General features: G+C 41.4%; 1 long non-coding RNA gene across 1 annotated transcript; it reads left to right on the top strand.

Moving 5' to 3' along the window:
- The first annotated feature begins 35,508 nt into the window (after nucleotides 1-35,508).
- Nucleotides 35,509-60,745, top strand: LOC138405298 (uncharacterized). Its single transcript, XR_011239017.1, has 3 exons — nucleotides 35,509-35,547; nucleotides 35,787-35,890; nucleotides 59,288-60,745. It is a non-coding gene; the product is annotated as an uncharacterized lncRNA (long non-coding RNA).
- Nucleotides 60,746-60,948: the final 203 nt, after the last annotated feature.

Below are 60,948 nucleotides of genomic sequence, written 5' to 3' on the forward strand. Positions count from 1 at the left end.
ATGTGGAACAAAGAATGAGATTGTTGCGCGGCGGTGTACAGTTTGAGTCGTCTGTGATGTCAACTTGCTGTTTTTTCTTGTGTTTATGAAGGTTTGTAATCCCAAGAAAGCGGGACTCAGTGCTGCAGACAAAGGTCACACAGAAGATCAAGAATCTTTCTTCTCCATCAGAATGAGTCTCATCATCCTATCTCATCCTCTTGGTTTTGTTTCAGTGTCTTTATCACCAGACGCCAGCATTCCAAATGGAAAAGGAGGCCTCAGTCTCAGAATTGAAGCCAAATACCAAGGGAAGGTAAAATAGAGTGAGAGCACATTACTCTGAAGTGTTCCATGGATACATAAAAAGAGGGGAGGCGAGGGGGGAGGAATCATCTCATTTCCCTGTTGAGGGCCTCTATGAATTTTCTGAATGATGCTGGAAGCAGATTCACTCCCTTCAATCCTCCCACTGTGAATGTGCTGTGAAGATGACCATAATAAGAGGGGCGGGATCTGAAAGCCATCAAATCCTCTGGAGTGCATTGATAAGGAGCTGTGTGTGTGTGTGTGTGTGTGTGCGTGTGTACTGAGGGTTTGGGGTTTAGGTTTTGTGTTGGGGTAGTGTCGGCTGATTGGGGTTGGGGATCCGAGCAGGAAATGATAAAAAAATAACCAAATTCACTTTCCCACCTCCCTACTCTCAACTTCTTTCTATTCTTTTACTTTATTGGTCCATCACTTAGGTCCAGACTCAAGTATCTCATTAATGTTTTTTATATATGAAACGCAGCTCAACTGTCTCCACACTTGAGCATACATCAGATGGTAAACTGACTATTTATAAAGAGCTTTCCAGTCTTATCATCCGCTCAAACCACTTTAAAGTCGCATTCATGCACACATTCACACACCACTTCTATATGCAGCACTTTTTCTATTAGACACTATTCAAATACAGAACATCTTGCAAAGTCAATTAGGAATGCAAACTGGAAAGATGGTGATCGAACCACCAACCTTCTGGTTAGTGGATGACCCTAATTTGGTCCATGTCCCATCTACTAACATGGAAGGTGTTGGATTTACAAAATACAAAATAAGATGCCTCTGTCTTGTTTTTCTTTTTCTCACTTCTGTTCTTTCCTGCCTTCACACAGCCCTCACTGTGTCGAAGTTGTGGTGCTGTGCAATTTAAAGTGTGAATAAAAAAAATACATTCTTGCCACTGGCCATTCTAAAATTAGCAGAAACCCAAACAAAAACTTAATTGTCTTTGCCATCTGCATTGGTTTACAGTGTTATCCCACAGGAGAAATATGCCTCTGTTCACATTCATACACTTCATAAATAAATTTGGCTCTCCGCCTGTCTTCTTCTTCTCAGACACAGAATCATCACACAGCTTCGCATGAAAAACAATTCTCAACTCGTTACAGCCAGAAAAGTTGGGGGTGCACTTTGTGATACGCGGCTCTCGCTCATATTTCAAAACGATGACAATCAGTTTGAGTCTACGGTAATCAGACAAGAACTTATTGTGAATCTAATAAAAAACAAAACACAATTAATCATGTCAGACTGCTTGTATCTGAACAAAGTTTTACCTTTGTGTTGACACAACTTGGGCTTATTGCATATCTCCAAATCCTTCGGGAATCATGATTCCACTGTCATCACATTTGATTTATTTGGTGATGTATGTAGTGAAGATTGGAACTGGTTTGCCATGAAAGGGAAGTTACCTATTGTTTGAGAGCCGGACCATGTGATTTAGTACGTGACTCACCTTTTTGATGATCGCTTCACTCAAATCACCCCTGAGGTCTGCTGTGCACTAGAGGATAATCAAGCTGATTTTAGATCCGACTGAAACGTTGGATATTAACGCTAATCAGCTGTGCCTCGAACAGAAACTCGAAATAGTCGATGCGTTATGGTCGCTGACTTATGGTTCGACAAACAATCGCGCTTGAGAAGTGACATTGTCGCCCATTCCAATTCCACCACTTTGCAGGCTTTGAATGCACCTTGAGGCATCTCGGATTTACTTTCCACCAGCATTCACAACAGATTCTTGAATATAACAGAGCAATAACCTCTAAAACATACATTATCAGCTTTGTAATCCCAGTGGATACACCTCAGGGAGAAAAGGCTGAACTTGTGTTTGCTGGTGTGAAATACGCTTCTCAGTCGAAGTATAAGAAACGTAAAATTAGTTTTTTACCATAATAGATTAGCAGATTCCTTATTCCTTTTTTTCAATAATTATTAATGAGGCTGCTATTGTAATATTTCCCTCACAAATCATTCATACCCATTAGATGTGTCAAGTATAATTAATGGTTTTTAATAAAGAAAAAGAGATTCCTCATAAGACAGCCGGCGCAGGGAAGGATGCAGCGTAACACTGTATTAAAACATATTGCAATGCTGAGAAAGGGGAAAAAAGTCATTCATCATGCCATGGTAATGTCCATGCTTCAGTATCCACCAGTTCACCAGCTATTGCCTGTGTGTGTGTGTGGTTGTGTCTCCATGTGCGCGCTCACAGACATATTTATGTGATCTGTGCTATCTAAGTCTACTGTGGTTATCTGTGATGTAGCTCCTCATTACCACATAATTGGTTTGGTGATAAAATGATCATGGTTCGGGTAAATCACTCTGTCCACGCACACCCAGATAGACTCGGCTCTGTGAAGCTATTACCGTCACACACAAACTGGAGTCCTGCATGTGTTGCTCGGTGAAGCAATGTGTGAAGAGCGACAGTATCCAGGATGGAGAGCTGTCACTTTGATTTTTTTATAGCTTTGGGGATTTTTTTTTTTATACCTCGTCCAGATTTGAACATTTGTAAAAAAAAATGTGTTAATTAAAAGATCCTATATTAAAAATCTGTCCTTTCATGTTCGTTTAGAAAGTTCTGCTACCATCTGGCAGCTAAGGAACACCAGGGTGGATCTGCATGGAGAGGGTAAATCATGTATTTTCATCGAAGTTGCAATGTGAAGCATTTTGCTCCGACAAAGAAAGTTTATTTTCCAGTCTTAGCATCCTCTATCTCAGTCACTAAGTTTTCCAACTCCAAAGCTCGACACACCAAAAAGCCTGTTTCATGTTTCATCTGCCAAACGCTCAATAATCAGACAGACGCTGGGGAGGAACTGCGACAGGAAAAAGTGAACTGATGTTTGTGGTTTGTTTTGGATGGAGCACTTTTCTTTTGCTTGACACATTATGGTATTTGATTCCTCTGATTTTACTGATTACATTTTACAGCTCATCAAAGAGGGCGTCCAAACAGAACACTTACAAACGTGTTAATGCAACCAACCCTTTGCAGCTAACACTAAACATGGGTCACTGTAAATACAAAACCATTGACTGAAAATGAAGATGGACGACATGGCTGCTGCCACTGGTGGCTCGCTGTGGGATAGGTCACAAACATCACCACCTCTACGTTACAAAGATAGGAGTCAATTTTTCTCAAAGATGGTTTTTGTCATTTTAAATTCTTGTCACTGATGTTTGTTCAAGTGTTAATTTATCTGGTAAGTTTCATTTTAATTAGTAATTTGATGCTTTGAAAACGTCTAGAAACCAAATCATTGATGCAAGATGGCATCTGGGATATTTTGACTTAATCTCTGGATAGGGGGAGGAAGTGGAGACGCATCATCCATCTTTATATACGGACTATGAGCAAAACCCCTCAGTGTTGGAGTACTGAATAGAGTAAGGGTCTGTAACAGGTAACAATACCATCACACTAGTGTGTGTGTGTGTGTGTGTGTGTGTGTGTGTGATTTGGCTGCTGATTGCAGGCAGGTGTGCCTCCACTCTGGAGTTTATTCATACCACCTGCAGCAAACACCGTGGTCCCTCATTTCCTCATGTGTTCCTCTCTGTGCAGGTACGTCATTCATGTGGGACTTGAGTAATTTAATAAACACTTCTCACCTTATCTGTGCTGCGTACATGTACAGGCTGCTGCACACAAGAGGATTTTAAACTCTTGACCAGTTTTAAAAACATGGGAGATGTAAAGAGTGAATAAACCAATTTTTTATTTTATAATCTTCAGAAAACAAACTGGATGATTTGGCCAGAATGTCAGACCACACACTTTTCATTTGCAGGAAACTATTTCATGGCAATTCCAGAGACTCTGAATTTCACAGAAGATTATTCCTCCTCAGTATTTTATGGCAGTTATTTGGATTATTTGGCAAATATGCATCTATATAGATTTCTTATTTGAATATTGGTATGCTGTTTAATTACTTCTTTTAAATGTAAAAAGTCTCCTAAACAGAAAAAGCAAAGTGTGTGTGTTTATCTGGTAAGGAGAGGTTGTGGTTGGGGAATACAGTAATAGAGAAATGAGAACCAAGACAAGGAAGATTATTAACAATAGCTTTATTTTTAGAAAAGAGTTCACAAAACCTCTATTGATTTATTATTCTTATGAGTGCTTCCTCAAATAGGGATCAGCGTTTGCTCCATCGCTCTTCCAGGTCTTTTAAAATGGCCTCATATTTCTTGGCTGTGTTGCGACCTTGCAGACGCATCATCAAACCTAATGACTACCCCTAGGTGAAGACCATTATGGATCCCCCTCCATGTTTAACTGTGGGCAACAGACAATGTAGACTGAAGCTCTGACTTTACAGCCTACAATTTAGATTGTGATTGGTTGACAGAGGCAACAATTAATTTCTGCGACAAAATTTTTATCCAGGCTTGTATGTGTGCAGCTTTCATCTGCCACTCAGTCTAATGTTTATCTTTGTCTCTAATGTTCAGTTGCTGCAGTTTGTCATAGTGTCATGATGACTGCAAACAAATCAAACTCTCTTATAATTTCTAACATAATTACATTTGTTTAAATGCTAACTGGTTTTTCTGAAAGTGTGAAAATGCTGTAATCATGTTACATTACCTTTTGAATTTGCCCTGCAGGACATGAGACAGAAGAGATAACGAATTAACTTCCCGTCAAACCCATGGTTCGGATCACTTGCAGTGTGAAAGTGAAAGGGAGACATTTTTTTGAGGCAGTTCAGATTTTCAGACTAATTGCAGGCAGTTGAGACCAGAGCTAACTCAAAAAATATACAATGTAAAAGACATAACCCTTAGTTCTGACAATGGTCCAGACACTAAAATAATGACTTTTATAAATCTACAGAAGTTTATTACCCTTACCTTGAAGCCCCTATGAGGGCAAATCATGACAAGTGCCTCAGTCTTCCTTTAACTGGCTAATGCAGCCATAACATTCCTGAAAATGATCAAATAAAGTAACTGTGGCTGTCTTCATTTGGTGAAGTAGCCTTCTTGGCTATTTAAATCTATTGAAATGGATTGTAATTCAGACAATGGCTGTGTGTTACCGGTCATCTTATCCTTCCCTGTCACTCAATAGGCCTCCCCTTGGTGCTGAGCCCCTTGTGAAAGAGCAGACTCCATCTGCACCAGGTGCAAGTCTAATGATGCTTTGATGCCATATGTCAAATCTCATCACTTGCTGAGTCGACTGACATTTCCGTTGATGGCTCCTAGCAACTGCATTACAAGTGGTCTACGCTCACCTCTCCTGCGAAGAGGGAACTTTCTATTGCTAAAAAAAGTACGTCCCTATCCACCAGAACCTGCTGTGAGCAGTAAAAAAAGGCTCTGCACCACTTTGTTTGCACCATGTGACAACAGAGGTGCATTGTCAGAAATACAAGTGTCACAGGGTCAGGTTAGAACATGTATCTTTAGTCTTTTGGCATTTTTTACTATATTTGTCTTGGAGATTATTTATTATATACAATTATGAGTGTGTGCTTTGTCTTCACACCTATCTGACATCTCATGTTGTCGGCAGACAACTTCTGATTATTGCATCAACAGCAGTCATGTCTTTAACGCCGCCCTAATCTGTGCTTTTTTTGGTCAAATCATAGCCGCGCAGCCTACACTTGGTCGGCTGAGTAGCCCGTAATCATTCCACTTCTGTTTGATGTGTGGGGGCCTGTCTAGTCACAGGCAGCCCATCAGAGTCAAGTGGTATGGAGTGATTGCATGCATTGTGTCAGTGATGGAGATAGAACACACAGTTTGTCCTTGTGCAGTGTGTATAAAAACAACAGCGATGAACACAATAAAAAAAACACAGCAGAGCCGTGTGTGTGTGTGTGTGTGTGTGTTAAAGGCTGCCTCTGTCCTGACTGCTGAGATGGTTATCGACTCTGCTAGCTTCAGGAGCCAATCAAAGCTGTGCTGCTGAAATCTTTATATCATAACACTGGCCACTTGATCTGTATGCAAATCATAGTAATACTGTATTATATCTCATGTAATTATATTTCATGTTTTAGATTTAGGTTTATATTCTTGCACACAACTAGCATCACTGATATATTATTATTATAAATACAATTTATAGCATCTTATAATTAATTACACCAAACTTATTGGAAACATTGATCCTTGAACAAACATCAGTGTGATACGAACCTTCAATAACAAAAATGGCCCTTTGTTTCTGTGATCTTTTAGGAGGTGGGGTTTGTGACCTATATTGCAGTCAGCCACCAGGGGACGATCAATTTGTTTTGGCATCACTTCAGGGGAGCCATCATCTTTATGTGCAGTCTATGGTGTTAACATGTTATAATAAACTGTACCAAACAGTTTCACAGGTGTCGATTAAGTGAATCTTTTGTTCTAAATAGAACTCTCAAAGTGGGAAAAGTGTTTTCAGTCATGTCCATGAATATAAAAACTAAATGTGGTTGTCACGTTTTAAGGTAACTAAAGAATTGAGGGAAACTCTTTGTGGCCTTCTGGGTTTTCTGTAACTCTGGGAAAATAACCCAGAGTATGTCATAAGGTTCTGATTGGGTTTAAAGACTGAATTTTACAGGGAGGATGGACATAATTGCTGTTAAGTAGAAATGGATGGGACAGCCAGGTCTCTCAAATTTTTGTGTTGAAACAAGTTTTTGGTTTGTTTTGTTTCAGTCTTGCATGAGTGCTACAATGTCATCTTTGTTTATCTGCCTCTAAACTCATAATTGGGACAGTCAAGGTGAGGCGGCATTTATCAAAGGCAAGAGTACTTTGTGATATCTAAGGAGTAACAATATTTCCCTAACTGTTGCTGTGTAATTGACTGCTAAACCATCTTCCTCTTTCAAATACAATGATCTACATGGCCTATAACTCACATGTATGCTAATAAAGCTCCTCTCCGAGCTCGTGCGTCAGTGTTGTTAAAGGTTTATTCTCTCCTCTGATGGCCTCTAATCAGCTCCGCTCAGCCGAGCTTCCTCCACCTGGAGGACCGGCTACTGATTTTCTGTCAGAAGGAAAAACACACCATAATTATGCTGCCATTTGAAATTCCATCACTCTCCTTTTTTGCAACAGAAATAAGATGCATCTCATTGAAATGTATGTCCAACGCTGGTAGGATATATTCACGGGTAAACCTTGTCTTTTTAATTAAACACACAGTGGCCTTGGTGGATTGCCTGTGACACAGGGAATGATCAGGGCACTTAGAGGGCTGCAGTTCAGGTAAATATGCCTCAAACGTCCCAGAGGAAGGCAAGAGGGGCATGACTTGGCATGTTTATGGAGCTTCGGAGTTTGGAGAGCATATCTAAAACATACAGGGTATAATAAAGACGGTCACCTTTTCACCCCACAGTTAAAGGACCAAATGCTAGCGGATGAAAAATGAACGCCCTTAAAAGCCTGTGCTGATGTTTTTCTCAGTACTCTATTCACATCCTCGCTGAGAGTATCTCGTCGAAAAAATGGACTGTGAGACAGTTGCTCGCACATATCCATCACAAATTAAACCTGTGGGTAGATGATGAGGCCCATTCTTTATGATATATGCAGATTATGAAGAATGATACAGGATCACGTTCTCCCAGGTCCCATTACTGGCATCCCACTAGCATTTACAAATCCCAAACAAAGCCTGCTTCCAACAGACTCTGCTCCCAGATATGACTCTACTCTTTCTTTGTCTCTAAGATGCTCTGAATAGAACAACCCTCGCACAGTCATCTGGATTATCTAATTCATCTTTGATTTTTCTAATTAAAAAAAAGACAAATAAAAAAGACTTGGTTTCTCACATGCAGAGGGATAAAGACGACACCCAGATCAGTTATTCCAGAAAGACAAAGTGGAATGACCTTGACATTTCACTTCGCCGAAATGCCAGTAGATTATTCAGTCAACTGAGGAACGGGAGAGACAGACAGGAGCGGAGAGGAAAAACAAAAATAGAATTATTCTGAGGGGAAGCAGACATTTGAATTCCCCGTGATATGCCGAGCAGATTTTTTTTTTCTGAATTTACTGACAGGAATTTGTTGCCATATAGCGGGAGAAGTTACTGTATGCAAAGTGATTTACTTCACTGTTACTTGTTATTATGGTATGTGTACGATTCTGGGTCATCTTTTAAAAGAACATACTGTTTTCAAACTGTATGTGTGCATGTGTATATTTGCTGGTGGGGGGGGGGTGCCGGCGGCTCTCTGAGTCAGTCCTTACCCCCTAACTCTCCTCTCGCTTCACTTCCCCTCACCTCTCACCTGCCCTGTGGCCTGCCGCCTGCAGACAGGCACTGGCTAATCTCATCCTCCTGCCTCCCTCCCTCTTTCTTTTTTCTCCCTCTTTCTCCTCGGTAACAGCACAACAAGGTTTGACTACTAAACACAGTCTCTAACTACATTACTTACCTTGTAAAACCTCAGAAAAACATTCTTAAACCCCTTTCCACATTTCAAAAATCCCACTATGCCCTCTCAAATGTGGCTTTTGTCTCCAATGGGAGTGGATACAATCGGCGTTCACTCAGATCAAATGTGCAGCAGACGCAGGGTTTTAATCGGACTTCGGCTCTGATTGGCAGTGATGGAAACGTGACACACTCATGAAAGCGCTAATTTGGTGAGACAGCGAGGTGAGAGAGTTACTCAGTTGTCTGTGCACTCCTGACGTCGAACATGAAGCACCAGCGAAATAAATCAGAAATGGGGTTAACCCTTGTATAGAATAACAATTAAAAAGGTTTATACCCACAAATTTTGTATGTAAAAGAGGTATTTTAGTGTCAACTGATGGTACTTACTATCCTTAAACAACTACTAGATTAACAATCTTTTAAAATAGATTTGTGATCATTTTCATGACTGAAGAGACAGGAGATGAGATTGTAAGCATCTCCGTTGACGCCACACAGGCAGGGGTAACACTGACACTACCCTCTGTATGTTTTGCCTCCGTGTTGTGGATGCTACTGTATGTTGCCATGTTGAGCCGATCTCTGTTCATTGCGGTGCATGTCCCTGTCTTGTTTAATAAATTCAGCGTGCTCCGCTCCCCTCCTGTCCTCGTAGTTTTGCCAGCAGTGCTGTGTCGCTCCGACTCGCCTCTATGAAATGTGCATCTGCATCACCTGCCACTCACAGGGAGACATGCCTGGTGCTGTTTGATTGACGTGCAGAGCTGCTTGAGGAGAAGGGACCGTCTCTCACATGGCCCCGTGTGCCAAAATATGTGTGAAGAGAAATAAGGACATTAAGGAAGAATAAGAGACTGTGAGAGGAGAGGAAGACAAAAATAATAAAATTATATCAGCTGGTTTTAGACGAATCCTGGTCCCCTGTGTGTGTTGTGTGTACATTTGAAAGAGCGTGAGCGGTGTGTATTCCTGAGTGGATTGCTGTATGCATCGAGGCGAGACTCAGAGATCTCTGTCTTCTGTGCCTCATCTAATGTTTCCCAGCCAAGCCGAGCGACAGGCAGGAAATGACAGGTATACAGGTGTAGTTTGACAGGGCTCATCTGCAGGCGGTGTGCTGCACGGGACCAGAGGGTGTATTTACACTCTGAGGTCTGACTGAGGAGCACCGGGACAAACACACACATTCTCTGGGCAGACCAGACCGTGTGTGAGGCTTTGATGCTCTTCAATCCTTCAGCGTACTCTTTGGTCACATTTAGCTTCTTGCAGGGCAATGGATGGAAAGCCGAATCAAAGCAGTGCGAGCTCCACTGATGTCAGGGAAGGTCAGCACAGAAATCTGCTTTTAAGATCATGTTTTGGGCCGGTGGAGCATGTGGGAGATCCTCTGTTACATCGAGAACGAAAATACATTTATTGCCAGCTAATCTAGTCCTGTCAGTAGTAACAATACTTTTTGAAATACACAATAAGAACCAGGAACAATTTTTTGAATATATTTAATGATGTGTGGCTTTATCTAAACCTATAGATTTAACAACAAACATAGAATAACTCAGAAATCTCCATGTTACTGAATCAGGATTTATAAATAGTCATTGCACATCTAATAAGCCCCTCTGTGTAGATTGGGGCCCCTCTATGGCCCCTGATTCAGAAAAACCCCTACATACGCCACTGGAGTAATTCCATTCATTTTCAATAATTCAGTTCTTGTTGTTGTTGTTTTTGTTGAAGTTTCACTTCACTACTACACAGAATTAATGGGCAGCATTGACATGTTAATTTTACAGCTGCACTTCTTCATCCCTAAGATCATTTAACAGACATAACGCAGCGTAAGTCACACAAAGCTTTGCAGAAAGCCAGCCGACAAGTCAACAGCGGCAGCTCAGCAGCTCCTGTGTTTTATTTATTCAACAATCGGCGTGTTAGCATTCTTCGACACAGCGCGGCTGCGTGTTTCGATAAAAGGGATTCACAAACTGGCTGAATTCACCGAAAATGAAAGATTCACCTTTGAAAGAGGGATGATGTGCCGTTTGAAAGTGTCTCTCTGACAGTTGCAGAACACCCCCCACAAGATTTTTTGAAAGAGTGGAATCTTGACAGTTTTGTGACTGTCGCCATGGAAACGGTGCGAGGGTCTCATTAGGGTAGTACCAGGAAGAGAAAAAAAATAGAAGAGAGAATCTGTTTTTGGAGGAACAAAAAAAAGCTGAGACCGGCATAATTTCAAAAGAAGTTAAACGACGAAAAAAAACAACAAAGGAGTGAAACATTTCGCTGGGAAATGTGAAAAAGAGTCAAACTTCAAAAACAGAGGACAGCGGAGGACTGCGATTATTAAACGTATTTGCAGAGCTGTGGATTCAAAATGGCTCTTGACATAGACTATGAGTTTGCGGTTGCATCAGACAAAGCTAGTTTTCAAGGACAATCTCTCTCACACGTGTGATGGGGTTTGCCAACTATTCCACTGGCATCACCATCATCTACAGTATTTGCCTGCTTCTCTCCTTCAGCTTCGCAATGTATTTTCTCACACTCTACACCTTGTAATATTTTCACGCCCACACACAGATGTACTACGCACTGCATTTTCCTGAGTGGAAATTATTTGGATATGGATATTCTTCTCAGCTGACACATTAAAGTCTTTCACGTTGTGCTTAAACATTTACAAAGCATTCAGCAACAGCGTGTTGTTCACGAGATTGAAATATTTCATGCAGGGAAGAGAAAAAAAAATCATCACTACTTATTTACTCTGTGATTCAGCCTTGTCATTTACTTTCTGATAATGAAAAGACAAAATCAGTAGAAATTAATGGATGTGTTTCAGTGACTTCTGGTAATTAAGTCCCAGTGATGCTCGTATTTGAAACGCAATCGTATGCAAATGCACATCGTGATTTTTTTAATATGTATATCATTATCAGAGTGAAATAATGTGTGCTTTAACTCAAGAGTCAGTGTTACTAAATAATGAACATTCAACTTGCATTGCATATTTCTTTTTTATCCCCTGTGAAATGCCCCCAGGATGTGGCAGAATGTAAAGTGATGACAACGCTGTACCAGAGGATGTGCGGGGCCACACAGAACAACTGAGTCCCACTTATTTCATTTATAGGAGTCAGGAGCAACTTTTCAACCTGTCTGAGTTGACACAGAACTACATGTGGAGTTATTTGCCATTATCTACTGTAGAGCTGAGGAATACATCAAACTAAAAGAAATTATATTATATTTTATATAATATATGATGATACCATGTGTGGGTGTTAGATAAGTCGAGCACTGGGACTGTCGTGTTGGTTTTCCTGGGAGCTAATATAAAATCCTGATGTTAAAACACATCCTGTGTCTCTTTGGAGGTCTTCAGCCTTGTATGCAAATTAATATTGTATTTGCATTTTGAGCTGGCGCCACTTTTATTAATGGAGATATAAACAGGGGTCACATTTATAACCATTACTATGTTTATCACTTACAATAAAATTGTGATTATCAACAATATAAAAGCGACTGCACCAGAGTCGCCTATATTTCGCAATATTTTTAATGAACACACAGCGGCCATTTATGAGCACTCATTAAAGACTACTTTTCCACACATATTTCATCTTCATGCTTCCATGTCGAACAACATCATTAATGTTAAACTGGAAGTAAGTGAAAGGGTGAAACGTTAGCATTTCTTCGCATCCGGCTCAGGAAGCATGCAGCAGCTAAGCGCGGAGCTGGCAAAAGGGCCACGGCATGCCTTGTGGAAAGCTGGGAATTAAGATGTATTATGCCAGGAAGAGAGGACTTTATTTATAGGAGCATCCGGAATAAGCAGAAGGAAATATGGTAGCAATACCTGGGGAGAGTGCTAAATAGTGTGCGACCATTCCCAGGATAGGGATAGTGCAGAAAATGCAGAAAAGCCAGGGGTGGGGCTGGATGTGGCTAATGAGAGCGGCACTGGAGCCACACAGGGACTTTGCAAAGGCAGCAAAACACCAACATGAAAAAAAAGAATAAAATGAAAAATTGTTGTCCTCTGTCATGTAATGATTTACCTTTAAGCTTTGGGTTCTCCTGTCAGCTGTGGCAGCATGTGTGCACGGCTACATGTCTTACCTCACATGTAATATTAATTACAGTTAACACCAAAGCAGTGGAGCGTGCATCTCATTATCAACACACTACGTGCGCAGCGGCTCGCCGCAGGAGAGCCACCGTGAGAGAGGGAGGTGTGCATTTGTGATTGAGAGCATGCGCGTGCATTTTTGTTTTTACGTACTTGTTAACACATGTCGGTCATTTCAAAATGTGTGTACTTATCACATAGGACTATTTCTGGGAAAGTGGGGATGATGAAGTGCGAGTGTTTGGCACATATCCACTCGTTTAACAGAGGATGCTGAGAGACAAGAAAGGGGTTGGGTAGGGGGGGTAGGAGCAGGGAGGGGTGATCAACAGTGAAGAAAGAAGCAGAGGAAGGCAACTTCAGGAAAGAAAGGACCCTTCCCCAAAAGAGTGTAATAAAGATGACCCACTTTTAAAATGGCTCTGGTTCTGGAAGTAATTTTCCCATTCATATTTTTCATTGATATTTTAGAAAATGCTTATGAAAAGAGTTTTAAACCTGGAACCAGGCCGACCAGCTACAAGATGAATGGAGACCATAAAACTGGGGATTCAGAACAAAAACTACTTTGAGAAAACTAAAGAAACGTAAAAGTGTATTACAGTGTTCATATTTCTTTTAAGAATGAAGAAAGGCTGTGCCCAGTGGTGCAGCGGTTAGCCTCACAGCAACAGAGTCAGTTGTTCAAATCCTTGCAATGGACTGGCGACATGTCTAGAGTGTACCCATTCTCTCACCCATTGACTCACCCCTCACCACCCTCAGAAAAGGATAAGAGGAAACATAAATGGTTAGAACTACACATCCCATAAACCATTGTGAATTATCCCTTTCTGAACCACCTGAATGATGGTTTTCGCAGCGGTGGTCAACATTTCCACAGTAACAAGCCAGTTCCACCAATCAGAGACATTGTTTTTACACCAGAGGATTGTGGGTCATGTAGTACTTCTTCTATACATTGCGAAAGTACCAAGTATAAACAAGTTTGTAATTGTGGCTTCTACAGGAGAACACTAAATCGTTTCACAGTCTCGTAGCTTGTGGTAAGTCTCTAATGGTTGAACATTACAGCTGATAATCAAACCCTTTATTCAGAATATCAATGGGATATTTACTTCTGCTAACAAACTGTTGAGCTCTATGTGGTTACCTCTCCCCCTCCCCCTCTTCTTTTCTTGCCTTTTTGACACTGCCTTCACCCCTGTGTTTTGGCCCTGATGGCCTGCAGTGTGCCGGGGAGGAGTAGAGCTCCATCCACCCCCAGCACCACCACCCGGCCTCATCCTCAGCCTCTCCTGAGAACACATGACACAGAGCATCGAGAAAAGCAGCTCCAGCTTTCCCTGGCTCTCTCCCCTCAGCCTGCCAAACCAGCTCCCTATACACTCCCCCCTTTTTTCCACTGTCTCCTCCAGACTATTTACAATCGGCACAGAGACAGACAAAATATTTACTAATCTCCAAAGCTGAACTGTAGTTGGGAGGGTGGGTGAGGGCGTGGGTGGGGGCGGGGAGGTGGTTTGACAGCAAATTAGTGTCCTGCCATGACACATGCAGCCGTGTGGCTCGACAGGTCCCCACGTATTTTCCCTCCCCCCCATTTTTATTATCATCCATGCTTGAATTATTCAGTGGCAGCCATTAGCATAGCAGTAGCCATTTTATATTTAGCTCCCCCTATGTTGACTGCATCAACATTTCATTCCAAATATTCCGCTTACATCCCTGACAAGAGGGGAAGAGGCAGCGACTCAGAACCAAGTGCAATTAGTGACCAAGAAGAAAAACCACAGTGTATTTTTTCCCTGTCCTCCCCTTGGTGTTTTGAATCTGAAATCATAAGACTAATGTCTTTTCAGCTCTCAGTAGATAAAAAAAAAGAAACAGTCCATAATTCTGATTAGCATGGCAAACCGGCAGATTCTATTGGCATTTGCCAAAAAGAAACCGGTACACATTTATAGATGAGCTGCAGCTATCACCCGCTCCCATTTGTCACTATTAGCTGTAATGTGAAAGATCCCTCATCTCATCTTCGAGGTCTAATTTGTTAAGCTTGCAATGGGAGCTGGACTGAGCAGACTGGAGCTACGATGATGAAAGCACTCGATGCTCTTCTCCCTCACTGAGGGTAAAATTAAAACCTGTGCACGGCAGCGAAGGTTGATGTGCACGAGCCACTCTGCACCGACAATTATAATGTTTCTAATTTCATAGCATTTCACTCCTGGCTATGATATGTGCACAGAGAGGGGTTTTGTGGACCAAGAAGAGACACACTCTGTAACGTGTGTCCACAATATGCCAGTGACTGGCATGTGATTCCATCTCTCCTCATCCCCACCAGCTGTACACTTTGACCTCCCGCTCATCTTTGATCCACTGTCAAAGAGCTCGCTCTCTGCCGTCGCTCAGCTTCACTCCGCAGACCTTCACTTCTCGCTCCAGATTTGGGCCTGGAGTCACTCAGTGTGAGCCTCTGACAGTCTGTTTGAGGCAGCTCCCTGGTTTAAGCCTTTAGAAGAGAGAAGATCCATTTGTAATTCACTCGAGCCAGAAGACCGGCTTGTGTGGCCGAGGCACATGTGGTTTGTCAACTTAATTAAATGGCAAAATGTTAAGAGGAAATGAAGCTGTCATCTCCATCACTGGTTGTTTTGACAGAACTGAAGCTGTTGGTGACAAACCTTTGTCTTAAATTATCTTTGCTATGTCTCAAAGTCATCGTTGTTGATGAAATAGAGTGAAACAAGTGCACGATTTATTTTTATTTAGAAATTATTCTTGATGTTTTGGTCCATATAGCTATAAATAAAAGAAAACATATCTATGTAAAATATTAATTGTAAAATATGCTATTTATGTTCAAATGCAGTTCATATTTAATGGCTCAGGTTGAGCCTGTTGATTCTGACATGATGCAAAGTACAGTTGGCTCAATGGTCCGGCCTCGACAGGAAAATAAAAACAACATTTTATAAACTCATTCAAAAGGAATGTTAAATTATAATATTGTTTCACTATGTAAGTCTTTCATTAATAAGGTCTGTTGTTGTTACTGTCTGATGTGTCAAAATCTAGAAAATCGTTTATTATTTATTTATTTATTTTATCATGAAGCACATTAGCCGTGTTCTCTGGTATTACAATTTAATAAAACTTGGATAAAACAAGAGTATGTTGCTATTTAATCTCCACATGATGGATTATTGAAGATAAACATTTCAGAGATTACAAGGAAAAAGTCACAAGAGAGCGAAAATTAAACATGAAGGAAATAAGCAGGGTAACGTGCTCTCTCGAGTTTTGCGTCCTGTGGATCCAAAATCTTGGACCAATCTCACATTTTATTGAGAAACAACTAAACCCTGAATATCACGTTGATGTAACCAGTGATGTCCACTCGCTCCACTACCCAACGCTTTCTCCTCCACAAAAGAGGCAACTTCCTCCAAGTCTGTGTGGTTCCTTATTCACAGTAGACACAGTTTCTTGCATAATCTTTTCAAAGCCCTGAAACCAATACTGAAGTATAACTTAACATGAGCCTCCACCTTCATCATTGTTATTACGACTTTATTCTCCAAATATTGACTTTATTCTTGTAGCATTAAGACTTAATTTTCGATATTGCCTGTGTATAACATTAACTAATTTGGACACTGCCAAACACCCACTGATTTCCCAGTAATGTATATGTGAGTACATTTTCTCATGGGACAGGCCCATGTCTTTCTGTCTTTCTCTGAACTTTCTGATTTTGATTTACAGTGTACTCAACACTGTGCAGGACCTTCTTTACACTCCCTTTCTTTCTCTGTGAATCAGCATATAAAGGTACTGCATGCGGTTTCTCACTGCCCACTCTCCACCTACAATATTCTAGTAAAAAAGTTTCACAGAAAAAAGAAAACACTTTAAACTTTTTAACACCGGTGTGTGACATGTGAGAATGTTCTCAGCTGCAGGTTGTGTGTACATTTGTGTATTGTAAAATAAACAGAACATGCAGCTTAATATTGACAGTCACATCCTGAATATGGTCTGATGAAACCTCGCCTGTGCAGGAGATGGAGGAGACGCGTGTCACTGTTCCTCGGGCTGTGACACATGTCTTGTTGGGCGGGCAAAAGCACCACCCCGGTCTCCCCTCTCTCACTTTATCTCACGGTGCGGGGAGAGGAACATGCTCTCTTTCTATGCGCTCCACAGCCTCCTTGTTCTCTGCTCTCACTGTAACACTGCAGTATTTCAGCATACCAATGACTGGGACTGCTGGGGATCCTGCTCCTCCTCACTGTGCTGCCAGCCATCCAGGTGTGACTGCATGTCAGGGAACAGTTTCACTACAGCCACAATTATTCTCTCCTCCCGACTTTGCTCTGCCAGTGCCTCTCATTAATCTATGGAAACACTGTAGTACACATGTATAAATTTGCTGTCACGTATTTAGCACGAATTGTATCTGCATTTCCAAGTACGTTAGCTTATATATGCATGTGCACACAAAGCAGAGCCATTATCATCTGTATTGCATATATTATTTTATTCCACATGTTTTGGGAATTACATATATACCTGCATACCTTTTTATATTCTTATTTCTGTGTACTATTGAATTATACACATCCTGTATACTGCAGTATGTATTCATCTATTATACTATATAATGCACAAATACAGTTCACATCCTTGTGCACATCCTTGAACCTGTGCCACTGTAGTTTACTCCAGTGAATTTCTATAAAAACAATATTTTCGTAGTGAAAAGTGTATATCATGTACGTATTCTGTATTTTAATTTTACATTTTTATTCTATTTAATTAATTTTTCATTCTCTAAGTGTTATCTCATCTTATCCTTGCTGTTCAGATAAGAGAGGCGTGATTTATTTGAAGGGCTGTAGTTGGGGAATAAACAAACACACAGGTGAGGTGTGAGCGTGAGGGTGAGGACAGGTTTAATGGACGGAAAAGAAAAGGAATATAGTTGTATCTCATAGTTATGGCCCATTTAAAGTCTCAAACTTGTTTACGCATGAACACATGCAATATGAAATTACATCTCACTTCCTTTGTTTCTTCTTTTATATTCAATCAAAGAACTTCACATTGTCAAATCCCCCCTCAAATTACCTGCTGAAAAAACACATCCACCATTAGAAGATGTGATAAAAAAACAACTTTTTGTGGGCTGAAAATGTTTTTTAAGACATTATTTCCTGTTTGAGTCTGCCGTGGCTCCCTGTGGGCATCAGGCTATTGAGGTAAGCAGAGTGTAATGTAATGTGTGCACAGCAACGAGATGAAATGATGACTTCATATAGACTGTGATGGATGATCTCGCATGGGAAATTCTAAAGTCTGCGGCTGTTTTTTTATGTCTTCACAATGCTACACTATAGATGGTAAATGAGAGAGACTAAAGCATGTGGGTGGTACAAACACACAGGAAAACATATCTATATATATACAGCTATATATCCTTAATAGGGCAAATTAGACATCATATGCTGTGAGACAATATGTGCAAACAACTTCAGTCCATCCAGCATGAGTTAAAATTGTAAAATATGTATTTTCTGATAATCCAATTCAATTTATATGGATTATATAAATTAGGAAGTACAATATTTTTTTTAATCCAGCATAAGGAACTCTTAATATTTCGATTAATCTAAACAGGAAATCACTCAAAATGTTCAGCGACATACTAGTTGACAGTGAAAATGTGCTATTGCAAATACTGCTTTTGCATTTATTAAAGAGTAGCTGAAATGTAATTTCTTTGACACACTAATGGGACATAATAGCAAATATGATATCACTGGATATCAATCAAACTGAACCTGTGCTGTTTTAACTATTGTGGTATAGATCTTTTTTCATCTCTCAGGACCGAAATGTGCTTGACCTACCTGTACAAGCTCCCCTACTTTACCCAGAGTTCATTTCTGTCAGGCTGGGAGCTGCTCTCACACTGTGAGCATCATGGGTCAGCTGGGCACTACAGGTCAGGGCATGCACTGCAAAAAAGAAAGTAAAAAGTAACTCAAATCCTGGTTGATATAATGACATTTTATTTGTGTAGATTAAACAGAGAATAGACTCTATAATACAGAGAAATGTAAATCTTTTTGCTCAATGTTTGGCCTCCACCAGTTAAGTGATATGATTAAAAACATAGACTATAGGACACGGTGACTAATTCAATTTTCTTTTTGAATTTATTGAAAAATTACTAGAAATGTAATAACAACGATTAGCGTTTGCATGTGTCCTGGAGATTTGCCCTGGAGCCAGAGTGGGTAGGCGTTCACTGATTTGCTCTGGTGCACTTCAACAGGGTGGATGCTTGCTCACGCTTATGTCAAAAGGTGGACTCTCTGACTCACACATAATTTCTGAGAGAAAGGTGAGGAAGGTGGGTGGTAGGAATGGAAAAAAAAACAATGGGGGAGGTTAAACTAAAAATGAAGGGGAAGGCATGGCAGGAGTTAAGGTAAATGGGAAAAGGAAGGGATAAAGGAGGAGGGAGATAGTGAAGGATAACGCGGTGTGGCGGTGGAGGTGGTGGGCCGGGGGGGTGGTGAGTGTCTGACATCACCCCCACGGTCCTAACAGCAAGGTCTGCATATGGGAACAGCTGCTGAGCCCTCTGCTTCCTCCCTGGGAAATATGGCCGGAATATTAATTGCGCCGCTAATTCTGCTTATCGTAGGTGTTCGTGGCGATCAGCAGGTCCGGTGAGCCCTGTTTCGTCTCTGTCGGTTCCGCCTGAGCATTGGTTAAAGACAGCCCGAAAATCAATCACTACAATCACATTAGTTTCATTGTAAAATACATTTTCAATGAGGAACAAGCCAGATCAGCTTGATATTTACAGGAGTATTTATCAGTTTGTTTCTCAGTGGGGCACCTGTCTGCAGAAATAACAAAATGAAAAGCTTCTCCTCGCTGCACTAGATGCAATCTCGAGTTTCTACCTTTTGGCATCACCTCGCTTTCCGTCTCACGTTGTCAAACCATTGTCTGACAGGGGATCTGCTTGATTGGCTGCCATGTATTTATACAAGAGTTGGGCTAATTTGAAGTAAACTCTGCACAAGTGGCTGAGTCTTTGTTTTGTGACCCTGTTTGTGTTGGATGAGCGCACCGTGCCTCTCTTGGGAGCAGCCTACAGGCATCCCACAGATCTGACACGCAGCTCCGCACACTCACAGAGAAAGAGAGAGGAAGGGAAAGGGAAAAAAATACAGTTCCCCAAGAATCCGGGCTGAATACATCATAGAAAAATAAAAAACTAACTTTATGAAGTTTTTTTTGCCAAAGCTGGGGTCAGAATAAGTAAAGATGAAACATGCAATATATTCAAGAGCATGGCAAAGGTTTCCGAGACTGAAAGTTTACACCTTTTGAGTATCAAATGCAGCACCCCGTTGTGTGTGAGTACACAATGTCACGGAAAATCTACAACCCAACATTTTGTGAGATTCATATTAGAGTCAAATTTAAACCCCCTTTCTCAGAGAAAACACAGGGATGCCTTTGCAAGATCAGAAAATATTCAGGCCCTTTGTGAATGCATGCATAAGGGCCCGCAGGGATTTTTTTGGGCTCCCCCCTAATGCCACTGAAGCACCTCAGCACTCAGCAGGGCCCCTTAGATGACAGGAGGAGCCGAAAAGTCAAAAGACGGATAGAAGGATAGAGGGAGAGGTGTCGGCGAGGAGGTGGGGAGGGGTGTTGCAGGCCCTGGGGATCCCGGTGTGGGGTGGTATATGCAGGGGAGGGGCAGGGAGGTCAGAGTCAGCGAGTGCCAGTTTAATCTGATAGGAGTTCATCCATGCAGAGGAGCTCGAAATCCATGCAGAGAGGCAACAGTGATCTGCACAAATTATCCACCAGTGAGAGGAGAGGAGAAGACAGACAGGAGAAAATATATGGACGTGTGAGTGGAATGTAGATGATTTGTGTGAGGGGGAGGAAAGATGGAGAAAAGAGGCAAAGCGCGATGAAAAGATGACAGCTGGAGTCATGAGCGGGTGTTTGTGTAAGGTAAATCTGAGCTGTTGAACAAACCACCCCTCATTTTATGTATGGCTCGGTGTGTGATGGAAACAGAGGGAGGAAGGGAAGCAGTGTGACAGAGAGAGACAAAGACTTGTGATCCATTCAGGTGAACATGCAACATCTCACCCTACTTCCTCCGCACTCGCCGAACAGCAAGGGTCACCCCTGTTTTCCTCCCTCCTTCCGCTCCAGTGCGTCCCCTCGTCATGCGCTGTAATTAAAACCACAGGTGGGACCCGTAACACTGCCTGGCTGCTCCCAGCATGCAACAGGCACCATCTGGTTCAGAGGAGGGGCGTTTTCTCTCTCTCTTATTTTTTTTAACTCCACACAGCCAGGGGTTAAAACATCAAAGCCTTGGATCTTTGATCAGACCTCAGCGGGGTCGAGAGCACAGGGGAATAATATCCACTGTCTCTTGAATCTTTCTGCAACACAAAGCGTGAAATGGGAATGCCGGCTCGAGCTTGTAAGCCACCGGGTCAGCTACCTGCCATTCCTGTGGGGACGGCTCGCCGCCACCTGTACTTCCTTCCCCGGTATCATGTCCTCTTAAAAATGTCTGCCTTCAAACCATTAAGATAGTATTCTCCGAAGACTCCTGCTGCGCTGATTACTTTTGCTTCGGTGCATGCTCCTCTAAAGCAAACATGCTCATCAAACCTTGAAACATGGCAGAAGTCATGAAAAAACATGCACGGTCTAGGTCACGGCACATCACAGAGCTTTGAATATGATGAAATCTCTGGTGTATCCATGTTTTGCAGTGTTTGTTTTCCAGCGACTGTTAAATTTAATACTCGTTTTTTTTCTGTATGGTGAGATGCTTTTGAAAGGATCTCACTTGGCAAGTGGGAAAAAATGTCTCTCAAATCAATGAGAAATAAAAAGTTATGAGGAAGAAAAAATAATCATCTCTCAGAGCTTTCACTCTCCATGTCAGTGTAATAGAGTCTTTAAAACAAAGCATTATACAGATGTCTCCAGACACAAGATGACACATCGGTTTCAAATTATTTTTACTGACAGGAATAGCGTTACGGTGCAGAGTGGTGATGCTCATTTGAGATCAGCACGGAGAAGGACAGAGTTTTACCTGGGGCGTTGGCAGATTGCAGACGCCTGCCTCTCTTCAGTGAGGTGCACGGTGGAAGCTCCGTTCGCGGCATGCCTCGGCCCCCCTGGTGGAGGTATATTCACTTAAAGTTTGGTCTCTGAGGAACAATAAAGACCGCAAACGGCATGCCTAAAATGTGAGCCACCTTGAAGTCCCCCCGCTGCTCCTGCATGGCTACTATATGCCTCCTTCTCCTTCCATTTTCACTGATGTGACACAAAAGCTTCAGATGTCACATCACAATTTGGATTTGCATGTTAGTGTATGTAGCGGCAGGTTCAGAGCATCAAAAGCATCAGCAGTGTGTGTCTGCATGTGTGTGAATTCACTAAATGTGTCCAGAGCATCTGTTGAAGAAAAGGGCCGATAGTAGAGGTGGGCTTCGAGCAACATCGCTCCATCAGAGAACTGCACCTTTAAGAAACGTCAGTGTGATTAGAACAATCTACAATGATTTTTGAGAATGTCCCATCCACTAACATGGTGGGAATAACAACCTTTTCTGCAGGCAACCATCAGACGCTTTGGTTTCACTTTTGAGAAACACTCATATCATCCATCTTTACAGTCTATGATTAAATTAGACTGCAGAAATATCGTCCAATGATTCTTCTACATTTGCCAAACATTGGTTTGTCATTATCCTGTGTGTCGTTTAGAGTAAAACATATAGTTTGAATATGTGAACAAAGCGTATGTCCAGTCTCTGTCTTGCTTTTCCAAGTGAGTTAGTCCACTAGAGCTGTAAGCATGAAAGAACAGAATGATCTTACATTTCTCCTTTTCAGAGCAATGCAGGTTAAAATACACTGAATATCTGACCAAACCAAAGCTCATGTTAACAGGGATGTAAAATAAGCTATGGATCAGCCCAAGAAATTTTTAATCATGGAAAGCATGTTACATGTGCATGAGAAAGTGCTCGGATAGAACATGTCTGTAAAGTGATATCTATAGCATTTGATGTGATCGCTGACCTTGATCCAGATCTTTCTGGGGAGTAGCACTCATTCTCTGTGGTATTTCAGGAGAAGAGTAAAAGTGACGCATTCAACGGCAGACTATCCATTAAGGCCGGGCGCGGCAGGGATATTTTTTATCACAATGCAGCGCTTATTGATGGATTGAGATTCATGTCTCGCAGTTCAGATATGATAACCCACGCTGCTTGGCCTTCAATTCACATCTCTCTTTTTGCCTCACAATTCATCCCTCTCCCCTCATTTGGTCTCCTTCCACACTTTCGCCCTCACTCCATCATTCCCCTTCTGTTCTCCACGCCACATGTCATATCTCTTTTGCGCCCCATCCACTCCCCCACCCCTGCCCTCCACCTCCACCGCCATCATCTCTCACTCCTTCTCCTCCCTCTCCGCAGCGTTCTCACCTCTCCATCCAGAGCCGGTGATCAACTGCTGGGACTGGCAGCTCCAGAATTCTGATCAGCCACTTTGTGGTTTAAGAAGGCTCGCCAAACTGCCTCTCCGATTAATCAATAGTTCCACCGGCTGTGGTTAACACCTGTAACCTCTGCATTACATTGAGGGAAATGTTCAGTCCTGGAGCAGAATTGCAAAAATCTTATCCCAGCTATAGCCAAATCCTGCTTATTGCAAAAACATTTTAGCCACTGAGCAGATAAATTCTGCAGGATTAAGAACATGGAGGTCTCTCTCTCTCTCTTTCAATGTTTTTTCCTCGTTTTTTTTGAGTGAGTGATCGAGTGTAGGCAAAGGTGAGCAAATGCTGATCAAAAAAGCCTACCTGTGGGCTGTTTTTGTATCCGCTCCAGCACCACGGCCGCCATATGGACGCATAAGTGAAGTGAGATGCACTTAGATGCTGTGATAGAGGTAAATGAAATTCATACGCTGGTATCTAGGTCATTTGTGAGGCCCAAAGCAACATCTCCTTCCCTGCCTGCCTTTTCCGTGTGTTGCTCGAGTCTGTGGAACATCAAGGAGATGAAAACACTCCACATCCTGTTCATGCAACAGCTCTCACAAGAATTGTGCTGCAAGCATGCCAGCATGGCCGTTGGAGTTTCTTTTGACAGATTATAGATAGAACGTGCTATTGTTGTGTCGCTTAATGCAGCAGTATACATTCCATGGAATTATATACACAACTAAACCAGTGGAAGCTGGAGCTCTGTAATAAATACACTGAAAGAGGTTTATCAAACAATTATGAAGAATTATGTATTTTATCATAAAAGTTTATTGTAAATTTGTATTTCTCAGATAAGATGTATTTTGTTTTGGCTTCATTTTGTCTTTAAACAAAATGAAGCCAAAGCATCTCCAAGGCCTTGTGGTGGCTGGCTGCAGTAAAGGTCATTAATTTTAATAGATGGGACACAGGCTAAGCTAAAAGGGATTTCTAATCAAACTGATTAGTCCAAGTGCTAATTTTTGGTTTAAATTTATATACAGTCTATGGCAGAAACATTTAAATATAATACACTGAAATACAACTCGTATATGTTACAGAAAAAAACTGAAACATGACACTGGATAACGAATATCTGGCCTTAGTCTGCAATGGGAATGGATATCCGCCCTCACTCTCGGGTCTAATGACTCTGCAGCAGACAGGTTTTGTCGGCCCTGGCTCTGATGATGATGGAAACATGACAACCAGTTGAACGCAATAATTTGGCAAGATGACAGTAAAAGAGCTCCTCAGTTGGTGCATTTGTGACATCGAACACAACGCATCTGGTAAAAACAATCGAAGGGCAAACTCCACTAGTGGCAGTGGGAAATTGCCTTTTTTAAGTTTAGATAACCCGTTATACCTGATAAGTTAGAAGAGTTATACAATTAACTTTGAGTGTGGGAAGGTCCCTTGAGGATCACCAGGGGCTGGAGCAATCTCCTTTATGTTTGCTTTGGTAACGACTATGGTGATGGAGAGGGAGTTAAGAGGCATGTAAAAACAATGGGATGGTAAAGTACCAATTGAAACAATGTTTAAATGACACAGTGATCACAGGTCTCTGCTCAAAGATGTGAATCTCAACTGGATGCAACAAGTCTCTGCAAGTTTTTTTTTTTTTTTTTTTTTAATGAAAGGCATCCTGGGAATGTTGTAGTCCAGCGAAAGTAAATGATGCAGCTTTATCATAAAGATGCACAGAGCCTCACAAGATGATGTTAGACAGTGTGAGGGGATCTGAGGGTGGGATTCTCCTTTAATGTCACTGGCATAAACACAGTGGCTCTCATCAATTTAACTGCACCTTGGCTGTTTCCACCGCTCATATATCACCGCTGGCTTTTCTTTTTTTGTGCACAGCTCCTCTGCCTGAATGAATTCCGATCAGATTAAGTACGGTTTCGCAGCTCAACCCCCACCTCCACTTCCTCCTCTTCCTCCGCATCACTCCGCCCTACCACCTCCACACGTCCACTCCCCACCATCATCCTCCATCTATCCCTCGTTTCCCCTTCTTCTTGCACGTGACTCTCCATGCAGGAGTCTATATATATATATTCCTCCGCCTCACTCAGCCCTGACCCTCACACACTCATGGCCCACTGCTCATAAATGAGTACAAACGTCACCACGTACACACAAACTGTAAACACAAAAATGGACCCTGAAGTCTGCCCGGCCTCTGGGAGCCTCTCGTCCACATCTCAATCACACCTCAGCAATTCAGTCGTCCTTGGTTGGTTGATCTCCACGCTTTGAGGATGACTTTGATGAAGGATGCAAACATGATCAGGGTCGAGGTTACAAATCCACTTCATACTGTGCACACGTTATTAATATGCATGCACCCCACCATAATGCCCACTAATTATATAAAACAGAAGAAGACATCACACTGGAGGTTTGCCACGTGTGTGTACCACAACTTCTGCAGTGACTTTATCGCTATAGAAATACCTTCCTGTGTCTGATGTTATTTTTATTTGCATTCTGTGAATAATGCAACACAAAAAAAGTTACTTCACAGTGCTTTTTCATTTTCCCAAACAGACTTGACAATAGCTCAGTAGCGGGATACGCAAGTGTGGGAAGTGGATCTCCAGCCCAGACAGAGATGGTAGCTGTGAAATAAAAACAGATTGTGGCAGTTGACAGGTGGAACGAAAAAGTGGGTAGTTTCCTTGATGTCGAGAAAGCTCAGAAGAACCCAGATCAAAGTTTGGAGTGACTTTTAATATTTATCCAAGAAAAATATTTCTGAAAACATCAGTAGTTGTTTTTCTCCTTTTAACTGTTTGCTCTGCTAAAAGGCCCAAAAAAAAAAGTAGCGTAATTTCAAACAGTGTTCACTAATAGTGGAACAAGCTGGATGGATGTGGGAAGAACTGTCCCACTAGTGTTCATTTAAATATTCTACACTGTGTGGAGAGAGAACTGCGTGAAGAGAAATTGTGCTTGCAACATAATGAAATGTGAATTTTTCAACACTTTGCTGTCATAAAAAATCACTCTCCCTCCTTCAGGTTTTTCAGGAAACATCATAAATCAGGAGAAGATGGATACAAGCAGAAATCATTCCCACAGACACCTTATTGACTTTCTGAAGTTCAATTATGGCTGTGATGGGGTGGGGCTGTGCGGGAGCTTCGAGTGAAACTTCATAATATTTACATTTTTTCCCTCATTAGTCCCATTTTTTTTTCTCACCCAAAACCTTGAGAATTAATTACTGGGCCGTGCTGCCAACTAAATCCTATTGATTTCCTTCCTTTCCCCCCTGAAATGATATAAATTATATCACTCAAGCATAATGCAGGGGCACACAACTCTCAGCAGACTTGGATTCACAATGCATATTTTAGGAGTGTGTATGCACACAGAGAGGGTAAGAGTGTGTGTGAGAGGAAGATCAATAGTTTTGTTTGTCTGTGGTTTTGTTTCTGCCACTATAAAATACCTGGGATTGGTTTTAGACAGCGGCCTGATTTAATTCATGATCGCTACCTGTTTGATTGGAAAAATATGCACCAATTTGAATTAATTGATGCTCCATCCATTATAAGTGCAATGAAATTAAAATATGTGCATCGTGAAAAGTATTATTCTCTGTAAGATGAAATGCTATAGAGAGCAACAAATGTGTTGATGTACGAATGACAGCTGTGTGTCAATATTCCAGATGAATGTGAACAATTCTTGATTTTATCACTTCTTTCCATTTCCATCTCCCATGTTCCCCGCTGGATTGTCATCAACTGTCATCAACGGCAGCGGACCTTGAACCGGATACAAGATGAGGGATTTCTCTGCCCTGCCTAAGTGTGTGTGCGGAAGCCATATCGAGAGCGAGTCTGAGGCTGGAGACAGGAAGCACAGAGCCCTGTGTCTGAGGCCCACCAGGAGACCTCCGAAAGCCAGCGCACCGTGTCTTAAATCTCTACCCTGGTGTCATCTCCCCGCATGTTCCCACATGCAGCCTCAGCCCGAACAACAGCCCTTTCAGACACAAGGGCCGAGAAAGCAGCTGGTCGGCTACAGAGCTGGAAACATGCGCTTTCTGCTTCATTGGCAGCAGCAGTGGTTTTCCTCATGTGTGGATCGTTGTGACTGAATTTTATATTTATCAAGGTTCTAGCCACTTCTGCAAGAAACAATCGTTAATGATGTCACTTAATCTTCATGGGTTTTCACATATTTATCATCATGTTACTAAAATAATTGCTTATTAGCCTGATTTTAGAAGTTCTTCATAGGAAAATTCTACTTTTACTTCTGCAGGGATAAAGTCAATGGAATATTTGGAGTTATCCATCCATTCATCCATCATCCATCATCTATACCCTTTATCCTTTGAGGGTCACAGGAGGAGCTGGAGCCAACCCCAGAGGCAGGGTACACCCTGGATGGGTCGCCAGCATGATTTCCATTTAATTAGGAGGTTATGTTTTCATCTGTGTTTTTTTTGTTTGCTTGTTTGTTTGTGTGGAGGCAAATTGTTGCATTTGATTGTAAGATAGCTTGTATCTAGAAGGTGAGGAAAGGCACTAGATACATATTTGTCTTACCTCAACAAAGCTGCTAAACATCACTAAACCCTGAGTCCAGAAGATTTCCAGAGGGAAGGTGAGTGGAAATGTCCCGACGTTATCACAAAGAAATACACACAAAAAGCAGAATAACCTCTTGGGCAAAAGCATGAGGTGGCGTGTGTCTCTGTCCTGCAGGCGATGACAGAAGTCCTGGACGTGTTCATCAGTGTCTTGTGTTTTTCACTGCTGGCTCATCCCGGCAACTTCCAGCCTCTGCCTGCGCTCACTCTGCTCTCCGAGCGCTGCACAGCTGTGGGTGTCGATGGTGACAGGTCAGCTAATTAGAGCAGCGCTGTGTCTGTCTGATGCTGCGGCACCGAGCTGCCGGGCACATGAGTCTGTACGCTCCCATCCAGGCTTCTGGACCCAAAGAGGCAGCCATGCATACAAACACACACATTGATGCAAGCAGAAATGTTCAGACATGAATGTATTAACTTTGCATTAAGTACAGCAGCCATAAACATAACTTCTTGAGCTTTTGCAAACTTTACGATGATGTGTTCTCTTTTTCCTCATGAAAAATATTCAGCCAAAACATTTCTAGAAATCTGAGGTGAAAATCTGTTGAAGGTTAAATAGGATCCATTGTGTGCATACAATGTATTGTTTTTAGTTTAGTTTATTTCACACAATCTAAATACAAAATATATAAATAAAATATTAAAAATACAAATGGGGAATGGTAAAAACCAGTAAGAGCTTATATGAAAACCACACCAAAAACAACAAAATAATAAAATACAAAACATACACAATCTTCAATACAGGTCATAAAGAGGAAATTGGTAATATATTATAATATTCAGGATGTCTCACAAAAAGTTAACAATAAATGCAATATATTCAGTCACAAAGCATATAGTACATAGTTGATAGCAAAGATTGCATCCATTATCTTTTAAAGCGTCATGTAAAAACTTTTTATAGCCTCTGTATAACTTAAAAAGCTCATTCTGTCATAATTATGTGAGCGACCTTGAAGAGGGTGGCATTATTAACAGCAGAGTTACATGAACCCTGCTCAACCGTTAGCCAGCCTGACCTTCAGAGACGCGGAGTCACCGCCACCGCCGTGACCGTTTCCATCTCTCTGAGCTCCTCTGACCTCCCCGAGCGACGACACTTCGTCATAACGTGACACCTCCCTGTGACACACAGTTTGACCCTTTGCCCCGAGCAATGACCATACTGTAGAAACAGATGGAAGTAAGCACACACACACGTGTACATAAACACATGTGAGCACTCACACACACTTGCATCTTCCACTGCAGAACTGTGTGAGATGCAATATATGACATTTTGTAAAATCTGTAGGTGAATAAAACCTGTAGTAATTACAGCACTGTATGATTAGCAATTAAAATACATCAGGTAACTGATTTCGTGACAAGTACTATCAGAGCTTTACAAGCTGCATTTGCTGTGAACTATCGATTTAATATTGTCAAATATGCTTTTGAACATGGTCCATTTGACAGTGATGTATCTGTATTGCTGCAGTATCCAGCTCCTTCATGAGTCGCTGCCAGGGGAGGTCTTGGAGGTGAGCTTCTTTTCTCTCGGATAAATTGCTTATTTTTCCTCCTTCTTCCTCCATGAACTGGACCTTTTGGCCCCGCACGGTCCTTCAGTGGCTCAGGAATCATCTACTTTTATTGCAGTTAATGCTCCGACGCCGAAATACAGCAGCTAGAGTGTCCAGCCCTGGCACCCGACATACGTGCCAATCAATTTTTAATCATAGCTGAATCAATAGTCGCTACATATTTTTGAATAAGAAAAAAACACTGATGGAGGAAAAATGTAAAGCAAATATAAGATCTGATGCATTGTCTTTTACTGAGTTTGATAGGTGGTTATCTGCATACGGCAGAAATCTGATGTACACTTCCTGGCGATGGCAAAGGTCATATAAAGTAAAAGACACAAAATAAATTTAATGGCCACCTTATGTGAAATATTCAAATATTCATTTGTGCATTTTCAGTTTTATACGTTGCAGCAGTAAAGTGAGATTAAAGGGCCTATTTGAGAGTTTCTTCACTGGTGCTTAATGGATTGGGAAACTTTTTACGACGCACACTTTGTCCCCGTTGTAATAATTGAGATGTCGCTTGTTTTATTTGCCAGTTAATAAAATTCTCCTTGAATGCTGAATAGGGCAAAATGCCTGAATAGGTTGGGACCTCTATAATTGTATATAAAATCCAAAACACGTTACGTTATAAAGATAAAACTCTTATCTCAACACCATCTGCGTTACAAAGTGCTTCCCACTGTTAAACTGTATCCCCAGCAGTCTCAGCCAGTTTGGATAACACTTACTTTTTTGTGTCAACACAGATGATAACGAAACATCCCCCCAACCCAAGGTGTGCGCTGTTGATATACTGCCGCACAAATCCTGAAGAAGACGTGATCGACAATTTGTCTTGCATGCGGATATGTAAATGACAAGCCAGCATCTAAGTGGCTGATTGTAAAAAAAGAAAAAACGCTGCAATAAATGAGTGGCATATGGCTCCAATCGTCTCTTTGTTGGCACTTCCTATACACCAGGCGATATATATACGTGGAAGTGCAGAGGCAGCAGAAACCTTAACTGGAGCCTTATGCTGCTTTCCTGTAATGACAAAATTAAGTTTAGGATTTGGGAGTTTTGCTCCGGTGTGTTTTCCGTTGAGAGAGAAACAAAAAAAGGACAAAAAGAAACGATACTTAGAAAATGATTGCCGTGCATTTAAATAGAGTCTAAGTTTACCATGCTGCACCATGGCTCAACATTCAAATTAATGGAATTAAAGTGCACTAAGCTCTATTATTACTGTATCTCCTGAACGTGACAACCTGGGAGGCTGCAGCCCACTGAGTGCCAAGATGTAAGAGCTGTCCGATGCGTCTCAATGATATGCAAAGCTCCCCTGTTAATAATTCATGTCTGAGTTTACAAATGGCACTGTTGCGCAGAGACGAAATCAGTCGAGTCGTTGAAATGCTGTTTGGAGGAGATGAAAGTTTAATTCCTGTCCTAGATTACTCCTCCTCATATCCAAGCAGGCCCATTATTTTGCCTCCGCTGATGTTTCCCACCCGCTGTAATGGGAAATGAAGGGAGAGGCGAGGCCGCGGCGGTGGGACATGGCCGGTTATGTGCTCACAGAGGATCCTCCCTGATAGGTGACAGCTGGGGCGGCTATTTGCATCACTGTGTGAGCGAGGGTCCTGTTAAGCCACAAGCTGCTAGAGGGAGAGCAGGGCCAGTACTGTAAATGTAGCATGTAAATTATGTGTGTGTGTGTGTGGCATGTACTGTATAAGAGCCCCGGGAGAGGTGACTGAGACATAGAGGGGGACAGGAGAAGAAGAGGGAGTTGTGTGGAGACACAACACTTGTCTGTAAGAATTCTCAATCTTTCCGTCGCTGTTTGCAGAAATGTCCGCGGCAGAAGAAAACGTCTTTGTAATTTCTGAAACATCGTTGATTTCAGACCGAGGTAAAGACAAAGCCGGCTTCTCATTTCTAACCCGCGGCTGTCGATTTGGCCGACTGAAAAGACAACTGTCACTGGCAGATTGTATCAGCTGGAGCTATCGCTGGTTAATAACCTAACATTAGCCTAATGAGTCAGCTGGAAGGTGAATCAGCCTTTTTTATTTGTAACCCCACAAATGAACATGGTGAGTTCACGATGTGATGTGAAAACTGGTGAACTACGAGCAGAACCAACAACAAGCAAAGTATTTTATCAGTTCTCATACTTTTATTTCTTTCACTTTTATGAAGGCTAAACAAACAGAACAACTGTTGCCGTTTTAAATGAAAACATTTCAAAGATTTGCTGATGAGGGCTTGTTGAATGAATCCATTTTTTGATTATTCTTTACTCTGGCTTTTTGCTTTTGGGTAGACAATACAAGCCATTTGAACTGTGGGGAACTGGCCTCTCCCTGAAAATGACATGCTTAGCTGGAGCTCTGAAACTTCTTTGGTGTCTTTTTCGCTCATTAGAACACCAATTTTGAACATATGTCAGCTGTGGCCTGGGAAGCACAGCAAGTCGTAAACTAACAGGAAGGTTGGTGGTTTGATCTCTGGCTCTATTCCACTTGCCAAAGTGTCTAAGGGCAAGACTGAGGCCCAAGTGGCTCCTGACGGCTGTGCCAGAAGTGTATGAAAGGGAAAATGCTGCACAGCTTTGAGTCATCAAGACTAGAAACACTGGGGACGAGCATTTTTTAGGATTTTCCGGCATTGTGTAAACAATTTCTTGAATAATCCAAAAGGAAACCAACAGATTAAGGTTTGAACACTGGTTAGAATCTAAGTGTGAATGGTTGATGGCCTATGTATTTGGGCCTGTCCAGGGTGTAATCCACCTCTTGCCCAATGTCAGCTGGGATTGTCTGCAGCTCCCCCTGTGACACAGGATCAGAAGTATAGATAATGGAGGATTGGCTCTTTAGTTGCCACCATACTTACCGTACATATCTACTCCCCATCGCCAGCTTTAAAGCTTTAAAGAGCATTGTCTGGCTTTACACACTTCACCCACACCTTGAAGAGACCTCTGCACGGCTCTTGATGGGCTCCTGTAGATCAGTGCGCTGAGGTGGCGAGTGAGGAAATGTTGACAAAGGCTCTTAAAAAGCTCTTTGATAAATGCTGAGGGCCTCCACCACGACTCTCCTTATCTCTCTCTGTTCCTCTCTCCGTCACCTTGTAGACTCAGAGGACTGAATCCCACATGATCAGAGGTTTACTTGAATTGTTTCTCTGTGTGAGGTCAAACTTTACAGTGAAACCTGTATCTCAGATAACAGAGGGGACGTTGATCTATCGGCACTGCAACCCTGTAAAGTGACAATGTGCTATTCTCTGACAGTGGATATTTAGATATATCGTCTCACCAATAAGTGTGAAAGTGAAACTTATAAAACGACTTTACACACACAAGGGCAACTGAAAACACAGATACACTTGGCTGCACATGTACACTCACACACACACTCTTACACCCTCACACTTTAACACGCATGGGCTGATCTAATTTGGACAGTTAAGTGGGTTTAGTGTCAAATGACACTAAAAACAACAACTTGTTCATCATATATAATCTGTGTGAGTCACTGTTAACACTTGGTTTTATTCTTGGAGGCAGTTTATGATCCGTGTCATAATTTGTGTTAATGAAAGCCGGTTACTGCTCAGGTGAGGATGAACACAATGGTGTTGGGAATAAAAAGAAATATATTTTTATTATGCAACCTTGGTTACTGTTATTGCATTTGTGCAAATAAATAAATAGATGAATGACTATTAATGCATCAATATTTAATTATTCCATCACTGACATTACATCATGTTCAAACACACCAGATGTATTTGATATGCGCATAAAAAAAGCACAACTGGTGAGTGTAAATTTGTTCTAACACAAGACAGAAAAAAAAGTGTTTACACTGCAGCTGCTGAAAAAACACTTTAGTGTGGAAATTAAGCAGAGTCAGTGCATGTTAAGAAAATATGTACCACACACTGATATGGATTACACATGTGTTTAGCTTTTTTTGCTGTTGTTCCTGCTGATTTATGTTTACCTCATTCCTATAAACTGTAGTTTTAAATCTAATCCGAAGTCTCATTCATGAATTTTACCCATAAATCGAGATTAGACAAAAGGGAACCACCCCCCTGGTGCCCTGGTTCCTCACACAGCAACAGCCCCGTTCTGTGGGAGCTACCGAGTATTACCAGAAAATTGCTTACAGATTACTTGGAAGCTAACCGCCGTACATATGGACACTTCAGTCGCAGTGGAGGCGAGAGTGTTTCTCACTCACCTGCCCCGACTCAACTACTCCCAGATGGACCAGAGAGTCAAACTGGCAACCTTGCAGTCACAAACCCTCGTCACGAGCCCCGAGGCCACAGCTGCCTGCCGTGATGATTGGTAATTTCTTCCCGTGGAAAACTGGAAGCTTCCAAACATAAAGTGCACTCCAGATGTTTGAAGTGTCATAACATAACAATGCAGATGGTAGACTGACAGCAAGGTGGATTTGGTTCCTCGTCCCTGCCAGGAAATGTCTTTTGTCAAGAATAAAGGAGGCATTTTTCATTTGCTGCTTTTTGGTGGGTTAAATAAAAATAACGACAAGTTAAGATTAGCAAGTTTCCCATCCTTTTCATTTCTTCTCATATTTTTTACACTTTCACCAGGTCACTACCATTATAATAGTGTTTTGGGATTCATGCCACTGTATTAATCTTTCATTGAGAATGACCATTGAAAAGACTGATCATCACAGCACCTTTAAAGACATTGCTCACCTTTCATTTTCATCTGTTTTTTGTCATTATGCCTCTGCATGTACCGTACATGCTACAATAACTTGGTGGAAGGAATGAGTTATATTTTTATTTTGTGCACTTTAAAATCAATAATGTCAGTCTTACTTAAGTATTTTACTTTGTTCTGTACACAGTGTCAATTCAATAATCCCTTTTGTGATTAATCGTGTCGGAAAACGCAACAACATCAAATCAGTAGCTGCAGCAGAGAAGAAGCTGCTGATTTCATGCACCACCCGGTGACTACGGCAAGTGTCCAAAAGCAAACACACCTGACATGATGCGTGACTAATAGGTGCAGCTTACGACATTCATACAGGCGTGTGCAACAAATTACTGTTTTCTAAGTCACTCTACAGAGGAGAGCATCAACAACCACTTCACCGTTTGTCGACTGCAGCCACGGCTCCGTTGTTAATTCTTTGTGAAGTGGCAGAATATTTGATTTATCTTAATACTGCTGCTTGAAGCGTATGGAGACCTGCTGTGGTGTATTATCAGTGTAAACAGGCTGCAAATTGTCTGACTGGAATTTATAGGTTGCAGTTCTCACCTGGAACTGAAACTGAAATACGAGCAATGCATATAATTCTGATGTTTTTAAAATTTTATATTTTAATACGTATCTGTATTGTCATCATAAGATATTTTATTGATTTGATTTATTGACCTATGTATATGAATGTTTTATGCATCATAAAAATCTGACAAACTGCACATGCTTGTGACAGCCAGCTCTTCCAGACCATGAGCTTCACCTGCTTATATAATGTGCTCAATTCATACCTTTAGCCTGAATCATTGTGAGCAGGTCATTGGAAACAGTATCCTCCCTGAAAAGAAAAACTGTTAACCATCTTTTTCATGTATGGAAACTCATTTACATCTCAAAAATGAAAACCTAAATATAATGAAACAGTAACTTACTGTCTGAAAGCAACAAAAACAAACTTCTCTGTAGAAAATAAAACACCTTCATGCGCCTTCTTGATTTGTCCCAGTGATGTCATCCATGACAATCAGGAAGTTCAGTTAAACAATGTGATCTTTTACCCTGCAACATAACACAAGGTAACAATAACTAACGTGTGGTTGTGTGTTTACTTTAACATACTCATGTACTTTGATGTGAACTGTAATAATTTTCCAACACACATATGTAGAAACTAATAAGTGCAGTGTGCATTCAAAGGGACAAATGCTGAGTAAAGACGAGTTCTTACTCACTGTTTCACACTTTTTTTAAACAAGTAATTGTCCTTTTAATTTCTTTTAATAAACAAAACTTTTTCTTGAATTTTTTTTTTCAGTTCTTTTCACTCTGGCTGTAAAAGCAGTTCAACGCAGCCATGAACTGAATCAACACATCCCATGTTGTTCTCTGGCAAACATGCTGTCCCAGAGAGAACACAAGGTATTTATCAAACATTCACTGTCTTGTCTCTTGTGTCTTTACCAAGTGTCTCTCACTGTGATCATAACATTTGGACACAGCACCGGCCTCCGTCCATCTATCTCTGCAAAACATTAACCCCAGGACAGAATCAATTACTAACTAATTAATCTAATTAAATTGGCAAATTTGCATTTGCTGCCATCTGGCAATTCTGTCAATGAACACAAACAACTTGCAAATTGATCATCACTTTATGTTTGCACAGTACTGTCATCATATATTGGCTGATACAAATGTTTTGTGATAGTATTGGCTTTAAAGCAGCCTTTTTGGATATGACATGAAGCTGTCTCCCTTTTATTAACTTTAATTTCTCATATCAAAGTGGTGCTTGAGCAGCTAAATGAGGTCTTACTTTGTTTTAAAGGTGGTCTGATGGCTGATGATGGATAGCAAATAACTAATAACGCACTTGACACACTGATCAGAAACAAATGATTGCGCTGCGTGAAGGTGTTAAAACCGTAATTGGACCACGATTGTACTCTCTTTCATCAGCGAGGGATCAATATTCCCGCAGAGGGAAAAAATCATCCTGGAGATCAGCCTGTACGGTTCTGAGCCAGTGATGCCACAGGCAAATTGTGGAGAAACACTACAGCCTTGAATTTAATGAAAGGTTTTCACGCAGCCCACAAACATTAACGTATTTTAGCATATAACAGGTTCTTGAAAGGCAGAGCGCCCTCAGTGTGCTTGAGGAGTACACCTCTTTGTCTAGACATGTTCAAGTTTTATGCTTCAAAATAAATTCCATGCTGTGTTCAGGGAATAAATATTCTTTTTGTGTATTTGTACAAGTAAGGAAAAAAAGAGCTAAAGAGTGTGTGGCAGTTTATTAAGAATAATAACCAAGCCATATAATATTTTACAGTTTTTTTATTAATATCCACAAGGAAACATTATCTTTAGGGTTTGTATATTAAATTCTAACTTTGGAGGACTCACAGGATGCAGCCAAATAGCTCAAAATGTGTATCACAGTTTCACTTGACATTTGTTATTCAGTCTCCCTTCAGATGCTTTAAATCATTCCATGAGCGTTAACCATAGACTGACTGTAAAGATGGACGACGCATCTCTACTTCCTCCCATTTCCAGAAATAAAGCCCAATTATTAACACTGCGATCTTGCGCTGACGACATGAGTCCGATATCGTTTGAGAGTTGTGTGACTGTATCTCAATCTGTGTGTGCGTAATCAGATTTGTAAATGGAAATGAGTAAAGGAATGTACCAATGTGTATTTACAATCTCACATTTGTAAGAGTGTAAACAAAACTATGAATAGGTGATACGTTTTGCAAGTGTATTGAGATTTGTACATGTGTAGACAAATATGCAAACATGTGCATAGATCTATAAATGTGTGGAGATACTATTGACTGAAAAGGCTAAGTGTGAAGACGAGTCAACCGTGGCCTTGCTTCTGCCGTGGTAGATTTGCTAATTTGTCTGTATATAATGTTCTTGTAAACTGAGGTATGACACGCAGGGCAACCATTTTCAAGTTTTCTCATGAGTTTTTTTTAAAACAAACAGAAGAAATACACACAATTTAAATGGGATTACCATGTTTCAAAGCAACATGTGACCTGCAGCGGCCTGAATGTGTTGCTTTGGTCTCAGTTCACCTCTCTGAGACCCAGCCTCTCATATTGAACAGACCAGTGTGCCTTTATTTTTTAATGAAAATTCTTGTCAAAACAACCAAGCACACTTACTCCATGAAGGCAACAAAGTTTGATGATTGATAACAGTTGAATTGCCCATACAGTTGAGTCCCCCACCCCCTACCACCCACACCACCAACACCCCCTCCCTGTTTTCCTGGCAGAAATGGTTATGGCTCTCCAATAAAATCCTGCAAAGACCAAATTGTTGAAGGAAGTAATTTCATTGGTTCAGCTGGAGGAAATTGATATAGTCACACTATATGTGGATTCTAATCGAACAAAGTGGACATGACAAAACTGAAATTAGAAAAACAAGGAGATTGATGACGGTGAAAAGAAATGAAAAAGATCTTTTCATAGGTGAGGCTTGTGGAGGAACTTGTTTTTGACGCAAACACCTAAAGTCTTTTATTCTTCGGAAGTCATTTACTCAGTGTCTTATCGGGATTAAATATCTCGCCCTGAGTTTATGTCTTACTTTGTGTTAATTCAAAAGGCTATTTTTCATGTCGTCATCTGTACTTAAGTACTTTGTGTTGGAATTATTAAAATATCTTCAAGACCTCCTTTTTTTTTTTTTAGCAAAACCTATTATGTTGTGGATCTATTTTACAAAAGAGCGATTGAAATGGACCCTTGTAATTTTCTCCTCAACCTGAGGTGAAACGCTGACTATGATGCATGACTTGACAGTTTCCTCATCCGTCAAATCTATTGTTTTAAATCGACAGTGCTTTCACACGATTCAATTATACAGTCAATATTGCCGGGCCGCCTTTCTACTGCAAAATATTTGATGATATGAGAACCTTGTGTGACCCATTTATTTTGATTTGGGAAAACAATTGTATCTCATCCCTAATGCCTGTCGTGGGCAGGGTTCATAAATCATCCTGCCGCCTGTGTACAAATGTATGATCGGTGCTGTGAGTTTAGCAATATTAGAAGAGACAAATTAACATAGATTATGTCATGTATTCATCAGTGATGTGTTTAAAAGAAGGCAGAGGCACAGGCTGCCACCAGATCTTTGATATTTTTCCATTACGGCACTTGTAAAAACTTGAGTTTTCCTTTACAGAACAAAGCTTTCTATTCACAATAAATTCCCCTGCAGAAAACTGTAAAAAAAAAATCCTTGGTGCAGAAGAAAGGAGAGGCACCGACATGTTCCCTTTCTGCTTCTCACTTGGCAGCACCCAGACTCTCAATCACCAAACAACCAGGGAAAAGCCTGGAGAAGGTGACTGCAGCCCAAGAGGCACAAAGTCCATCCAAATGAGCGGCCAAGATCTTAGTTTTAAGATGCATCAATGTGGCTACGTTTGGTTTTAAGCACTAAAAACTTTAGAAATGCTGTTGGCCCCGTTTTAGTTTTAAAAACCCCTGGGCTATATTTTAGCCGGGAAGGACAAAAACTGAGATTTTTGGAAATGATGACTCCTCACAGGGATTCACTTTGGCTCTTATCAGTCAGGTTTTAATACCAGAAGTAACTACTAATTGTTCGTCATGTGATAAGCATTTTTTGGGTGTTTATATAAAGCTAACATGCCTCTCTGAGATCACTTTCATTGTACCATGGCTTATATATATTAGTATGAATGTAGTTTGAAGCTCCAAATCAGCAACTTCAATGAATGGTCTACAGTGGTCTCCTACGCCATCCAACTTGTTCTATTGAGGGAAGGTGGAGTTGTTAGTTTACCCTACAGGATCCTGTACATTCTTAAAGTTCAAAAGTTTTGGACAAGGAGCATGGGTGTTGTTAAGTGCCATGATCAAGTCCTGAATGCCGTCTGTCATTATCTCTGTTAGGATCAGCAGCCACAAACGTCTCTGCCAAGGGCCAGTAGGTGAATGTTGATCAAGAATGCAACAGAGGTGGCCGAAGTTTAAGGTGTCTGTGGATCAGGAACAGTGAGCTGTGGGTGGCGTAGCGCTGCCTGGACATAAGCTTAATGAATCCTGCAGGGTAGGTTGCCTGGTTGAGGGTGTCTGATTATTAAAATATCCAAAACACTCAATGACCCCAGGAAACATGACAAGTGTCATACACTAAATATGTTTTGTGCAATAACAAGAGGATGAAGACCTGAGCGTAAACACTGATGATAGATCAAACCTCTCGTGTTACCAGTCGCTTTTTTTCTCTTCATCCTATGAAACGAAAGACCTTCACCACCACAGCATGAGAGAGAAAGTGAGAGTGAGGGAGACACTGAGGGAGCGGAGAGAGATAGCGTTTATTGCTTGTGGGAGGTGAATGATGGCGCAGCATAAAAACCCCACCAAACCAAGCAGATGGAGCCTATGTGACAGTAAAACCCCAAACGTCCGCTGAAGGTTTTTACCAGTGACTTATGAAAGCTATCTGTCAAAACAAAGGCAAGAGTTAGCAGGATGATATGCAAATGAAGCAGCATTGCTCTGGTGACAAATTATGTTCAAAAAGTAAATTGTTTCTCATAAGAGTCCTCAGTGTGAGCAGGGACAGTGGTGAGTGGGAGATTATTGGGCCGGGAAACGACTGAAGACAAGTGGTTAGTGAAGTTCGCTGTGAAATGGAAACTATAAATCCTGGTGTTTTGGGGGAGAAAGTGTTTTAACAAAAATGTGATGATTAAAAAAACAAAAACAAAAAACGAACTACTAATTATTCATGCTATATGTTTTGTATCCAGACGGAGGCATTCTTAACATATTACAAGCAGTGTACTTGTACTTGAGTATTTCTATGCTACTTTGTAAATCTACTCCACTTTATTGGTCCTTAAGGTTTAAAAAAAGTTCCCTTACCTGCCGTAGACATTAGATATGGTTGTGGGCTATAATCTTTGTTATACATATATAAATAAGTACAGTTTATACAAGTGAGATCACAGAGGCTATTTAAACATCACCATCTGACATGCAGCAAACATTGAAGTAAGCTCAACAGTTATTATCCATTGGTTCAGAAGAATGCATGAAACATATCACTTGGAATAACTTTTATAGCTTAACTATTGAAATAAACAAATTACGTATAGATGATTTGAGCCTTATTGTTACTATGGTATGATCAATAAAACGTATTAAGTTTCACTGTATATGGTAAAGGTTTCAGATTATAATTAAGAACAGAAAACCTCTCATTCAAAAATTCAAAGGTTAAACATTTAGATTTTCTCATTTTACTTTCAACCAAAGCAATTTACACATGAGGAGACTCTACATTCGCTGTGACATCAATCTCAGTCTCTCTGTATCTTTTGACCGATTGAAAGTAGCTTCACAACATTAACTTTAAATGCTTCCTTCACACTGATGCATCGCTGACGACAATCTAATAATAAATTAAATAATAATAAATCAGTCACAGGAGCCCAATTACTCTGATGTGCTATTACTTAGAGAGCTGAGGACTTCAATTCTGCATTGTCAAGTTGTAATGATCTTTTAAAACCACGAGACAACTGTACAACAACAACCTTAACTGAAATTGATAAAGTAGGCATCACTGTTATGAGCCCCTGCTTAAGGTTGAGAGAAAGAGGAGATTGCTGTGAACAGAGGGGACATCGTGTCTGCAGCCAAAGTCTATGAAGGTAAGAAAGGGCAAAGCCGCAGGAGGTTTTATGACTGAGTTATTGTCAATGTTTACATGCCAGGTGTCAATGGTGTCACAGATTGCCATCCCAGTGTTCTCAGCAAGGCTTCCACACTGTAAACAGACTTCAAAGCAGACCGCTCGGTGCTGAAAAAAACACGTATCGACACACAAACACACACACACACACACACACACACACACACACACAAACACACACACAAGTACGTACACTCAGGTAATCAAAGTGCACTCTGACACACATGCATAATGATGTCTTGCACTGCATATAAAATGGATGTAGTATATATAACCATAAGACCAGTTTGAGCCTGAGGCGTCCGGCCAGCCTAAATACAACAAAACAACACAGACAGTGCACAGTTCTGAGGAAAAAACTTATATGAAATGTCATGCTGGGCTAAAGTACAGTATCGGCATGTCAGGGCGGGTGATTGATGGGTGCGCAGATATACGTCTCTGAGGGTTTATGTGTTGGTTTGTGTGTGCAAGGCAAATATGTGAGCCTGTGCTCCCAGTATACAGTATTTGTTTATGAGCTTTACCCAGATGGATTGTGGGGATTGCGCAGCGTGCCGCATGCACAATTTAATTAGGATGAACTTTTCAAATAATCCATTATTAGCAAGAGCTGATGATAAAGGGAAAACAAAGACGGGACTAAGTTTTATTATTTTCCCGCTGCCTCACGATGCCTCTGCGTGTTTCTGTCTTTTAAATTTAGATTCTATTTTTTATCACCGTGCGCGAAGCTGTTTTCCCGAATACGTATAAAGAGCAAATAGGAATGCATTGCATGGCATTGCAACAGCATTTACATTATTAATAAACTCAAATGACTTCCAATTCTGTGTTGTCTTTGTGCGCTATAGGCCACTTGGTATTCCAATTGTATACAATGTTTTATGGATCATGAAGCCGGTAGCTACTGGTGAAATATTCTCCCACACCGTAAAAAATCCGCTCATATATTCACAGCGGTTACGAGGACCAAGCTGGAGAATCTGGTGGAGTTCGAAGGTTTGCAAAGAAAAGAAAAACATCACTCATCTTTTATGCAGGCAGAGTGGCTGTGCCTTGAGATATGCATTTTGCTGAGCCACGGTGGAGTGTTTGATTTCAAACCATTTTTTAGCTGATCATTATACTTTATTAAAAGCATCCCGGTTCATTATGTAAAAGCCCTCTACAATATAAGAAGGGGGGGGGGGGGGGGGCTTGAATCAAAAGCCACACACAAAACTGAAGATGTTAAGCCTTTATACTGGGAACCAGAGTTTACACCTTTATGAACCAAACACATTTTGGTTTTAAAGAGTTTCTCATGTTCTGTTATTCAGTGACACTGTGCATATACCAAGGGGGACAGTGTCATCAACATATGTTTAATATTTAATCATGATAACACAGCAGCAAATCGCATCAGAGCCGACGCATGCTAGATCATAATGTCTGATCCAATAGCATGCTCCTGTGTTGCTATCAATTACAACTTTGGCACCCAACTAATTTGTTTGAGGGCTGCATTGGTAATTTGATTTCGGGCTCACTCACTTGATTTCCCTTACCCATTAATTTCATTTGCACTTGCCCATCAGCGGCACCAGCACATGTTGAGTCACCCACGTCCCAGAGCTCATCTTAGCCCGGTCTTATTAATACCACCAGTTGTGGCGAGTGCCAGCCTGACACTTGCGCAGCGTGCAACCGTCGCTCTCATTCCGAGCCATCGCCGCCTGCATTTCTCCTTCAGTGGCTTGGAACCACTTAACCTGTCCACTCTTCACCTCACCAGCCGGCTCACGCTCACCGGCTCTGCTGAATACGAATCTGCAGCTTCCCTGCCTGCCAAATGATGCCATCTTAAAATCCATTTCAATTACAGGGCAAAGAATTCTAATTACAACGTGTGTCTTTGAAAAGAAACTCATTATGGAAATTATTTTTTATAATTGATATGACATGGAGAGCTACAGCTTCTGGAGGGTAAGCAATCGTGTGTTGTTGTTTTTTAGGGTTAAGCAAAGAGGTTTATGAATATGCAATGATCACAGAGATGAGGGAGATAGTGTCATTACTGTAATTAGTTTATTTGAAACAATCAGATAAATATAAGAAAAACATATTTCTATTCTCAGAAAACAGTTCGTCCAATTAACCTTTTAGGACCCCTCCGTCATTGTAATCCAATCCTTAAAAAAAGCAATTATTTGAAGTAAAAACATCTTTTTTAACTCCTTCATAAAGATTGAAACAGTTAAGTCTTTAAGATGAATAATAGGATGTCGTAATATTCCCTGATGAAAAGAGAAATCCGATTTTTACAGTTAAACTCTCTCAAATCCCATTTGTATTGATCAGCTATACTGAAAAAGTGTCATGTGCGTTAGGCTCCTGTTATTGAAATTTTAACAAGGATAAATGGCAGAGACACGCTGGCTCCCTCTGGGGTATCGTCCTGCTGCTAAAACACTGGTGCTGCAAGGATGTCTTCTGTCGTCGCGCTTAAATGAACTGGGCCGTAATTTGAGTGCCTCTCTATTTTCTATATTCCATCTTTGAGTGAGCGTAATTTCTCGTCCATATGCTGTAAAGAGCGAATAATAAAGGAAACTCAAACAATTACGGGGCCGTAGTCATGCATCACTGGTCTCGGTAATGTCACTTGTCTGTGAGGGGAAGTGTTCTGTCTGAGAGTCTCCGTCACTGCAGGCCTTTGGATTCCTTTTTGTAAACTCTTCCTACATATTTGAGCTCTTGAGGCTTCTGATTTTTTGTCTTCTTATGCCATGCAGATGCGGTTTCTTGGCATGTCTGCGTCTCCATGTCCCACGACGTAAGGCAATCTTTAGAAAATCTACTGCACACACATCTGTGCAGAAAACACACAGGGCAGAGCTGAAACTCACAATCTGCATCGCTCTCTCTTTCCAAACAAATGAAACACAAAAAAAACAGATGTTACATCATGTAAAACGGAAATAATGAAAAAGCAGTGTTTCACAAACTTAACTACTGCTCCTCTTCCGCTCTTTGTTTAATATTGCATACTGATGTGTGGGGGCTGAACGGGGGGGTTTTGATATGACTCGCCTCCCACGTGTGCAGCACCGCCGCCAATTCCCTCAAGTTCCCATCCCTCCTGGTACATTATCAGGCCCTCTTTCATAAATAGGAATGAACAAAAACACATTTGTGGTGAATAATAATATGCAGTAATTAATGTCATCGATTCACATCTGTAAGGATACTGACTGAGAGAAATGTGATTACTTTTATCACATTTCAAAACTTGGAGTTAGTTTCGGAGCCCTGTAACTCAGTTAGCGTGTGACTGTGGAGAGAGCGAGAGGGCTGCTCTTGCTCTGTGATTGATGAGCGCACACCAGGCAGACTATTAAAAAAGCTGCAGTGTATTCCACAGACAATGGCAATAAACATATTCAGGGTGCTGAATTTAAAATGACTTATTTAGGGAAAGAAAATGTTTTTTTTTTTGTTTTTTTTTGGAGCAACCATAACCATAAACTTTGGATTAATGGGAAATGCTGCATACGCATTTAAATACGCTGCTACACAAACACATCCTTCAGTATGCACACAAACGCCTCATGCACTCGTTTTCACCTTTTGCTCCTCTGAATATGACAATTGCTCCACATTACAATCAACAACATCAGATACAATTATGTATATTAGTCAAGAACATACTCAAACACATAGTTTGACTTTTTGGGAAATGCATTTCTCTCCTACTTACAGGACTGTAAGAACCTTAATGTGATTGAGTTCATGTATCGAAGGCATCTCGCTACCATGACTACATCCCCTGAACGCAACTGTACAGACTCTGGAAAGTGGGAGGAGGTGGAGACATGTCGTCCACCTTTATATTCAGTCCATGATATTTACTCTACAGGTGTGACATAGATTTTTTGTCAAGACAGTGCATAGGTGCATCTTATAAAATGTAAAATTTTATTCCTTTGTCGAGAAAAACATCCAACACTCCTACAAATGGAAAGTATTTAGCACCATCACAGACATGCACCTTTTTGGGATCTGTACAGAGTATGATTAGAACAGTGCCTAGCTGCTGAAGATGAATTATAGCCTCTTGTTCAAAAGAAGAAATATCTTTGGAGATAGAGCAGGTGATTAGCAATAATGTCGATGCTTTGCAAAATGGGGGAGCAGTTAGGTGGAGAGAGAAGGAGACGGAGAGAAATTCACATCGTCACAAATGGATAATTTATAAATGTGCTGTTTGTGGTGATGACAGAATACATACATCTGCACGCTGTGGTAGATGGGAGTTTAATAGCATTGTAATGAGTGTTTTGTGTTTAATATCAAATACAGTCTGAAGTATTTCTAGTTTTGTTTTCTATTGTTTCACCAAAAACAGAAAATACCTCCGACATATACTGTATGTGAGTGTGCATGCATGTGGCCTGACAGTGTGTACAGGTGCTCCATTATTCAAAGTATCTCCTTGGGCTTTAATGCTCTGACAGAGAACGAGACGAGGTTTCTCCCCCGCAAACTCCCCCTCTCCCTCCTTTTCCACACCCCTCCCAGCCGCAAAAATATTACCAGAGCGTCCCGGGGGAGAAGCAGAGGGGAAACGTGATCTGGAAGAGAGGGGCGAATCCACCACAACAACAGCTGTTTCCAAATCACAACAACCTGGGGAAGGGTTGTGGGTTATATTTTATGGGTGGAGAGGGACCGTGGATGTTCATTTATTTATCTCCACAGTCAGCATTGAGGTGTGTGTGTGTGGGGGGTGTGTGTGTGTGTGAGACAAGATCTGTCACAGCTCTCTTTTTACTTATACAGGAAAAAGCCTAAGGTCACTAGTCATTCAGCAGAGTGCATGAGACCTCTGAACGCCACAGCCAGACATGTGCACCAGTGATGAATATGTAAAAATAATCAATTTCACGCGAAAAATATTATAATGAAAGTGTGGAACATAGAAAATCTTACTGAGTTGCTCTGGTGTCATTTACTTTCCTCTTCACTTGCATAGATTCCACTTCTCCATGGGTACAATTATGCTGAGAGCAAATTCATATTTCAAGTATGCAAATATCAATGCTGTGCGGTCACAAACAGTCCATATAAGGGAAATATGTAGGCTGCCGCGCGGTAATCCTTTTGAAGTGCTAGCACACTGTTTAAAATCTAAATTAGCTTGCATGTGCATTTGAACACATGCTTGCCCATAAACGCACACACACACACACACACACACACACACACCGAAAGAACAGACTTGCACACACAGGGATCTAAATTAGCCTAATGGTTCTCGGAAGACCTAACACCGAACACACATGCCTCTGGTGGGGCATGTATCGGCGCTGAATACAAACACAAGCATTAGCAGTTGGAGCAGGCCAATCTATGGCAACGACCTTGGACACGTGTTGGTTCCTGTTCTCTGCTGCGCTACACGCTGTTATTGAAGTGGTTATGTCCTATTTTACATGCAGGAATAATACCTCATCTGATATCATTTACCCACAGTGGGACGAACCAGGACATAATCAGGTATAAACCACCGCGATCAGGCTGGAGGAGGTGATATTGTCACCCACTCCTTCCTGATTAGTTCTTATCAGTCATGAATACCAGCGGTGAATGCAAAACATTCGTAAACATTTACTTTCACAAACAGTTTCACCTTGACATTGGTCCAAACATGGAAATCCATTGTCTTATTTTTCACCATAGCCGTTTCTTTGGATGTGGATTGTTTTGAAGCTTAAATGTGTGAACAGACATCATTTTTGGAAAAAAACACAAAAACGCATGAGCATGGATTTAGCCTTAACATGGAAACTGTAAAACAATGAACCCAATTATAACCATTTATCCTAAGTTAAGCTAACATATGCTAGCTTTACTTTATATTTATCATTGACTATAAAGATGCATGATATGACAGCTTCCTGAAAGTGAAGCCACAATGGTTTGATCGCCACCTGGTGGCTGGCTGCAGTATAGGGCATAAACCCCGCCTCCTGGGTCGAATGGAATAAACCACTGCGATCGGGCTGCAGGAGGAGAGTGACCAGGACACGACTGCGACCAAGACATGGTGTTCATATACAACTTCCAACATGAAACTGCTGATTTGAACTGTTGCATTCAATCACAGACTGTGTAGTTGGTCCACTTTTTTCTGAGCTAAGTAATCGAATCAGCGTTCAAAGGCACTTAATCAGTAAGTGAATGCATGTCTGTTTGCTATTCAGCCTGGTGCCTGCTCTAGCTGTTATGATCAGGCCCATACCAACACTGTTTAATGGGTTAAGAGCTTTGCAGGTAAATATTTGCAGCTGAATTGCTACCTAATGTTTGCTTGTGTAGCACCCGCAGTGTTTCAGTAAGCCTTTCATCAGACAATGAGACACTGTTCCACAGCTTAACTTACAACAGCGCTGGCAGACATCAGTGAGGACAGCGTGAATGACAATGGTGATTCACATCAGACGGGCACTTCAGTTTTAAGATTTTGGATTTCACAGATTTGTTAGGATATTTACTGAACAGCCCCAGATCAGACAGATTCCTGGAAGTCCTCGTTTATACAAAGAGTTTAGCTGCAAATAAATAACACTTGGTTAGGAAAGGCTTTAAAAAAGGAATATGGATTCTCACATGCACATGCAGGTTCAGATACGGCTTCTCGACACTCCACATACATTTGTGAATAATACTGCTACAGTAATTCCCCATAGGAAAGCTTCTGACTGCATTACATGGCCCAACAAGACTCCATGGATCACTCACTGTAACTGAACCAGAGTGTCTGTAGGGGCTCACCACAAGCTCACACATTTCATTGTGCCTCTGTAGTAGTGGTTTATTCCTGAATTCTTTATAGAAATAAAACCACTTTCTCTTTTCTCCATTGGATGATTGTATCACTCAACATTTTATTTGCTCGGCATGTTTAAGTGTAACTTGACCCCGAAGATGAGGCTGAAGTGTCTCTCCCTGGAAATCGAAAAAAAAGCCTTCAGGATGCAGTGATGCAAGGCAGAGCTTAGACACGCCTATCTTTACCACATACTGTATGATATATCAATTAGCTCCTTGAAGCTAAGCTATATGCTATGACTCCAGTAGCAGCACACAAACTTTAACCTCAGAAATGTTATATGAAGTAGTTTGAGGCTTCTTTTTAAAAACACTAGCACTAGCCAGACCGATGCAGAGACAGTCAGGGATAAGAGGGGTTTAGTTTTTAAACTGTGATCAGGGGGTGTTATCCTTTTCAAATATATATAAATGTCATGACCGAGAGACGTACCGAATGGTGGTTCTATGTAAGCATTGGTCCAGAAAGGTTCAATAGTTTGAAACATAAATGTGGTATTAAAACCAGCATTAATGCATATCATCGAAGAACAGTCATATAATTGAGTTTACAGCCCAAACACTCACTTGAGTTTGCAGTTTAAGTGTCAACACCCTGCTATAACGAGATCCTTAAATTTTGTTGTGTATAAAGACGACTATGTTAAATGACAAGGTTTTAACCTCAGTCTGAGGCCTTGACTTTGATTCCAAACAAGCTATACAGTGACAGATCAGGATAATGACAGTCTCGAACATTTGGAGACTGTTCCCGTTGCATTTTGAGATATTTTCTGGATGAGAGATCTGAGAACTGTGGGTGCACAACAGCTCCTCACCAGGGGGATTCTCAGCCATTCTTTCTCTCTTATGCGGGGCCGTCTCATTCTTATTAGACTTTTTGTTGTCTTTTTTTCCGACCCTGTATTTTCTTCTGTTTTTTTTTATTTCACAGCACCATCTGTCCGTCCTGTGCTTGTTAAATCGCTTTGCCCATTCACTGCGCCCTCTGCCTCAACTTCACCCCTGGCACTTCCCATTTAGTCTGCAAAACCGCAGAATGATATGCAAGACTGAGTCAATCCGCGCAGAGTTCTTGGATGTTTGTCAAACAATGCTCGAACAACAGTACGAATTGTTCTGCGCTCAAATCTCAACAGTCTATACCCTCTTGGCATTGTTAAGGGACGGCAGCAGAGGCAGAGGGGGAGAGACATGGAGAAAATATCCTATCAATCTACAGGATATTAGCTGCGAGGCACCAGTTCATACTGCCAATGATGTAACCCTCTGTGCCTGTATGAGCAAGTGCCACAATAAATTACTTCACATCAGCCTGTGCTTTTATCTGATGATGGCACTCTGTGTGGGCTGTGTGATTTCAAGCTTAAGATTTTGTTGTTGTGGCGGTGGCAGCCTGGTGATGAAGAGTGTGTAAGGGGGAGAGGGAATCAGAAAACAAAACTGTGTACAAGGCTGTAATTGTGCTGGGTTTATAATTTATGCAAAGGATAATGTTCAAATCCTAAAACCTAGAGACCTTAGCCAGCGCTTCCCCAACTGTACTCACACGACACTGTTGAAATAATACATATATTCATCTGAAACCCTTTTTAGATGTGTTTATCCCCCTTTTTTCACTGGGGACTAATTAGCAAGGGTATTTTCTGCCTATTTTAAAAAGGGGGTTTAGTTATTGATATTTTTAAAACAGTAAATATTTAAATCACAAACCTGGTTATGCAATATAAAATCATTTATGTTAATTGTTACATAATTATATTAGTTCATTTCAAACAATACTATATTGTGCAAATATTTACTGTCATTACTGCTCTCATTTCCTCCATGAATTTAAGCCGTGCCTCCATGTGTAGGACGCTTTAGAAAATTGCAACCACTTAATTTTTCCCTCATTACAGAAAGCATCCATTTTTTTCCTTCCCCCATCTTCCCATACCGTCACCTCCAGGCTTGTATTTGTAAAATAACAGTATTTTACCTCGTCCAAGCTGAGCTGGCAGCAGATGAGAGGAATGTGTGGGTGGTGGGCACCTTGGCATATCTGTGCCACCCTGGAAAGGTTGGGCCAGCGGGTGACGTTGCCAGACCATAGACCAGTTGGCAGAGACGTGAGCAGGATCAGCTGAGGAGCTGGTTTCCAAGGTGGGCGGAGACTCATTGAGACCTCACATGATAAACCAAAAGATCGGATTTTATTTGGTTAAACGCTGAAATATTAACTTTGTATCTTAAAGCAGAGAGAAATAATCGAGAGAGACAGGGAGAGGTTACAGTATTAGTCTGATTACTCACTAGTGTTATCTATTGTCTTGCTGCCAACATCCAGAAACAAGTTTGCCAAAGAGACGTGGACACATCCATCTTTTTCCCCTCACATTAATCTGAAACGCAGTCCTCGCAGAATGTCTAGCAAACACATTCTCGCTAAACTATCCATTTACTGGCAACTAATTTTCTCTTGTCAAGCCCCATTAACCTTAAATATATCTCTAATCTCACATTAGGGGCAGATGAATGTGAATTAAAGCCATGTAAACAGATGTTAAAGTAAATAACTTCATCATTTGTTTATTTTTTACATAACTTAAATGAGACAGAGACAAGTTGTGTTGGAGGACATCCTGAATCCATACTGGGAGAATAAAGAATTGTTTAAGAATTATTAAGATTGTCTTATTAGAATTAATGGATTATTTACAGGTCAATTATGGTAAAACGTTAGGTCACTTACATGAAATTGGTTTTTATTTAGTAGAACACCAATTATTTATATGTCAGGAGTGTGCAAACAATAATAAATATAGTAGAGAACTAATTGTTGTATTCAGAAACTGGACAGAGACACCACTGTTCTTTATTTTGATAAATAAATAACATTAGTAAAACAACTGGAGCCATGATAATACCACATCACGTTCCCTAATAATAAACTAAAATGGCACTCAGTAGAGCAGATACCTCAGCCAAGGCCCAAAAGTCCCCTTAAATTCGATCAAGCTGCACCAAATTACACACACTCATAGATAGTAGTCCCCTAAATATGCCTTATTATTTTCATGAAGATCTATGAATTATTCCCTGGGACATCAGTTAAAACATAAAAAAACTACCTTTCTTGCAGAGTTAAGGAAAATAAAAAAATGATTCTTGGATTTGCAACAAAATGTAATGACTTTTCCTCTGGCCCACAGCGCAACCTTCCAACAGGTTTTGTGTTAATCCCTCCAGTTGTATTTGTGTAATGCTTGCATGGGTTTAAAATAGATACATTATGGTGACATTTTCTTTTAATTTGTGAACAGATGTACAACAAAAAAGAAGAAGTTAACCAAAAAATCGTTTTTCACATGGAAAAACCTGCCAAAATAATATACAGTACATGTAACTAAAGATCATACATGGCTCCATGTTAATCAGTACATTTATAATGGCCTGTGAATGCGCAGCAATATTTAACATGCTTTCTTTCAATAGCAATGGATGAAAATAAATCAAAGCATGCACCCAATCTCTAGTTTGTGTTCCGCTCGCTGCTGTTTCATCTCCAACAACACCATGTTTACTGACCTGGCAACATGTCATGTTGTGTCAAGTCCTCAGTCCTAAGAAGACTCGCTGAACAGAAAGGTCAGAAAAGCATGCTCATAAAGGGATGTGGACAGCTTTTAGCCCGTGGCTTTGCTTTAATCAAACCCAAATGCAGTCTCAGTCAGAAAACACTTCTGATTTACCCAAGCAACAGTGAACACTGGCTCTGAGTAAGACCTGTAGGATTTGTATCATCGGGGGCATTGACTAAGAAATCGCAACATTTCCTCCAGAGGCATGAGGTGTGCATGTGTACATATAAACGTGTACATGCGTGTGTGTGTGAGTCCGTGTGTGCGTTTACAGGGCGTCCTTGTGGCGAGGCACTGCCCAGGGCTGTTTTTTTCCGAACTTTGTCAGAAACATGTGGGATGAAGCAATACACCTGCAAGTCATGGTGTTAAGTCACTGGTGCTGTGCACTTCACAGTCCCTGGGCCTGTCCATGCTTAACCAGATTTATTCCTTATCTTGCAGAGAACAGCTTCATGACAAAAACTACATGACCTGCAATCATTTTCAAAATGTATTTCATGCCTCTTACTTTTCTACAAAATTACTGCAAAAACAGCCTGAGAATAGTGCAGTGCCCATTCTAAACAGGCAGGTTTGTCCTTGTGATGCTCCGTTAATGCTCTGGAGCTACTTCAGAATTATTCCTCGTCATTAGTGAGTCCTCCGCAAACAGGTCCACAATATGTTATCACTTTTATAGTGTGTGTGCTGGTTGTTGTGCAGAGAACTTTTTATAATCTATGTTTGTGGTGCAGACTGAAGTTAGAAAACATTGTGTTCTTCCAAGTTTTTCACAAAGTAAAATATTTCACACTTGTTTTTGCCATACAATGTTTTTTCAAAATAAAAGCACTGTAATTCTGCCTGGTATAAAGCATTGCAGCAACAAAATAACTTAACAACACACAGGGCACAAGCAGCCAATAAAATTAGCAGTTCTAGAGATATGCATTTCACATACAGACAGAGATTTCTTCATTGATTTTTTGGCTACTCACGCAGATTAAGCTTTTTTTCTTAATCCGAATACAACATCTTTGCGTCTGTGGCAACAAATACATCTAGAGAGTCTGTATGTTTTGAAGAAGAGCATTGTGAGCACCCATTTGTGAGTGCTCCTCCATCACGATGAGACACAGCCCACACAACTCCAAATTGCTGATGAGCTTATTTTTAGTCGAGGGGGCTGCCCCAGTGTCTGGTTTCCGTGTGGGATTGACAGAAAATGTAGAGCACATTTCCCAGTTAATACTTGTATAGCAAGCCTTCCTGCTCCGTAATTAACCAATTAACAAGCAACATGCCCCACCAACACAGTACCTGATTCAGTTTGCAATCAGGAATGCTCGTCTGCAAAGTTTTAATTGTGCCCGAGGCAATAACTTAGTGTTTGTAATCACATTCTCTCTCCCCTTATATTGCACCATGGTGCGTTTGGGAGGAAGAAAGTTACTGGCGCAAGCTAATTCGGCAAACCTCCATGTTGGAGGTGAGCACAGTGCACATTACCGGCAGTGCTTAGGGTTTTGCTGAACAACAAAATGAGAGTTAATATGCTCCCCAAATTATTTACACAATGTGCGTTTATAGCCTCTGAAGAGAGGCGAGAGGTGTGCAAGGGAGCTTTCACTCAACATGTCCCCCTTAAGGTGAGGTTGTGTTGAGGCCACGGAATGTGGACACATGCAAAGAAGCAACTCCCTGCATCCATATTTCAAAATGAGATGCCAGGTTAATAGTCGCTTTTGTGCATACTAAAGGAGACAACATCACAGGGTTTGACTCGGGAACCCGCGCGCCCTGCTCGCATGGTAGAGGAGAGCCGCGTGCCAGAGCCAATCATCAGTCAGGAGGCAGACGTGGCGCAAGGACTACATGAATCACGAAGCTGTCATGTGTCTGTTTCACATTCTGAGAGTGGGAAGGCAAATTATAGGTGATTTAATGAATTCCTCTTTTTCTCCTGGTTTCTGGGCAGACCATATACATTGAGCCTTTTTCACTGAGCTGAAAGACTCGGTCTGGCCTTAAGAGGAGGAGGAGACAGAAATGGTCTGTCAGGTGCAAGCTGCCACTAATCATTTAGCTCAAATGTCTCCATTTTCATGGCAACCCACCACTTTAAAAAAAATACATGGTGATGCTATTGGCTACAATGGACTCTGAGTGACAACGAGAGTCATGCATTCTAATATGACAGACAGAGGAGAGACTGGGATTAGCTTTCGCACTCTTGATGTTTTACACACACACACACACACACACACACACACACACACACAAACACACACACACACTAACACACACACACACACGATAACTGCGAAACACAAACAATCTAGGGCAGCTATACCAAATCCAATTGTTGTGAACATGAAGCCAAGCTAGTTGCAGGCAGTGGGGTGAGTTTGGCCCACACATACCAATTAGGCCAGTTTCCAAAGCAATACTGCACAATGCTGCCCAGAGGACTGCAGCAGAACAAGACTTTGATTTCCCTCAATGTGATAGTAATTTCATATTCCTCTGAAAAGCAACATGGCTACTGAGGCTTGAGTCTTGAGATGAGTAATGAAGAGCAATTCACAACAAGATGCTTGTCTAGTCATTTACATACAATTTCTCAAACAAATATGCAAATTCTTTCTGACTCGTTTGGTGCGGCGGCATTGGGAGAGTCGCACACGCTCGTGTAAACACGGCAGCCTCTGATACGTTCTCAAACGTCCAAGCAGGCCTCTTTTATTGAGCCTGTAGCGTCCCTCAGTAGCTTCATTAACCGTCTGCATTTGATCAGTTATTGTCTCCTGCCGCCCTCCCCGCACACACACACATACACACACATCAGACAGCGCTCTTTGCATCTGGGATCAAAAATCAAGGCCATAACTGAAAATGCAGCCTGTGGTCTTCATGCCGACTAAACGCCGTTGAGCCCGAGTCCCACCACAGCGCATCAGACAGACGGAGGAATAGAGAGGGAGGAGGCATGTAATGAGAGCCAGGAGAATTACTACACTCTATTTATACGGAGTGCAGGATTGTTTACCTTCTTTCTTAGCCTCTTGTCGTGCCGGTTGGTGAACTGCTAATGAGAGGAAGAATATTTCCATTGCCATATTGTTGTATCACCTATTACCGCTTGTTGGAATTTACCTGTTAGAGCCTATAAGAGCCATTTTCATGACAAATCCTTAAACTCTGCATGTCCTCCTTGTTTGATCGTGCTCGCTCCTATTTCCTATCGTAAAATACAATCATAGTTTTGGCGTCTGGAGGTGCAGCAGCAGTAGCGGCGGCAGCGGCAAGATGGTCTCTTCAGTCGGGTGATACTTATTTCTTGTGTGAGACAGTGTGGGAGAGCCTATTGTTAGAATAAATCTTCACCCTCTCATTTGAATCACTGGGAATGCTTGATCATCCGTCACAGGGGAGGAGAGAGACCAAAGTACCCCAAAGAGAGCAGAGGTGTTACCGCGTGGAGGCGGCCATATTAGCAGAGATATTCTTCAGGATTATGTGCCCCTTCAACCCAGGCCAGGAATTTGTCAGCAGAAGTGCAGATATGGCTCTATCAATAATCCATGGCATTGTGTATTTCCCAACTGATGCCATTATACGGGCTGGGGGATGACAGCACTCACCAACTCCATCATCTTATCCATGGGGACCAGGATCTCATAAAGCGCTCTCAACATAGACATCTCATATAACGGGTAATAACTCCAGCCAGTTAATACAGGGGAATTATCAGGGAGAGGAGCGATGAACCCAGCAAAAACTGGGGCGGCCACCGCTGTAATATGGTCGTGGAGCTGAGAGAGAGAGAGAGCGAGAGAGGGAGGGAGGAGGGGAAGGTGTCAAAAGGGGGGGTGGCCAAAAAAAGAGAGAGATAGGAAATGGAGAGGGGCAATGAGTGAGCGTGTGAGATAAGGGGGGGGGGGTTGGCGATAGATAAGAGAAGTGAGAGGGAGCGAGGTTGCGGTGTGAAACAGGAAAGTTGGAGAGGAGGGAGAGAAAGGAGTGAGGGGTGAGGAGGAGTAAGAGAGACAAATGAGGTAATGATTTAACAAAAAGAAGGGTGAGGGCAAGAGCTTCAGCAAATTATCTGTTTTTTCTACTCCGAGTTTGAGGATCCTCCTTCCACACCACTGCTGTGAGGTACCTCTCAGTAATGAAGAGCTTAAACTGGTAATCTCCCTAATCCAATTGAAAGCTGCCTATATTTGCTTTTGTTACAGTATCATTTAAAGACGGCCACACTGTGCAAGGTTCCTATAACAGTAGACGTGAACTCTCTTATCAGTGCTAAATACTACGTCTGCATGTAATTGCTCGCACCAGGAACGATAAGCCACGGACATGGGCCTCTGGGTGAAAGTGCACTAAAAAAGATTTGTTGTCATAATTGCTAGATTTAAATGTAAAGTTGATTGTGGAATTTATTTTGAGTGGGATTCAGACTGAGCTTCCCTGACCCCCCAAACTACCAAGTATTTTCCCACATAGCAAAATTGTTTTGGCCCAGATTTGCCTACATCCAGACCACACGACACGTAGAATTATGGCACTTGGGCGGTCCACTCCTGTTTGCCAGTTCTGGGCCACAAGAAAGCCATAGCAACACTGCTTGTCAACTAAAGGTGGCTTGAATTTGTTTTGTATCATTTGGTCCATATTCACTATTTGCTACACGGGCCATTTCAGGTTTACATCCAATTTACACCTTGCCTAGAGCACCACATGTTTGCCAAAATGACCCACATTTTTTTGTGATATTTGGGCCACGTTTGCTATATTCCAAGTGGGACACTTTGGGCTCATGTCCGTTTTGTCCGGGCCACAAGAAGGCCAGAAGTGGCCCACATCTGTGTGCTATCTAGGTTACAACCAAATACAATCTTTCACCTACAAACTTAAAGGGCTCCATGTCTCCCTCCATCTTCCCTTTCTGTTGTATCATCCAGCTCATCCTGTAGAATCGGACAAAACTAACACACACCCTGGTTCCAAAATAATATGTCTCTTCACACCCAACTGTCTGAAGTCGCATCACGACCTCAATAACACATTTACATACAATCATCTGGACACAGCTTCAAGATACAACAGGGCCCATTTCAGTAAAAGTCTGGTACCTGATGCCATAGCTGCAGTTAATAAGACATCACATCGCTAAGCCAGCGCTTTACTGTCCATCAATGTTTCATGTTTATGAGATGTCCCTGTTTATTATTGTTGTTATTGTTATTGTCTAATGATGTGCAGGCTAATGTTTGCTATGTGTTGTTCTGGTATTTGTTCCATGGGACGTGTTTTCTGGGTGAATGTGTAATGTTTCGAAACATGAAAAAAAATTATTTCTCTCCTGGGCTAACCAGCCAGCGGTTTTCTTTTACTGTGATGGAAAAATGTTGAAAGTTAGAATATTTGCCAAGTTACAAATGCTGGTTCTGACATAAAATGTGTGAATGCATTATAAAAATTGGTATTTTATTATTTATCAGTACAATATCCACTTGCTCTTAAAGCTTCATTAAACGTTTCGGTTAAGATGATGGAGAGATGATGTTGTTTGAGACAGGATGCGTTTATCTTTTCAACTTTAACCTTACAGGTATGGCTTAGTGTCAAGCCAGGCTCATCACCACATTATGATCTGGAAATGATGCTACTGTATGACATAATTGCATGATCGACAATAGTTTCTACGTGGAGGTGCTGCGAGTACTCCGACTTCCTCCCAACTTGTTGGGACTTGGTTAATTGGAAACGGACTTAGTTGGGGGAACAGGACCAGTTGTTGGCGTGTTGGCCCTGTCACCGGTCCAGGGCGGTTACCCTGCCTCTTTCCCAATGTCAGTTGGTGGCTCCAGTAGACCCCCACAATCTACAGCATGAAAAACACTGTATGCATATGATAGAGAAATACCGACTTATATGCCTGATGATAAACTCAGAAGGTACAACGTGGCCGACTATAGACTCATTCAGTGTAGTTTTAAATTTTGTCGGACACTTAGTTGGAAGTGTTGCCAACTTCAGAATTCAACTTGTGTACATGGAAATCCATTATACATTTGATTACACCGAAGACGCTTCAAACACACATCAGGTGGTAAATAGTTTTGAAAACAGAGCAAATCATCCAGCACTGCTTGGAAGAGGAAGTTAAATTACACATTCAGCTGCTGTGTCGGAAATTGTCCCTTCATTTGCCATCCCTCCATCATAACATCTTGGTTCATTCTAGAGCGAATGGTAAATTAAGATTTTGGACAGCAGCACCGTCATTTTTCAGGGAGTCAGTGTGGTGCACCACATGCTGTGGTGTTGCACTGTTGCTTTTAGAACATGTTTTGCATGTGGATGCCCCGACTGTGCCTCTCGCCTGTCCAAGTGCTTGGACACTCGTGCCACCTCTTGTCAGATCTGTTCACTGTCACTGCCCATTAAATCTTAAGCAACCAAAAATAAGCTTCTGGCTGCAACCCTTTATCGGCCCTTTTAGTCTTAAATGTGGGTGGGTGCCAGTCACCAGTGCTAGCAGGGAGAGGGACAGGAGGGAGAAAATAAATATATAATAATGCCTCCCACCAAGCAAAGATATTCAGTGTTTGCATTTCAGGGGACAATAAAGAGGGCCATCTGTTCCTGTCATTCGTGCTTTATTGTTTTCCTCGGCGGGCCTCTCACTTTGGATCACAACATCAAGCCCTCCCCACCCCATATTCTCTGTACTCCAGACCCCCCAACATACACAAACTACAGTTAAACTGTGTGTACACAAGCACATGAACACACATGCATGCGTCGCCTTCATGCTTGGCATTGTGCAGCTGCAAGGAGTGGACTCAAAGGGATTCTGGAAGCGTGGTTGAAGAAAAGGAGAGGAAAGGGCAAGGTGTAAGCATGAAGGCATGTATTTGAATAAATTCAGCTGTCCCTCATGTTGGCATCATTGGAAGCATGAAAAACTTTGCCAAATATTTTTCTTTCATAGGATCACGAGGAGAGGAGAGGACGTAAAACAAACCACACTTTTCACACTGACACAGGGTTTACCAAGGAGAAAGGCTGTAATATTGGTTTAAGAAATTAATGGCTCCTGGGGGACGTATCTACTGAGCGTGTGGTTCCCCTTGTTGCACGCAGGACATGGCAGATGAATGGTGTTTGACTCGAGCTGCACAGAGGTTACAGCAGGAGTAGACATGATGAATGACACAATAGCCATTGTATAACTACCTTTGAAAGATAAAGCTATGAAAATAGCAAAATAGGACAATAGTGAAATATGACATTTCAGTTTTGTACCAGTTAAAGCTATTATTTGACAAAAATGAAATGCGCTTACTTGCTTTTTTGCTGGGTTAGATGGGGAGATCAAAAATATGTGGCTGGATCCAGCTGCTAGTTGCTATAGCACATGAGAGAATGGAAGCAGGAGGAAACAGCTAGCCTGGTGTAACACAGTCATATGTACTTGTTTAACTTACAGTGCTATTATTTTCTTTTCATCATCAACTCAACGCTACTTTTACGACGACCCTGGCTGCTTCAAAAGTAAAGAAATCTTCTTGGACCTGTAAAAATGCCATTTCAAGCGGGATAATGTGTGAGGCTGTTTCTTGACCAGGACCAGAAGCCAGACCACCAGAAGGAAGTACTCCTTTGTCCCAGCCAAGAGAATATCCAGAATATAATTTGATAGTTTTGAGACAACAGCACTTTCATGTTGTAAATTGTAATTTGTCTTCGCCTGCCATGGAAATTTATAATATCCCACAGACACTACAAGGAAGACCACACACACAAGCAATGTTTTCAACCAGTGATCTGAGTGAATGCAAGATTTGCAGGTGCTTTTCCATCACAGTCAGCAAGGTTAAACTCCAGAGAAATTAAACAAATTGCTCCTCTAATGCGGAGTAAAACAAATGGAGAACTTTAGTGCACATGTGGAACCCTCTTGGGTTCTAATTATGTAAAACTATAGACATCAGAAGGCACTGAATTCTTTAATGAGCACTTGAGAGAACAAAGGGAATTTAAGTGCATGTTAATAAGAGAGGCGAGACAACAGGAGGAGGCAAAATGCCACAGAAAGAATCGCTACACAATAAATGGGGGCATTTGCTGTCTTACCACCACCCGGCAGCTTCCGACAGCTACGCAGGGTACAACAGGATAGTTAAGAGGAATCTATTGCTCAACATAATTTGTGGCAGTAAGAAAGAGTGCACGGTTAATGTACTAATAAGTTCTCCATGGAAACAACAAACGATCAATTGAGATGAATTGAGATTTTGCAAGTTGTACACAAGACAGTTGGAGGTTTTCCTCTCTACAACCTGCAATCAGCGAACTGATGACTTCCCTCTGACCAGTGAGCCGCATGCAGCTTCAAAAATTACAGGTTAAACTCTCCTGTCAGATCCCAGGGCTGCCGGTGGCTCCTACAGTGCCATTTGGTTTTGCTCAATAACAAACAAGGCGTGATGTGTTGGGGAAGCTGTGTTCCACTTCGCTGGTCGGTAGGCTGGCCAATTAGCATTGACAAAGACTCCTGTGTGTATAGGCAGGCAGAGCATTGCCCGAGTGGCACATTTCTGTTCAGGAGTCAAAATGGATCACACTGTTGGGGGGTCCTTTAATCCCCACTGTTCCACTGAATAATGTTTTAAATCAAGAAACAGTGATGTCGTCCTCACACCCATATCCCTGCTGTTTGTGTACCATTGCACACATTGCTGATTTAACGTGTGCATATGGCTGCCGTACGCGTGCATTAAAATGTAGGTGTGCCTGTGAGCCTGTATAGAGATCATGTATAGAATATGTAGGATAATAATTGTATAATGTATAGGCTAATGAATAAATGAATGATTAATAAATAACTTTCTGAATAACTCTCGATAATGATGAATAACAAGAGGTGACAACATTCTGCTTGATGCAGCGTTAATGAGCCCATGTATAATCATCAGTTCAGTTCTGTGAATGTGTTCTTTTAAAGCTGAGACGTATGACATATTGAAGCAAAAATAATGAAAATAAACTATCTTCTGCTTGATCTGGTCGTGTTATACATGAATACTGGCACATTTAACATGTCTGCGTCGCTCGCAGCGTGCTACCTTTGCGGCTGACAATGAGAGATTCTGATCAAAGCGGAGCTGCTGCCCAGGAAAAGATGTGTTCCTCATTGTTTGTGTTTCATGCACT

The sequence above is a fragment of the Paralichthys olivaceus genome, chromosome 17 (genome assembly GCF_024713975.1).
Source record: "Paralichthys olivaceus isolate ysfri-2021 chromosome 17, ASM2471397v2, whole genome shotgun sequence".
Classification (NCBI taxonomy): Eukaryota; Metazoa; Chordata; class Actinopteri; order Pleuronectiformes; family Paralichthyidae; genus Paralichthys; species Paralichthys olivaceus.